The 72089-nt window shown below is 39.5% G+C and overlaps 1 protein-coding gene, 2 non-coding genes and 2 pseudogenes across 3 annotated transcripts; 1 reads left to right on the top strand and 4 right to left on the bottom strand.

Moving 5' to 3' along the window:
• Nucleotides 1-11157: 11157 nt before the first annotated feature.
• Nucleotides 11158-11320, bottom strand: LOC128573251 (U1 spliceosomal RNA). Its single transcript, XR_008376402.1, has one exon. It is a non-coding gene; the product is annotated as a U1 spliceosomal RNA (small nuclear RNA).
• Nucleotides 11321-14509: 3189 nt separating this feature from the next.
• Nucleotides 14510-40892, top strand: LOC128572714 (zinc finger protein 729-like). Its single transcript, XM_053572777.1, has 4 exons — nt 14510-14682; nt 21248-21374; nt 22430-22525; nt 38612-40892. Exons 1-4 carry the CDS (start codon nt 14680-14682, stop codon nt 40762-40764), a joined length of 2379 nt encoding a protein of 792 aa, XP_053428752.1. The 5' UTR covers nt 14510-14679; the 3' UTR covers nt 40765-40892.
• A 427-nt stretch (nt 40893-41319) lies between these two features.
• LOC128573196 (U6 spliceosomal RNA) lies at nt 41320-41428 on the bottom strand. The gene has a single exon (XR_008376359.1). It is a non-coding gene; the product is annotated as a U6 spliceosomal RNA (small nuclear RNA).
• A 957-nt stretch (nt 41429-42385) lies between these two features.
• Nucleotides 42386-49053, bottom strand: LOC128572550 (ubiquitin carboxyl-terminal hydrolase 40-like; annotated as a pseudogene).
• Nucleotides 49054-54398: 5345 nt separating this feature from the next.
• On the bottom strand, nt 54399-68892 carry LOC128572549 (cyclin-Y-like; annotated as a pseudogene).
• Between the last annotated feature and the right edge of the window lie 3197 nt (nt 68893-72089).

The following is a 72089-nucleotide window of genomic DNA, read 5'->3' as shown; positions in this document are numbered from 1 at the left end:
CAAGAGAACTGTCTAAGCCCAGGAGTTGGAGGTTGCTGTCAGCTGTGACCCCCCCACGGCACTCTACCAAAGGCAATGAAGTGAGACTCTGTCTTTCCAAAAAAAAAAAAAAAGGCTCTGCTAACTTCAAAAAAAAAGGTGCCCCATCTGCAAAAAAAAAAAAAAAGGACCTCCTAACTTCAGGAAAAAAAAAGGCCCCCCTTAACTGCAGAAAAAAGGCCCTACTAACTGCAAAATTAAAAAAAAAAATAAACCTTCTAACTTCAAAAATAAAATACAAACTTGTTCTTACTGCAGTCCTCAGGCAGCAACAGGCTCTGCACAGGCAAACTGGTGACTAGTTCAATCACACTTAAGACTGAGAGGAGACAGAGAGAAGGAGGGGAGTCGGAGAGTGCAGCGCACATTCCACACATGTGCACTGTGGTGCAGGATGAGTAGGCTGCTAAGCAGGACAGGCAGCTGTGGAAAAAACACCCGCGGGCCAGATAAATGTCCTCAGCGGGCCGCATGTGGCCTGCAGGCTGTATTTTGAGGAACCCTGCTCTAATTCAATAGGACCAATTCTTTTAAGAAGGGAAAGTTACATAGGCATGCGTGTGCAGATAAAGGTCATGGAAAAATGGCTGGGTGTGGTGGGTCACACCTATAATCCTAGTACTCTTAGAGGCTATGGTAAGAGGACTGCATGAGCTCTTCTGTTCAAGACATAAGCTTGAATGAGAGGGAAACCAAACTCTACTAAAGATAGAAACATAAGCTCAAGGTGAGGGTGCACATCTCTAGTCCCAGGAACATTAGAGCATGAGGCAGGACTATGGTTTGAGCCCAGGAGTTTGAACTTTCTGTGAGCTAGCCTGATGCCATGGCACTCTAGTCTTGGTAAGAGTGAGGCTCTGCTTCCAAAAACAAAAAAAAAAAAACAGAAGGGGGTGAATAAAAGAAAATTTGAGAGGTGATAAATTGTGGATTGTGGTGGTCTTTTTCCCAGGGGTCTACATATTACATAGTTTCTAACTTATCAAGTTATACATTTTGGTGATTTTTTTTTTTTTTTTTTTTTTTTTTAGAGAGAGAGTCTCACTTTATCGCCCTTGGTAGAGTGCCCTGGCTTTACAGCTCATAGCAACCTCCAACTACTGGGCTTAGGCGATTCTTTTACCTCAGCCTCCTGAGTATCTGGGACTACAGGGGCATTTTTGTGATTTGTTTTTAGACAAAGTCTCACTCTGTTGCCTGGGTGGAGTACCATGACATCATAGATCACAGCAGCCTCAAGCTCTTGGGCTTAAGCAATCCTTTTGTCTCAGCCTTCCAAGTAGCTGGGAATAGAGGCACCCATCACAATACCCAGCTAGTTTTTCTTTCTTTCTTTCTTTCTTTTTTTTTTTAGTAGAGACTGGGTCACTCTTGCTCAGACTGGTTTCCAGTTCCTGCGCTCAAGAAATCCACCCAGCTCAGCCTCTGATGATGTTAGGATTACAGGGATGAGCCAATATACCCAGCCCCAAATTATACAATTTTCAATGTATACAGTTGATTATATGCTAATTATCCCACAATAAAAATGTAGGTTCTATGTACAATGTCAATTATTTAAAAACTAAAATTAACGGCTCGGCATCTGTGGCTCAGGTGAGTAAGGTGCCAGCCATATACACCTGAGCTGTCAGGTTCCAATCCAGCCCGGGCTGCCAAATAACAATGAAGGCTGCAACCAAAGAATAGCCAGGCATTGTGGCAGGTGCCTGTAGTCCCAGCTACTTGGGGGGTGGAGGCAGGTCTATTAGTATGCAATAAGAAAGCCAGCAGCCCCCTTCTGATTCTAAGTCAGGTTACTCAGGTTTTATGTAGATAGATATACTTTTTGATCATAAATGGGCTTTAATTCAAAATATTCTTTATACCAAAATATTATTTATCCAATGGTTCTCAACCTTCCTAATGCCTGTGTTGTTACCAATTGAACAAAGGGGTCACGACCCACAGGTTGAGAACTGCTGCATACCGTATTCTGGGGTGAATTTCCTTAGCTCCTTCACTACCTCAGGGCCTCAGGTCATTAGTCAACCAAGTCAGGTCAGAGTAGAGGTTGTGTGCTTTCTAGCATACAGCGTCTCAATCCTGAGTACTCTTCTCAGAAGAGAAAGAGACCAGAAAGTCCTCACAGGGGACACGTACTGGAGCATGGGCTGAGTCCCCTGAGGTGTGAGGGCTCTGAGTGGCAGGCACAGATTTCACAGGAGGGAGAGACGTGGCAGCTGTTCTGAACCTGGGGCTTGACTACCCCTTCTTTTATCTCCTCAAGAAAATTCTGATTGGCTGTTGTGGAACTTGTCCGGATGGTAGAGGTGACTGGAGAGGGTGGGCTTTGATGGGATTCAGGTTAAGCTTGCCATGAGTGGAAGGAAAAAATGCTCAGCATCAGGTCCAGTGTCACTGTGGTGGCCTGTGCTGCCTGCACATGTCCAACTCCATTTTTACTAGAAAGCAGGCTGGGGAGTCTGAGTAGTTTCCAGATCTTATAACTGATTCTCCTCTAAAGTTGAGGTCTTGAAAGGGTTGAGTCACTGAGTCTTGCAAAAATTTATAAAAGTCTGATTGGAAACCTGAGAATATATTTTGCTGGTGCCTGAATGTTGGAGCCCTGACCACATACATGCTCAGCAGACAGAAAGATGGGATTGCATTCACATTGGCACAACTGAGGAAATGGCCTGGACACTGTCTTGATGGCATCGGGAGAACATTATAAGAGCAAACATCAGTCCTATTTACTGTCATCTTTGCAATGAGTGTACAATCCTATGTAAGCCTTTGCAAGCAGCCTGGAGGCCAATGGGAAAATACACCTCCCATACTTTATCTGTCCTTGAGATGAGAGGGAGCTCAGTTCTTATCATGATGCTATATCTATTCTGACCAAAATGAAATGCATCCAGAAATAAAAAGCAGAAAAATAACGGGAAATGGGGAAAAATGTGGAAAATAAACACACTCCTGAAAAAATTTTACGTCAAAGCTTAGATAATTTGATGTTAAGATATTTACACTACCCACAATGATGAACAAATTCAGTGCAACCACTATCAAAATTCCAAAAGTACATGTTCTGCAAGTTATTAAAAGTTCCTACATTTTTTTTAGAAACTATGACCAGTCAAATATTATTGAAAAAGAATAAAGAACTGGGGACAGGGTGGTCACACCCATAATCACAGCACTCTGGGAGAATTACTTGGTGTCAAAAATTCAAAACAAGCCTGAGCAAGAGCAAGATTCCATCTCTACAAAAATATACAAACAACTACAGACATGTGGTGCATACCTGTGGTCACAGCTACTCTGTAGGCTGAGACAGGAGAATTGCTTTATCCCATGAGTTTGACGTTGCAGTGGAATATAGTGACGCCACTGTACTCTAGTTGGTGTGACAGAGCAAGACTCCATCAAAGAAAAGAAAAAGACACAACTTACTTCCTGATGTCAAATGTCTCACGAAGCTACAAAAAAGAAACACCAATGTGGAACTGTCACAAAGACAGATAGGTAGGTGATGCAACAGAATAGGGAGACCACAAATAAATTCCTATGTGTATGATCACATAATCTTCCACCAGGGGACCATGAACACACACACAAAAGGGAGTATCTTCAATAAACAGTGTGGAAACTGCATATCTACTTGAAAAAATAAAGTTGGACAGATTTCTTGCACCAAATACAAGCAATATTTTAAAAGGATTAAATATGTACAACATAAGAAATAAAACTAATAAAACACTTCAAAGAACAAATAGGAGAATAGATCATGACGTTCATCTTGGCACTGTCTTCTTTGATATGACATCACATGCATAAGCAACAACAACAGCAAAAATACTTAGAGCACATCAAATTTCAGCATCCTCACCCATCCAAGAAAACATTAACTAGAGTAAAGATGCCACCTTAGAAATGGCTAGAAATATTTGTAAGTTAGATGTATGATAGGAGTTAATACTCAGAATATATATGTATATAAACAATACACATACACAGACAATTCCCAAAACACAGCAGCAAAACCCAAATACCTTTATTTAAAAATTGAGAAAAAAATGCACTGACATTTTTTAGTGAAGATATATAAATGGCCAATGGTCATTTGAAAGAATGCTTAAGGTACTAATTATTGAGAAATGCCAAGAAAAATCACAATAAACTATTACATCATACTCACAATGAACACTAAAAGTATCTGTTAAGGATATAGAGAAATTGGAACCTTTTTGAAATTTTGATGAGGACAAATGTTGCAGACTCTATTGAAATGTATGAAATTTTCTCAGAAAACTGAAATTAAAAGTTATTATTTAATCCAGCAATCTCATATCTGGATACATCCAAATACTCATTGCAGAATGTATAAGATACATATCCTCACTCACATTCATTGCAGCATTATTCACAAAAGCCAAGAGGTATAAGCAACACAGACATCAACGTCTGCTCCAATATAGAAACAATGGAGGATTATCCAGTTTTCTTTTTTGTTTGTTTTTTTAACAAGACAGAGTCTCACTATGTCACCCTGGGTAGAGTGCAGTTGAGTCACAGCTCACAGCAACCTCTAACTCTTTGGTTTAAGCGATTCTCTTGTCTCAGCCTCCCGAGGAGCTGGGACTACAGGCACCTGTCACAACTCCTGGCTATTTTTTTTGTTGCAGCTGTCATTGTTGTTTTCCAGGCCCGGGCAGAGTTTGATCCCACCACCCTTGATGTATTTGGCTGGCACTGTAACCACTGTGCTACGGGCACCAAGCCGATTATCCAGTATTAAAAGAGAACATCTCACCATATCCAATGATAAGGACAAACCTTATGGCTATTATGTTAACTTAGAAAGTACACTTAGAAAGACTGAAGGTGGTAAATTTTGTGTCTGTCAAAATTAAAAAATTTAATGAGATAACTAAAATAGTTACAAAGTTTCCCCCAAATTATCTGCAAATTGCAAAATGTATTTCCTCTCAAAAAGAGAATATAGATTCATCAATATGGCCAGGCTTGGTAGCTCACACCTGTAATCCCAGCACTTTGGGAAGCTGAAGTGGGTAGATTGCTTGAACTCATGAGTTTGAGACCAGCCTGAACCAGAGTGAGACCCTGTCTCTAAAAATAGCCAGGTGTTATGGCAGGTGCCTGTAGTCCCAGCTACTTGGGAGCCTGAGGCAAGAGGATCACTTGAGCCCAGGAATTGGAGGGTGCTGTGAGCTATGATGTCATAGCTCTCTACCCACGGTGACAAAGTGAAACTCTGTCTCCAAAAAAAAAAAAAAAAAGGAAAGGAAAAAACAGATTTATAAATAAACACATGGTAAGATTAAGACTATTATGGTTATTTACCTAGATGGAATATAATAACAATTGAGAACCACCAAGGAAAAAATATACAAGATAATACATAGGCCAGGCACAGTGGCTCATTCCTGTAATCTCAGCACTTTGGGAGGCCAAGGTGGGCCAATCACTTGACCAGCCTTAGCTAGACCGAGACACCATCTCTAGAAATAGCTGGATGTTGTGGCCGGCGCCTGTAGTCCCAGCTACTCAGAAGGCTGAGGCAAGTAAATTGCTTGAGCCCAAGAGTTAGAGGTTGCTGTGAGCTTTGACATCAGGGTACTCTACTGGGGGCAACAAAGTGATACTCTGTCTCAAAACAAACAAACAAACAAAAAACTAATAAACAGATTTAGTGTAATATTCATAGGAAAAAACAGCTATAATTAACAGTAGACATGTAGCAAATTAATATTTTAATTGAAGCACATATTGAAGTATATCGGTTGTGATTTCATCTAATATTGTAATACATAGGTGAAACCGAACCAAACACACAATAAATTGAGGTTGAAAATCCTACCCTGAATAAGATACTCACTAATTTGAAATTCCAAAAAAAGAATAAGAGAATTAGACATTCAATTCTGTATACAACATTGGTGTAGCATTTAAAAGCTTTTCTAGGTCACCTCAGTTGGCTCAACCTGTAATTCTAGCACTTCCGTAGGTCAAGGTGGGAGGACTGATTAAGCTCAGAAGTTCGAATCATTAGCCAGGCACAGTGGCTTATGCCTGTAATCCTAGCACACGGGGAGGCTGAGTCAGGTGGATTGCTTGAGCTCAGGAGTTCAAGAACAGCCGGACCAAAAGTGAGACCCCACCTCTACTACTTGGGATGCTGAGACAAGAGGATTGCTTGAGCCCAGGAATTTGAGGTTACTGTGAGCTATGATGCTATGGCATTCCACCAAGGGCAAGAATGTGAGACTCTGTCTTAATAAAAAAGAAGAAGTTTGAGATCATCCTAAGTAATAGCCAAATCTCCTTTAGTAAAAGAAGGAAAATATAGCCAGGAGTTGTGTTTGGCACCTGTAGTTCCAGTTATTTGAGAGGCTGAAGCAAGAGGATTGCTTAAACCATTTATTTTAAGTTATTTTCAGTTGTGTTGATGCTACATTCTTGCCTGAGTAACAGAGTGAGATTCCATCTAAAAACATTTCTTTTCTTAAATAACTACAGTATTACATGTGACTGTGAACCTATGCAAAGCAGGCATTTCTCTTAATAGTAGTTAACATTTTATTGAATGATAGCAGGTATTTTGAATATTTTACATAGTGTATGGCAATAGAATTTTATAGAAAATGTACAATTTATTAATGTAAGGTGCTTATCAGAATTTTTTTTTGAGACAGAATCTCATTATGTTGCCTGGATAGAGTTCCAGGGAGTCACAGCTCACAGCAACCTCTAACTCTTGCGTGTAAGCGATTCTCTTACCTCAGCCTCCCTCCAGGCACCGGCCACAATGCCCAGCTGTTTTTTTTTTATTAAATCATAGCTGTGTACATTAATGCAATCATGGGGTACAATGTGCTGGTTTTATATACACAATATTTTCATCAAACTGGTTAACATAGCCTTCATGGCATTTTCTTAGTTATTGTGTTAAGACATTTTATATTCTACATTTAGTAAGTTTCACAGGCACCCTTGTAAGATGCACTGTATGCTCAGCTACTTTATTTGTTATAGTTGTCATGGTTGTTTAGCAGCCCCAGGCTGGTTTCGAAACCGCCAGCCACTGGTATATGTGGCTGGTGCCCTAACCACTGTGCAATGGGCACCAAGCCAGAAAATTTTAATGAATAAATATTTGAAAACAGAAAAAATAATTTGTAGTATATTATTAATATATTGATATTTTTACAAGAAATGAAATAGCTGTATTTCACTCTTTAGAAGAAACCAAAAGCCTTACTTGTATATATAAAGAGGCCGAACTTTGTAAAATATGATAAATCACAATATGTAAATAAGCATCTGGGAAAAATTAAAATATAATTTGGATGTAAGTTGAGGAAAGTGATGACATTCCCACTGATTTCTTTTTTCCCATAGTAAATTAGAATTTCAAAGTGAGCCCTTTAGTAAATATGGAGTGCCTATGAAGTATCTAAATTACTTCTTACATAAGTTGGAATTCCAACACATAGCTGTGAATGTTTAAATCTAAAATTACAGAACATTTAATACATAACAAAATAGACAGTGAAAACTTATAGATAAAGTAAAGTCAGCAAGGTGGCAGAGTAGAAGTCCCATGTTCATGTATCCCTCACATGGCATCATAAATTCGAGAGCCATCTATGGGAAGAAATGCTTTAATGACAGTCCAGCACAGTGGAGCACAGCTGTAATCTCACCTACTTAGAGGCTTAGGTAAGGGTATCACTTCAGTCCAGCAATTTGACACCAGTCTAAGGAATATAGTGAGGCCCTGTCTCAAAAAATGTGATTTTTAGCTGGGCGTTGTGGTGGGCGCCTATAGTCCCAGCTACTAGGGAGGCTGAGGCAAGAGAATGGCTTAAGTCCAAGCGTTTGAGGTTGCTGTGAGCTGTGATGCCACAGCATTCTACTGAGGGTGGCATAGTGAATCTCTGACTCGAAAAAAAAATGTTTATGAGAGCTTTGGGACTGTGCAAATTGTGAAATCCTTCTAATGCCCTTAAGAAGGAACATTTAGGCTCAGCGCCTATAGCTCAAGGAGCTAGGTCATCAACCACATACACCGGAGCTGGCAGGTTTGAATCCAGCCTAGGCCTGCCAAGCAACAATGACAACTACAAACAAAAAATAGCCGGGCATTGTGGTGGGCAACTGTAGTTCCAGCTACTTGGGAGGCAGAGGCAAAAGAATCTCTTAAGCCCAAGCGTTTGAGGTTGCTGTGAACTGTGACGCCACAGCACTCTACCCAGGTACCCAGGGTGATAGCTTGAGACTCTGTCTCAAAAAAAAGAAGGTACATTTAGAGAAGGCAGACTGCAAACTAGAGGACCTCTAGTCTTGGTTACAGACTGGAGAATGGCCTGCTCAACTTTCTCCCAATGAGAAATCTAAAGTTATTATGTGGGCCTCTCCAACTCCTTTTAGCCATGATCTGGGAGTGTCCTAGCCAAACGCAGGCTTAGAGGGAGGTCGTCACTCATGATCATGGAGACCTTGGCACATTTGTGAGTGTGTGTTTGCTTATGTATCTATTCATGTGTTTATTTACATACATACAGTTGACCACATCCCCACACTGACCACCTTTTCAAGTTGGCTAATATTCGCAGACCACACTTACAGCACATTTTTGTGTAAGTACAGTAGGCCTAGTTGCTTATGCTAATCATCTCCATATATTGACAAATTTATTACAGTCCCTTGAGGGGTCAATTTAGAGAAGTTTTACTGTATATGTGTGTGTATGTGTGAGTGTGTGTTCACATATAATACATATATATATATGTGAATAACAATCTTGATAAACATATCCCAAGGCAGATATAATTATAAAACAACAGTTATTTTGTAATCTGAGAGATATTAATATATCCTCAAGAATACTCTAAACTCCTAAGATATTTAAGAAATGTAGCTGCCAGGTATGGTAGCTCATGCCTGTAATCCTAGCACTCTGGGAAGTTGAAGAGGCTGAGGCCAGGAGTTGAAGACCAGCCTGAGCAAGAGCAAGACTTTGTCTGTACTAAAAATTGAAAAACTTGGCAGCACCCGTAGTTCAGTGGGTAGGGTGCTGGCCACATACACTGAAGCTGACAGGCTTAAACCCTGCCTGGGGGTTTAAGCTAACAAAACAATAATGACAACTGCAACAACAAAAAATAGTCAGGTGTTTAGAGAAATGCAAATCAAAACCACCCTGAGATATCATCTAACCCCAGTGAGAATGGCCCACATCACAAAATCTCAAAACTGAAGATGCTGGTGTGGATGTGTAGAGAAGGGAACACTTTTACATTGCTGGTGAGACTGCAAACTAGTACAACCTTTCTGGAAGGAATTATGGAGAAACCTCAAAGCACTCAAGCTAGATCTCCCATTTGATCCTGCAATCCCGTTACTGGGCATCTACCCAAAGGAAAAACATCCTTTTATCATAAGGACACTTGTACTAGACTGTTTATTGCAGCTCAATTTACAATCGCCAAAATGTGGAAACACCCTAAATGCCTACCAACCCAGGAATGGATTAACAAGCTGTGGTATATGTATACCATGGAATACTATTCAGCTATTAAAAAAATGGAGACTTAAATGGAGACTTTACATTCTTTGAATTAACCTGGATGGAAGTGGAAGACATTATTCTTAGTAAAGCATCACAAAAATGGAGAAGCATGAATCCTATGTACTCAATCTTGATATGAGGACAATTAATGACAATTAAGGTTATGGGGGGGGAGCAGAAAGAGGGATGGAGGGAGGAGGGTGGGGCCTTAGTGTGTGTCACTCTTTATGGGGGGCAAGACATGATTGCAAGAGGGACTTTACCTAACAATTGCAATCAGTGTAACTGGCTTATTGTACCCTCAATGAATCCCCAACAATAAAAAAATATATATATATATAAAAAAAAAATGGAGACTTTACATCCTTCGTATTAACCTGAATGAATGTGGAAGACATTATTCTTAGTAAAGCATCACAAGAATGGAGAAGCATGAATCCTATGTATTCGATTTTGATATGAGGACAATTAATGACAATTAAGGTCATGGGGGGGAGGAAAAGCAGAGAGAGGGAAGGAGGGAGAAGGGTGGGGCCTTGGCATGTGCCACACTTTCTGGGGGCAAGACATGATTGCAAGAGGGACTTTACCTAACAAATGCAATCAGTGTAACCTGGCTTATTGTACCCTCAATGAATCCCCAACAATAAAAAAAAAAGGGGGGGGAAAAAGAAAGAAAAGAAAATAGTAAAATTAAAAAAAAAATAGTCAGGTGTTGAGGCAGGTGTCTGTAGTACCAACTACGTGGGAGGCTGAGGCAAGAGAATCACTTAAACTCAAGAGTTTAAGGTTGCTGTTAGCTGTGATGCCACAGCACTCTACCCAGGGTGGCAACTTGAGACTTTGTCTAAAAAAAAAAAAAAAATTGATAAACTTCCCAGGCATACTGGAGGATACCTGTAGTCCCAAATACTCAGGATGCTGAGGGAAGACCATCTCTTGAACCCATGAATTTGAGGTTGCTGTGAGTTATGACTCCATGGCACTCTACCTAGAGCAATAGAATGTGAGGGAAAAAAATTCATGGAATAGATACCTTTAACTATGTTGAAATGGGAAATTAGAGCATATAACAATTATCATGGTTCATATAAAAACAAAATTTTGAAGTTAAATAACAATAGATTTTCTTACATTTGTGGAGATTCTTAGCGTTCTGCTAAAATTACTGACTATACTTTCTGCAGAATCGTATTTGAAACTTTTATAGAATAAAAGCTATAAAGCACACAACAGACAACATCTATTTGTGTTGTTCTTGGAATTTCTGAACCAAGTGCTAATATCACTACCTCATTCACGTAACTTGGATATGATGCTAAAGGAAAAAAATTTTTTCAATGCAATCTCATTCTGTTGCCCAGGATAGAGTGCCATAGTGTTAGCCTAACTCACAGCTACCTCAAAAACCTGGTTTCAAGCAATCCTCCTGCATCAGCCTCCCAAGTAGCAGGGACTACAGGCAACCACCACAATGCCTAGATAATTTTTCTATTTTTAGTAGAGACAAGGTCTCATTTTTTTTCTTTTCTTTTTTTCAGGGGAAAACATGAATGCAGTCCACCCCCACCCTTCAAAAATTATGCAGTTGAGTTTCCCTCCCAATTATGCAGGGGTCAGCACATCCAGAGTACAATGGATAAGCCTCGCCGTGGGAAAACCACCTTCGTGATCATGGTATCTCCCCTGTCAGGTAAGTATACAAGGTCTCACTTTTGTTCAGGCTGGTCTCTACTCCTGAGCTTCAGCAAGCCTTCCCTCTTGGCCTCCCAGAGGGTTAGTATTACAGTCATGAGCCACCACTCCTGGCCTAACTATTTATATATTTAAAGCAAAGTTTCCTTGGTCCTAGAGAAAGACAGACCTGGATTAAAAAAAAAAGACAAAAGGCATATTTAACTGGTAAAATTATGTACACATATTTCAAAAAGTCAGAGACAAGATTTATACTTTTTTTTCTTTTAGAGACAGAGTCTCACTCTGTCATGCTGGGTAGAGTGCCATGACATCGTAGCTCACAAAAACCTCAAACTCTCAGGCACAAGAGTTTTTTTTTTTTTTTTTTTTTTTTGCAGTTTTTGGCCAAGGCCAGGTTTGAACCCACCACCTGTGGTATATGGGGCCAGTACCCCAGTCATTTGAGCCAAAGGTGCCACACGCACAAGAGTTCTTTTTTCCTCAGCCTCCCAAGTAGCTATAAACATAGGTGCCTGCCATAACACCCAGCTAGTTTTATAAATTGTTTTTAGTAGAGAAATGGTTTTGTTTGCTCAGGCCCGTATCAAACTGCTGAGCACCAGCAAATCACCCACTTTGGCCTCTTAGAGTGCTAGGATTATAGGTGAGCGGCAAGCCATTTGGCCTTACATACAAGATTTCCTAAATTAAAATCTTTAAGGTTCTTTATATTCAAATTGGAGTGTTCATCCTGGTATTTCTTTCTTTTTTTTTTTTTTCTTTTTGCAGTTTTTGCCTGGGGCCTGTTTTGAACCTGCCATCTCCCGTATATGGGGCACCCTACTTCTTTAAATCACAGGCGCTGCCCACCATTCTGGTATTTCTAATTTGTATTTTCTATTACTAAAAACAGGTCTAGGGCCACATCTTGAACTCTTAGCCATAATTTCAGAAGACCCAGATTTATGCTCATCGCCCATAGCACAGTGGTTACAGTGCCAGACACATATACCAAAGTTGGTGAGTTCGAACCTGGCTGGGCCAGCTAACCAACAATGACAACTGCAACCAAATGTTGGTATTCTCACCCATCCAAGAAAACATTAAATAGAGTAAAAACGCCACCTTAGAAATGGCTGGAAATATTTGTAAATTAGATTTGTGATAGGAGTTAATTCTCAGAATATATGTGTATAAATAATACACATATTTTGACAACTCCCAAAACACAACAGCAAAACCCAGTATCTTTTATTTAAAAACTGCCAAAAATGCACTGACATTTTTCAGAGAAGATATATACATGGCCAACAGTCATTTGAAGCAATGCTTACAGTACTAATTATGGAGAAATGCCAATAAAAATCACAATGAACTATTACATCCTACTCATAATGAACACTAAAAATGTTTGTAAAGAATATAGAGAAATTGGAACCTTTTTGGAATGTTCATGAGGAAAAACATTGCAGACACTATTAAAATGTATGAAAACTATCATAATGCCTTGGTCCTCTATCCAGACAGACATAGTGAGATTCTGTCTCAAAAACAAAACAAAGAAAAAAAAAAAAAACAAGCAAAGAAAAAGATAGGAAAGAGAGAACGTGTTTGTAATTCTGAGTTAACAAGGTATCCCAACAGTAGGAGACAAAGAGGGAGTGATCATAACTCTACATCTTGTGAGAGGGGAAAAAACAGAGTTATTAATATATAGTCATGTGTGGCTTGGCGCCTGTAGCTCAGCAGCTAGTGCATCAACCACGTACACTGGGGCTGGTGGGTTCGAACCCAGCCTGTGCCTGCCGAACAACAATGACAACTTCAACCAAAAAATAGCCGGGAGTTGTGGTAGGTACCTGTAGTCCTAGACACTTGGGAGGCTGAGGCAAGAGAATCGCTTAAGCCCAAGAGTTGGAGGTAACTGTGAGCTGTGACGCCACGGCACTACCAAGGGTGACATAGTGAGACTCAGTCTCAAAAAAGAAAACAACCAAAAAACGCAAAACATAGTCATGTGTAGACCAGCTTACCCAAAGTGACCAATGTACACAGTTTCATTCCCACAATTCCAGGAATTTGGTGTAGCAGGATTGGCCATCACCTGAAGGCTTGGTGCCTTGTCAAAATAGTTATGAAACATTGTTTGCACATTCTCCTGTGAGATCTGATTTAAATGAAATGTCACCTTGTCCCCAACCTTTTGTTTTCTTCTTGTCATCTATTAGATATTGTCTTCTCTTTTTCATCAAGCTAAGTGTTCTTTGTTAGGTGGTAAGAGTACATTGGCTATCAATTCCTCAAAACACATAACCAAAAAAGTAATTCAATAATATCTTATTATTCATCAAATACCAAAACAATAGTATTTTGGATAGAGTAATTAAATAATTATATTAATCAGCACTTGCAGCTCAGCGGTAGGGCGCCAGCCAAATACACCTGGACTGGCGGGTTCGAACCCAGGTGGGGCCTGCTAAACAACAATGACAACTACAACAAAAAATTAGCAGGCATTGTGGCAGGTGCCTATAGTCCCAGCTACTAGGAAGGCTGAGGCAAGAGAAAAGCTTAAGCCCAAGGGTCTGAGGTTGCTGTGAGCTGTGACGCCACGGCATTCTACCCAGGGCGACATAGTGAGACTCTGTCTCAAAAAAAAAAAAAAAATTACAATTAATTTTACCTACTTCTTTTCTTTTTTTGTGGCTACTTTAAATTTGAAATGACACAGGTGGTTCACACTTTATTTCTATTGGACATTGCTTTCTTAGAAGACTGCATCCCTTTTCAAAGCTCAAGCTGCCTTCTGAAAAGGCAAGATTACCAGAAAATTAAAAAAAAATGAACCTTTAAAATAATTGTTAATATGCTGTTTCCATTTGTGAAAAACATATTTGCAGTGTGTGTGCGAGCGTATGAGAGTACATATATGTATATATAAATCAAATGTATAGAAAGGATATAATTTATATTCCATGTTAAATACAAATGTTGCCCAGGGAGTACAGTCCCAGAGCAGGTATAAAGCCCTGTCCATGCAGAGCTCCAGCCTAGAAACTGTTTGCGTTCTGGCCTCATTCAGCCTCTTGTGTGGTCGTATTTCCTGTCAATCAGGACCAGAGGGGTGGGACCTTGAGGCCCTATGCAATCAGAGATGCTCCAGTAGAAACCGTCCAACCAAAATGCACAGCCAGAAAGAAGGCGGCAGCTTCCGGAACTGGCGTGGCTTTGGTCTCTTGTGCTGGGCCCTGAGCTGAGTTTCCTCTTCACTGTTGCATCTTCAGGGGGCTCTAGGTGTCTCTGCTGCAGCCTCTGCCCTCCTGTGACTTGCAGGTACTGGGACGTTTGTAGAGAGGACACCGGGATACCCCGGAAGCTGGGAAATGGTGAGTATATGGGATCCGGTGTAATGAGGGGGGAGGGCTGTGGCTGGAGAGGGAAGTGGCTGTGCGGGACCGTGCTATTTCGCTTTAGTTGGGGAGTCTAAAGACCAGACTTTGTCACTGGCACCCCTTGGTGCTCAGACTCCTCCGGGCAAAGGTTGGGTTTCGGTAGGCTCTTCTTTATTGTAAGGAAATAATTGCTTTGTAAAAACACCAAGTATAATATCTGCAAGCATCACAAACGAGGGCTTTCTTTCATAGGGAGGAGCAAACAATTTTTGAAAAAAGAGTGGGAGATGAGGACAGAATGGAGGGTGGAAAAATAATCTGCTATATAAGAAAATGTTTCACCCTGAAGTCAGCCTGTTCTTAGGAGGGGCATTAAGAGGGGTAACACCTTTAAGTCAGAATTGGCCAAAGTTCAGGATCCTGGGAGAAAGAAACTTTAGAAATATTTCATGAAGAAGCATTTTGTTGTGACTCCTGAAGAAAGAACTGTTCAGCTGATTGTTTATGAGCAATAAATGGGAATTTGCAGAGCCTGTGCCTGACCTTTTCATAGGAGAAACAGGGAATATCACCTAAATCCCAAATGGAAGGGTTGTTTCTTGCGGCCTGTTGCTCTTGAGAACACAGAGGGTGGGAAATTTCTTTATTCACATCTACTTACCAGGATGAGTTAGACACCCTTTCATCTTTCACCACTTTCCCTTGCCCTATACATGACTTTCATCTACTTTATATGAAATTGCTGAATGTAAGTAATGTGGTTTGCTGAGTCCTGTGAGTAGGTGTATTAAATGATTGTGGAGGGATTTATTTGAACTTCTGCTTTATAGGCAGTTGCTCAAAATCATCAAAGGGCCTGTGGGGCTTGCCCCTGGCATCTGCAGTGAGAGGAGTGTGGTGGGACTGAGCCTTGAACTTGTGAGATTTATGTTAACTCTGGGTGGTGTCAAAATTCAATTTTGCAGATGGAGTTTGTATTGGAATATTGATGGAATACTGTTCTGCAAACTGCATGTATTTTGCATGAGAAGTGTTGTCAGAGAAAAACATGGTAGAGGCCTGGGCTAGAGGGAGATTCTAACTGTCCCATAAAGGAAGGATGTGTTCTCCTGCACATATGCTGTCACAGCACAAACTGTGCAGTGATTCCACATCACCTCCTGGGTTGAGAAGGGACTGAGATTTTGGAAGGCAGAAGCTCTGAGATCAGATTTCTTCTTCACATTCTGCTGCCACCATGTGACGATACCCAACATTTTAAGCACATGCACACTAGGTAGTGATGTAGTCAAAGCCCATCCAGGCAATGCTCCACCATGTGGAATCCAGCTCACAGCTCCTTTACTTTTATAGTGTCCCACCAAAACCCCACACCAGTGCCCAGAAAACTCCTGATTTCTCCCCACCCCAACATCTTGTATGTGTAGCAATAACCTGGCCCTTCATTACCCAGGCTTTTGTTAATGATAATGTCATCTATCTCCATGGAACAGAAATAAGTATGAGCATATCCCAGCCTGGGCTGTTATGTCTAGCACTGGCACTCCAAAACAAGTGACTAAAGCAAAAGACACGTGGAAGTTTATTAAGACAAAGTTTGTAGACATTCCTGGAAAAAAAAAACCCCACAAATCACAAATGTATCTTTGATTGTTCAGAAGGGGCATTTGGGAACTTTGGTACTTAAATATGACAAGGCATACAGAAGGAAAAAGAACTAGAGCCATGGCGACTGAGGTAAAATGGTTACACTCTTTTGAAGCTTAGGAAATTTACATTTTGCATAGGATTATGTGAAAGTCTGAACAAAAAAAGAGAGTGAAGGAAGAATCAATTAAGTAGATGTTCCTGGATATCTAGAAGAATTGATCTTGTTTTTCTTCTATATCTGGGAAGATAAAGTTGTGGTAAACATTATTGGTATGTAATGAAGCAGATTTTAGTTTTAGGAGCTAGACTTAGCCTGCAGACAAGGAGATACATTTTTGTGTTTTTGCTTATGGGACCCCAGCAAGGAATGCCTTTATGAATGATCTTTGATGATAGCGCTTTTAGAATCCTGAGAACTTTTACCTTTCCATGAGGGTCTGGATGATATGTATTATTAGTAACAACTATTCATTTGGAAGTGGGTCTTGAATGACTCAGCCTCTGGGCTTCACCTTTGCTTTTGTCTATTTATTTATTTATTACTTTTTTTTTTTTTTGCAATTTTTGGCCAGGGCTGGGTTTGAACCCGTCACCTCTGGCATATGGAGCCGGTGCCCTACCCCTTTGAGCCACAGGCACCGCCCTCACCTTTGTTTTTGCATAAGAAGTTGTTCCTTAGATTCTTAGTTTCTTTTACAGCCTCATCCAATATTTCCATAAACTCTACAGGTTGCCCACCCCTGGGTCCATGTTAGCACTTGTTTTCTGATTATTTTCTTCCCCATAAACTCTCTTTTGGGTGCACAGTGTGGCTTAGGTTACTTCTCTGGTAACTTAACTCTTTGCCTCCGGGAATTATGCCATGAGTTTAAGAAAGTGTCCCTACAATCCTGTCTGTTGCAAGAATAAATACAAAATAGAAATACCAGACTGAGTACTCCAAGTTGAATATGAAGAGAAAGATTTTACTCTCTTCCTTTTGCTTAAAGATTTTAATTTAGAATATTTTGTGTGTAAATGTTTTCTCTGCCTCTTTGAAATATATATAAATAATTTTACCAGATAAATAGACTTTTGTCTTTTTTTAAATTCAGGACTGTGTTTCTCTAGGACCCAGGTGTTATGATTTTGAATTATAAGTAGTTGAAAAGATAGCAGCCTTTGCCAAAGTTTCTGATGTGGTGTAGGACCTGCATTTAGAAGGCACCTGGCTCCAAATCTTCCATCATGGAGACATAAACTTCCTTTCTTCTTCTGAATATTATCAACTAGCAAACACAAATGTGCTTTCCAATTACAAGGTGAATTTAAGGTGAACTACATATGAGAAATGGTGCTGTCAGGGCTTGGCACCCATAGCTCAGTGAGTAGGGCTACACTGAGGCTGGCGGGTTTGAGCCTGGCCCGGGCCTGCTAAACAACAATGACAACAGCAACAATAACAACAAAATAGCTGGGCGTTGTGGGGGGCACCTGTAGTCCCAGGTACTTGGGAGGCTGAGGCAAGAGAATCTATTGCTTAAGCCCAAGAGTTTGAGGTTGCTGTGAGCTGTGATGCTACGGCACTCTACTGAGGGCAACACAGTGAGACTCTGTCTCAAAAAAAAAAAAAAGTTGTAATGAATATTTTGTAAAGGTCCATTTACCTTCCTTTTCCCATATTGCCTATGTATGGTGACTTTAGGGAAGACTTTGAGGACAACTTGTGGATTTCTATACAAATATCTTTGTAGGGCCACAATCAGCCATTTTATCTCTGTCTTTTAGTTATCCTAATATCTTTAGACCTAAAACTGACCCAGAGACTGTGGGGCCCCAAAACTCAACTTGAATCACAGATGTACATTGAGTACACCTGAGAATTTCCACTTTCTCATTTTTCCTTTTCCCTAATTCCTATGAATGTACAGAGGGCACAGGCTGCATAACCATGTTTCCAAGAAGTTCCAAATTCTGAATCCAGGTCCTGCCTGAGACACTGCTGCCTTCTCTAGCCTCTAGAAACTCTGAGGGGCCAGCAGACAATGCCAGGTTTAAAGGTTGTGATTTTTGGTCTTCCTTGAATCAAAGGTATTTGTGTTGTTAAAAAAGTGTTGAGCAGAGGGACTCTGTGGTGTGTTTGCTTTCTCCAGCTGAGTGCTGCTCTAGTCTAGGAGGAGTAACCCCAACTTCAAGTAATACATGAAATTGTTAAGCCACTTCATAGACCCACTTAAAACCTGTGAAATCGGCAGTGCCCATAGCTCAGTGAGTCTGATGCTGGCCACATACACCAAGGCTGGCGGGTTTGAACCCGGCCTGGACTGGCTAAACAATGACAATTGCAACAACAACAACAACGGGTGTTGTGGCGGGTGCTTGTAGTCCCAGCTACTTGAGAAGCTGAGGCAGGAGAATTGCGTAAGCCCGAGAGTTTGAGGTTGCTATGAGGTGTGACGCTACAGCACTCTACCAAGGGTGACATAGTGTGTCAAAAAACAAAAAAAAAACAACAGCAACATGAGGAGATGGCAGACTAATGTTTGCAAGGACCACCTCGTGTTCCTTAGCTGAGCAAAAGGTGATGAAAGGTGAAAGGAGCTTGGGAGAACTATGTGTAGGGATTTTCTATGTGTAGGTCGCCCTGTCTTGTTGCAATGGTTTCTTGCCATCTGGCAGTCTGGCTGACATCAGCTAGACCACAACAGAAATGATGGCTAACTGCTCAGCATTTTCCTTAGTTCTGTAGTTAATGGCCCAAAAAGAAAAATGAGAAAGTAGAGATTCTCAGGTGTACTCAATGTACAGAAATTCATAAGCAAGGACATACATAGTGATTATAATAAAAAAAATGGTTACTGGCTTCAAAACAGAGTAACTTCTGGTCTTGCAGGATCACATACTTAGAGTGGCCAAGAATATCAGTCTTGTTTGTGTATTAAAGCCTGAGAGTCAATGTTTAGCTAACTGGTTCTCTGCTCAGGCTTCCTGTTAGGGTTCCATGGCCAGGTTGATGAAGTCCCATCAACAATGATTCTGCCTTCCCAAAGATTGTAATAGTCTCTGTTGTGTAATATATGTGGTTTTAATTGTCTCCATGTGATGCTTAGGTTAGGCTAGTGTCAAGCATGAGGGATTCCAGATACATTTATTTATTTATTCATTCCTTTCTTTATTTCTTTCTTTATTTTTTGAGACAGAGTCTTACTGTGTTGCCCTCAGTAGAGTGCAGTGGCGTCACAGCTCACAGCAATCTCCAACTCCTGGGCTCAAGCGATTCTCCTGCCTCCGCCTCCCAAGTAGCTGGGACTATAGGTGCCCATCACAACACCTGGCTGTTTTTTGGTTGCAGCCGTCATTGTTGTTTGGTGGGTCCGAGCTGAATTCGAACCAGCCAGCCCAGGTGTACATGCCTGGCGCCTTAGCTGCTTGAGCAACAGGTGCCGAGCCCAGGCTGATGTTTTTAAAGGCATACTGTACAGGTGCAGCTGTAATATATCCAGATAATCTCACCTGAGAAGGAAATGAAAAAGAGGAAAAGAGAAAGAAATGATTGCTTCTCAGGTAAATGTGTCCCAGGTCCAGGGCTGTGCCCACTTCTTCTTCTGCAGTGTCATGTATTTAGAACTTGCAAACCTTTGCTTCTCTACTTGTGATGTTCTTGCCTAATGAGTTTGTTTCAAATACTCTTTTGCCATATTCTTCCAATACTCAAGAGGCTCTGAAAACTTCTCCTTCCTTACCTATATAGCATAGTTTTATTTCCATTCTCTCCATCCAGGCTTCTCATGTTCCCTAATAAATTTTAACTGTAAAGTTATGTTCTACCCAAAAAAAAAAAATATATATATATACACACACACAGATATACATATGTATATTATGTATTATAATACTGAAAATGTTTTCCTTGTGCCTATTTAAAATAGGAAAATGTGGATACCTAAGATTGCCAATGTGGATAAGTCTGCATTAGATTTTAGCAAAGGGGAATACGTGCTGTTTAGGTTCCATCTGGAAGCTCCATCAGTTCTATGTAGAGTAAGATGAAGTACATGGGGCCAGGAGTAGTGGCTTATACCTGTAATCCCAGCATTCTGGGAGGCCAGGGCAGGTGGATTGCCTGAGATCAGGAGTTCGAGTCTAGTCTGTGCAACAGCAAAACCAGTCTATAAATAATCGTCGGGTGTTGTGGTGGGTGCCTATAGTCCCAGCTACTGGGGAGGCTGTGGCAAGAGAATCTCTTTATCCCAAGAATGTGAGGTTATGTCAGGTATGACAGCACAGCACTCTACATAGGATGACAAAATGAGACTGTCTCAAGAAAAAAGAAGCAAAGATGAAGTGCATGCACTTTTACAGAAGATGGCATTAACTACCTAAAGTAGTTGTTCAGTGGTTAGGGCACCGGCCACATGCACTGTGGCTGGTGGGTTGGAACCCAGCCTGAGCCTGCTAAACAAACAGCAACAAAACTGTTGGGCATTGTGAGGGGCACCTGTGGTTCCAGCTACAAGGGAGCCTGAGTCAAGAGAATGTCTTGAGTCCAAGAGTTTGAGGTTGCTGTGAGCTGTGATGCCACAGCATTCTACCGAGGGCAACATAGTGAGATTCTGTCTCAAAAAAAAAAAGAAAGAAAAGGGAGAAATATACACAGCTTATAGTGTATGATGTAAGTAAGGCACAGAAATGCACATGCCTATATTGGTGGCTTTATTTTTGCACTGTCACCTAAAAAAGCACAGTATCAACACTGGGGTTGTGGATGTTATCCCATCCTCTTTCCTTAGTGTTAGAGAGCACATGAGGGAATCTCTCTGCTGTACTTACTACATAATACCATTCAGTCATGTAAGTCAAGAAAGTTCTCACCCACTCATTTATGTAAAAGTGAAATTAAATCTTCTTCGTTTTTGTTTTTTTTCCCCAGGAACTGTTGACATTCAGAGATGTGTCTATAGAATTCTCTATGGATGAGTGGGACTGCCTGGACCCTGCTCAGCAGAATTTGTATCGGGATGTCATGTTAGAGACCTACAAACACCTGGTCTTCCTTGGTGAGGATAACTTACATACACAGTTCCTACTGTACACTAAGCATTTCATATTGCTTCTTTGTAGATGAGGTTTGTAGAATTTCTTCTTTGTGTTAATTTCAGACTGTTGTTTCTAAGGAAAACTAAAGTTCTTGGTATAGAAATGAAAAGACTTCAGATGTTTATCTTGGCAATAATCTTAGCCTTTCTTGAGCTGATACATGTCCTTCACTACATTGATGGTAACTTCAAAAATTTAGAGGCTTAGAATTGTTGCCATACCTTTAAGTCTAGTTTCTAGCACCAAGTTCTATTTCGGTAATTATGGGTAGTGGAGCATTGTAAATGATTTTTTTTTGTTGTTTTTTTTGAGACAAAGTCTCACCACATCACCCTCTGCAGAGTGTCGTGGCTTCACAGTTCGTAGCAATCTCAAACTCTGATTCTCGTGCCTCAGCCTCCCAAGTAGCTGGGACTACAGGTGCCCGCCACAACGCCTGGCTGTTTTTTTGTTGCAATTGTCATTGTTGTTTTATCTGGCTTGGGCCATGTTTCAACCTGCCAGCCTTGGTATATATGGCTGGCGCCCTACCCACAGAGCTACAGGTATTACCCCTTTCAGTGCTTTCTAAATATTCTAAAGTTTCTGTTAGAAACTCCTTTTTTTTATTTATTTATTTATTTATTTTTGAGACAGAGTCTCACTATGTCGCCCTGGGCATAGTGTTGTGGCGTCACGTCTCATAGCAACCTCAAAACTCTTGGGCTTAAGCGATTCTCCTGCCTTAGCCTCTCAAGTAGCTGGAACTACAGGTGGCCTCCCCCACCCCCCTATGCCTGGCTGTTTTTCTGTTGCAGTTACCATTATTGTTTAGCAGGGCCAGGCCCAGGTTCAAACCCACCTGCCTCGGTATATGTGGCCTGTCTCCTCCCCACTGAGTTACGCTGCCAAAACCTCTACTTTTAGATTATTCTTTTAGGATCTCTAAAATGTTGTGTTCTCTACTTTAGGAAGGTACTATATTGGTAACTGGAGAAGCCCAACAAGAGTCATATCATTTTTTCTAATAAAACAGGGCTTGTGGTCTCTAAGCCAGACCTCATCACCTATCTGGAGGAAAGCAATGAACCCTGGAAGGTGAAGACACACCAGACAGTAGTCAAGCACCCAGGTAGGTTGGAGTGAATGGAGCAGGTTACACTGCTCAAAAGTCCAAAGTTCAAGGAGAAAACCAAATAATACAATGTGATTAAGGAAGTTCAGCTTAATTGGAAATGATTTCTGAGAAGCCTTTGTTTATTTCTCTTGTTCTTACATAAGGGCACCTCTGTTATGCTTTTCATTTCTTATGTTTATTTTCTCACTGCGACAAAGTCTTACTGTGTTGCCTTCAGACTCAACATGCCATGCCTTCAGCCTAGCACAGAGCAATGTTAACCATCTTGGTTCAAGTGATTTTTCGGTCTCTGCCTCTCAGGGAGCTGAGACTACAGGTTTCTCCACGAGGCCTGACTAATGTTTTTACTGCTTTTTTAGTAGAATCAGAGTCTTTCTCTTGCTCAGGCTTGTTTCAAACTCCCAAAGTCAAGCACCTTGGCCTCTCACAGTGCTAGGTTTACATGTGTTATCCTCCATGCCTGGCCCTATTCTTCTTTTCAAATTTTTAATTTTTTTTTTTTTTTGACACAGAGTTTCACTTTCTCCTTCTGGGTAGAGTTACATTGTGTTTTAGGTCATAGCAACCTCAAACTATTGGGCTCTAGCAATTCTTTTGCCTCAGCCTCCAAAGTAGCTGGGACTAAAGGCACCCACCACAATGCTGGGCTATATATTTTTTGTTGTTTGTTGTAGTTGTCACTGTTGTTTGGCAGGCCTGGGCTGGGTTCAAACCCACCAGCCCCTGGTGTATGTGGCCATGGCCTAAAGCACTGAGCAGTGGGCACCAAGCCTCTTTTTAATTTATGGAAGCTTTAGTTTTTAGTCGTGATGTTTTCTCTAGTTTACAGTGAGAACAAAGAACTTTATGGCTTACACAGGACTGCAAAATCTGACTGGTATTTGATTGCTTTTGAGGACCTAAATATATTTGTGTATTTTTGAGGATCTCTGAAAAAAATTTTTTTTTAATTTTCTTGAATCTAGGTGTGGTGGCTCACTTCTACGGTCCTAGCACTCTTGGAGGATGAGGTGGGATGATCATTTGAGTGAAGGAATATAAGACAAGCCTGAACAAGAGTGGAATCCTTTCACTACTAAAAAAAATTAATAATGACTAAGCATTGTGGTGGTTTCCTGTAGTCACAGCTACTTGGGGTGTTGAGGGAAGAGGATTACTTGAACCTAAGAATTAAGTTTGGTGTGAGTTAGGCTGATGGTGATGGCACTTTAGCCTCGTCAATAGAATGAAACTATGCCTCAAAACAATTTTTTGTCTTCAATATTCTATTCAAAATGTGAGAGTGAGCATTTGATATTAATATTTATTTCAGGAATCTCAGGACATCTCAAGCAGATGGCATATGTCTTCTGCTTTATAGTTTTTTGATACAATGAGTGTTTCAAATAAGATACTGCAGTAAGTATAGTCAGTAAATTTTATCAGAATACTTAAGAATCTCCTCCCAACATAAGAAAATCTCATGTTATTTAACTTCAACATTTGTTTTTATATGAACTGTGATAAATAGTTTAATTTCTGTATGCTCTAATTTCTCATCTTTAATATAGTTAAAGATATCTACCCTGTACATTTATTATGTATACTATGTCTTTGGGGAGTTACAGTATTCCTGAGCATATATTAAACTCTCTCTTGTTAGGAAAGCACTCCGATAAACTTTCTTGAGACAGTGTCTCTCTCTATTACCCTGGAGTTGATTTGAGTGGCATTGTAGATCACAGCAACCTTAAACTCTTTGGTCAAGTGACCTGTCTTCTCAGCCTCCCCTGTAGGTGGGACTACAGGCACCTCCTACAGTGCCTGGCTAGTTTTTCTGTTTTTACTAGAGAAGGGGTCTTGTTCTTTCTCAGGCTAGTGTCAAATGCTTTGAGCTCAAGTGATCCACCTGCCTTGGCCTCCTAGAGTGCTAAGATTACCAGTGTGAGCCACCATGCCTATCATAAGTAACTCTTATTTTATAATTATCTCTTGCTTAGGATATGCTAATCAGGACTATATTATTCATACACACACACACACAGAAGAACTTTTTTATAAGTTGAACACTCAAGGGATGGTAAAAATCTTGTTAACATATGTAGGTGGTTAGCATAAGGACCTTGACCTAGTGTACTGATACATACATGTGTTGCATGCCCAGTCTGTGTACATTAGGTCAACGTGAGGAGGTGGTCAATGTAGGGAGGTGGTCAATATGGAGGTTCTAGTGTCTGTATATATGTATATATACACACAAATAGATATGTAAACATATACACACACACACAAAAGTGCCAAGATCCACAGGCCTATCTCCATGGTCATGAGTGTGCATCTCCCTCCAGGTCTCTGGATGGGTAGGACGCCTCCCAGATCATGGCTGGGAGAAGTTGGTGATGCCCTCATAATCACTTCAGAATTCTCAGTGGGACAAATTTATTTTTAGTGTACATTCTGAGTATGATGTAATATTTCATTGTGATTTTGCTTTGCATTTTTTTCAATAATTAAGTAATTTTGAGCACCCTTTCAAATGCTTTTTGGCCATTTATGTATGTTCTTTGAAAAATGTCAGTTCAATCCTTTGTCAAGGTTTTTTTTTTTTTTGAGACAGAGTCTCGTTTTGTCACCCTCAGTAGAGCTCCATGGCATCATAGCTAAAAGCAACGTCAAACTTCTGGGCTCAAGCAATTCTCTTGCCACAGCCTCCTAAGTAGCTGGGACTACAGGCACCCACCACAGTGTCCTGCCAGTCCAGCTATTTTTAGAGATGGGGTCTCGATCTTGCTCAGGCTGGCCTTCACCCTGTGAGCTCAGGCAATCCACCTGTCTTGGCCTCCCACAGTGCTGGGATTAGAGGCATTAGTCACTACTCCTGAACTTCCTTTGTCAGTTTTTATTTTTATTTATTTATTTATTGTTTTTGCAGTTTTTGGCCAGGGCTGGGTTTGAACCCACCACGTCCTGCATATGGGGCCAGTGCCCTACTCCTTTGAACCATAGGCACCACCCCAGTTTTTATTTATTTATTTTTATGAAATCAGAGCTGTGTACTTAATTCAATTATAAAGTACAATGTGCTGGTTTTATATACAATTTGAAATATTTTCATCAAATTGATTGGTATAGCCTTCACCGCATTTTCTTAGTTATTGTGTTAAGACATTTATATTCTACAGTTAGTAGATTTAACTTATACCCTTGTAAAATGCACCATAGTTGTGGTCCCACCAATTACCCTCCCTCCACTCAACCTACCTCCACCCCTCCTTCTCCTTTCTCCTCTTCATCTTAGGCTATATTTGAGTTGTAGCTTTCATATGGAAGTGTAGGTGCTTAGAAATTAGTTTCATGGTAGGACTGAGTACATTGGATACTTTTTCTTCCATTCTTGAGATACATTGCTAAGAAAAATATGTTCCAGCTCCATCCATGTAAACATGAAAGAGGTAATGTCTCCATCTTTTTTAGGACTGCATAATATTCCATGGTGTACCTATAGCACAATTTATTAATCCATTCATGGGTCGATGGGCACTTGGGCTTCTTCCATGACTTAGCAATTATAAATTGGGCTGCAGTAAACATTCCACTGAAAATATCTTTGTTATAAAGTGATTTTTGGTCTACTGGATATATACCTAGCAGAGGAATTGAAAGATTGAATGGTAGGTCTATTTTTAGACCCCTAAGTGATCTCCAAACATCTTTCTAAAAGGAACGTATTAGTTTGCATTCCCACCAGCAGTGCAGAAGTGTTCCCTTTTCTCCACATCCACGCCAACATCTCTGGTTTTGGGACTTTGTGATATGGGCTAATCTTACTGGAGTGAGATGATATCTCAAAGTAGTTTCAATTTGCATTTCTCTAATGATTAAGGATGATGAGCATTTTTCATGTGTCTGTATGCCATGTACCTGTCTTCTTCAGAGAAGTTTCTCTTCAAGTCCCTTGCCCTCTCTGAGATGGGATCACTTATTTGTTCTTTTTTTGCTCATATGTTTGAGTTCTCTGCGGATTCTGGTAATTAAACCTTTGTCAGAGATATAACCTGCAAATATCTTCTCCCATTCTGAGGGCTTTCTGCTTGCTTTACTTACTATGTTCTTCCTGTGCAGATTTTTAGTTTGATCAGATCCCAGTAATATATTTTTGGTGTTGCTTCAGTTGCCCAGCAGGTCCTCATAAAATATTCTCCCTGGCTGATTTCTTCAAGTGGTTTCCCTGCACTTTCTTCTAGTATTTTTGTATTTCTATGTCTTAAGTTTAAATCTTTAATGCAGTGAGAGTCAATCTTAGTTAATGATGAAAGGTGTGGGTCCAGTTTCAGTCTTCCTCAGGTCACCAGCCAGTTCACCCAAGCACCAAGTATTAAATAGGGAATCTTTTCCCCACTGAATGTTTTTAATTGGTTTATCGAGGATCAAATAATGGTAAGTAGCTGGGTTTATGCCTTGGTTCTCTATTCTGTTCCACACATCTAACTCTCTGTTTTTGTTCCAGCACCATGCTGTTTTGATCACTATCAATTTATAGTATAGTCTGAGGTCTGGTAGCACGATTCCTCTTGCTTTGTTTTTATTTCTGAATAATATCTTTGCTATTCAAGGTTTTTTCTGATCCCATATAAAATGAAGTATTATTTTTTTGAGATCTTTAAAGTATGACAATGGAGCTTTAATAAGGATTGCATTAAAATCGTATATTGCTTTGGGTAGTATGGACATTTTAAGAATGTTGCTTCTTCTCAGCCATGAGCATGGTATGTTTTTCCATTTGTTAACATCTTTAGCTATTTCTTTTCTTAGAGTTTCATAGTTCTCTTTATAGAGATCTTTCGTGTCCTTTCTTCATAAACTCCCAAATATTTGATGTTCTTTGGCACTACTCTGAAAGCAATAGAGTTTTTGGACTGTTTTTTCAGCTTGACTGTTGTTGGTATATGTAAAGGCTACAGATTTATGAGTGTTGATTTTTGTAACCTGAGACGGTGCTGTATTCCTTGATCACATCTAAGAGTTTTGTAGTAGAATCCCTGGGGTTTTCCGAATATACAATCACATATTCTGTGAAGAGTGAACATTTGATCTCCTCTGTCCCTATATGGATACCCTTGATCTCCTTTTCTTGCCTGATTGTGGTGGCTAAGACTTCTATTATATTGTTAAAAAGCAGTGGAGACAAGAGGCAACCTTGCCTGGTTCCTGATCTGAATGGAAATGACTTCAATTTAACTCCATGCAATACGATATTGGCTGTGGGTTTGCTGTAGATGGCCTCTATAGTTTAAGAAATGTCTCTTCTGTACCCATTTTCTTAAGTATTCTGATCATGAAAAGTTGCTGGATATTATCAAAAGCTGTTTCTGCATCAATTGAGAGAATCATATGGTCTTTGTTTTTTATTTTGTTTATATGATGAATTATATTTATAGATTTATGTACACTGAACCAGCCTTGAGACCCTGGGATAAAACCCACTTGGTCATGGTATATAATATGTTTGAAGTGTTGCTGGATTGTGTTTGCTAAGGTCTTGTTGAGTATTTTTGCGTCAATATTCATTAGTGATATTGGTCTGTAATTTTCTTTTCTTGTTGGGTCTTTTCCTGGTTTGGGGATCAAGGTGATTTTTGCTTCATAGAATGTGTTGGGAAGTATTCCTTCTTTTTCTATGTTTTGGACAAGGTTGAGTAATATAGGTACTAGTTCCTCTTTAAAGGTTTCGTAGAATTCTGATGTGAAGGCATCTGGTCCTGGGCTTTTCTTTTTAGGGAGGTTTTGTATAGTTGTTGCTATTTCAGAACTTGATACAGGCCTGTTCAACTTTTCCACTTCATTCTGTCTAAGTCTAGGAATGTGGCGTGCTTCCAAATAATTGGTCTTTTTCCTTCAGATTCTCATATTTCTGAGAATAGAGTTTCTTTTCATTAAGGATATTTTGAATTTCTGAGGAGTCTGTTATTTCACCATTTCTGATTGATGAAAGTAGAGATTTTACTCTTTTCTTCCTGGTTAGGTTAGCCAAAGGTTTCTCTATTTTATTGATCTTCTCAAAAAACCAACTTTTTGATTTATCTGTTGTATAATCCTTTTGTTTTCAATTTCATTTAATTCTGCTCTAATTTTAGTTATTTCTTTTCTTCTTCCGTGTTTTGGATTGGAATGTTCTTCCTTTCTAGTTGCTTGAGATGTCCCATTAAGATGTTAACTTCCTCTCTTTCCCTTCACATGAGGAAGCCTTGCAGTGCTATAAATTTCCCTGTTAGGACTGCCTTTGCAATATCCCAGAGGTTCTGGTAATTTGTGTCTTCATTATTGTTTTGTTCAAAAAAGTTGGTAATTTCCTAAATCTCATCTATGACCCAGCTATCATTCAGCATAAGGTTATTTAACTTCCATGTTTTTGTATGAGTATGCAGATTCCTATTGTTACTAAGTTCAACTTTCATTACATGATGGTCCGAGGAGATGCAAGGAATAATTTCTATTCCTTTAAATTTGCTGAGGTTATACTTGTGACCTAAGATGTGATCAATTTTGGAAGATGTTCTATGGACTGATGAGAAGATATGTATTCAGTTTTGTTAGGATGAATTATTCTGTGGATGTCTGTTAAATCTAATTGTTGAATGGTTAAGTTTAAGTCTAAAATTTTTTTGCTTAGTTTCTTATTGGAGGATCTATCCAACACTGCCAAAGGGGTGTTAAAATCTCCAACTATTACAGTGCTGGAGGAAATCAAGTTGCTTATGTCTGTTAGAGTCTGTCTTATACATTGAGGCACGTTGTGGTTGGGTGCATAAATGTTAATAATTGGAATCTCATCATGTTGACTGTTACCCTTAACAAATATGAGGTGACCATCCTTAACTTATTTTTGTTGGTTTAAAGCCTATGGTTTCTGAGAATAAAATTTGCAGCACCTGCTTTTTTCTGATTTCCATTTGCTTAAATTATACCTGAGCATCCTTTCACCCTGAGTCTATATTTATCTTTTAAGGTCAGATGAGATTCTTGTATGCAGGAGATATCTGTCTTGAGTTTTTTATCCAGTTGGCCATCCTGTGCCTCTTTAGGGATAATTTAAGCCATTCACTTTAATTGAGAATATTGATAAGCCTGGTAGTATTTTGGGTATCGAGTTTCTTGAAAGTGCAGTGGACAGTTTTAATGTTTTCACCACTGTGGAATTTGATCAAAATTTTCTGAGTGTGTTTACTTTGGTGGTAGAGGATTGTGCTCGTCATTATGGAGGATAGGTCTGAGAATATCCTGGAGAGCTGGTTTAGTTACGGCAAATTTCTTCAATATGTTAAGGTCATTAAAGTATTTGATTTCTCCATCACAAATAAAACCCAGTTTAGCTGGATACAGGATCCTAGGTTGAAAATTGTTTGTTTTAGGAGGTTAAAGGTCGATGACCATCCTCTTCTAGCTTGAAAGGTTTCGGCAGAGAAATCTGCAGTTATTGTAATATTCTTCCCCTTGTAGGTTATGGTTTTCTTACGTCTGACTGCTTTCATAATTTTCTCCTTCATATTAACTTTGGTGAAGTTAATTATAATGTGTCTGGGAGATGGTTTATTTGGTTTGAGTCGTGCTGGGGTTCTGAAACTGCTATCTGAATTTTGGCATCTTTTGCCGTGTTTGGGAAGTTCTCCTCCATTATCTCTTGGGTAGAGCATCTGGGCCTTTCAAAGCAACCTCGTGGCCTTCCAGAATTCCTATAAGGCAAATATTAGTTTCCTTCAAATTATCCTAGAGCTCTCTGAGAGAATGATCCATTTTTGCTCTCCACTTCTCTTTCTCTTTTAGCTTTTGGGAGCATTCAAAGCTTTATCTTCAATGTGTGAAATCCTTTCTTCTGCCTGTTCCATTCTGTTACTGAGGGATTCCTCTGTATTTCTCAGATCTTTTCTCAGGTTCTTGCCTCATTGTGTCAAAATCTTGGTGATTTTGTCTTTAAATTCATTGAATTTTTGAAACAACTTTTGAAATGCTCCTTGAATTTATAATTCAACCTTTACCTCCATTCTGCTAATCTTACTTGCAGTCCAAATTGTGAATTCAATTTCTGACATCTCAGCCATTTGTTTATGAATGGGATCTTCTGGTGTGTCCGCCTTTTCTTTCCTTGTGGGGGTTGATCTACTCTGATTATTCATGTTGCTGGAGTTTTTCCTCTGATTCCGTCCATGATTATTTTTCACCGTTTGGCTAGATGAGCAGATAAGGTGAAGTTGGGTAGTGGGAACCTGGTATAGTGATTAATCAGCCCTTTGCTCAAGAGCTGGGACTGGTGACTCCAGCTTTTCCCCTATAGCTTTGCAAAGGACCTGTACAATACTACAGCCTGAGACACTGGGGACTTGCTTGGTGTGGTGAGGCTAAGTGGCTTTGTCTTGTTTTCAGCTGGTCTCTGTCCAATCCTAGTGAATCAGTAGCTCTGAGTTGAAGTCTCAGCTGTAGAGAAATACCAGCAGTTAAGACACCCTGCCCCCCATGGGCAACAACTGGATAAGGAAAATCAAACCTTCCCACAACAACACAACCAGGGTACCACCTTGGATGGTCCTCAGGTGACTGGCCCAGGTCAAGTGTTCCAAATCATTTGTTCCAGTCAATGCCCAGTCTCCAGTGGGAGAGGTCAAAAGGTCTCTAGCAACTAGATAGCAGAGGTCTGCTGTCAGCTTGAGTATGACTCACTCCAGTGATCCGTGGAGTCAGAAGGGTCCACCCAGCAAATGAATTAGTCTGGGAAGGTTGATACCTCTTTCCCCACCTTGCACCTCTGTCACACCCAGTCATGGGTAACCCTACAGGGCTGTGACCCAGTTCCCTCCAATGAGCAGATGCTCAAGGGGTTTGTGCCTGCTTGAGTCACTGGGAGATCTATGTCTCCTTGGCCAGGCCGCTGCACTCTGTCACCATCTAGCACAGGGAGCTGAAGCCTAACAACCTTGGGTGCTTAATGGAAGCTGGGGAGTTTGACTCAGTTCCAGCCTCACCCCAGATTGATGTTGCTGCCACTTACATTCTTACAGAATTTGTGTTTCTGTCCTGGCTATATTCCCCTGTGTGCCAGGCACTATTGAGTTCACAGAAACTGCGACTCAGCCCCGCCCTGTGCTGCTTCTGTGCCAGTTGTCTCAGAGCTAGGGTCTCAGTCACCACTGCACTCTGTGTTGGGACGGACGTGGTTAGAGCTCACAAATGGCTCTCAGTTCTTGCCCCTCCCTGGGCTGGTTTTCTGCCACTCCTACTTTGGTCCCAGCTATGCTCCCCTGGGGGCGGTTGCATCTCAATAAAGTAGCGATTCTTATTCAGTTCCACCCTGGGAGCATGCCGTCTCAGCCCATGCTTATTGTAGTCTCCATCCCCACAGCACCCCACCCACGCAGGTACCTCCTCTGGCATACCCTTTGCTCTATCCCAGATAGATAGATGGAGCCTTTGTTTCTATCCCAGATCTGCTCTGCCAGTGGCTGCCACCAGAGTAGATGCCCTGCTCCCTCTGGTTGCAAAGAGAGGAGGGACTCGTCTCTCCAAAATATTCCCAGGGGCGTGAGCCCTATTATTTGCACTGCTGCTGCTGCTGCACTGTGCTCGGGGCACTGCTTCTCCCTCTCCCACATGGCTCCCTCGCTCCACAGTCCCAGCTCCACACCCATGCCACAGAACCAGCACAGACCTGCAACAGCCCAAGCCCTGTCCACACCTCTGAAAAATACCCAAGAACCTGGATTCCACGGGGGACAGGCTTCTAGATCTCGGGGTAATTGTGGAGGGTAGTGCTGGGAGTTCAGAATTGTGAGTGGAGTCTTATGTTCAGTTTTATGCCTGGTGGGAGAGTGCCCTGGCACACTAATGGGTCCTCTCTGGGGAAGGAGTTCCAATTTTTAGAGGGTCTCTCCTGTGGGATAAAATATGGGGAGATCTAAATTCTCCTTGCTTGTTTGTAGAAATTATACTGTGAGCCATTCTCATGGGGGAGGGGACTCCCATCTGCTTGGCAATGGATTTTGTACCTATTATTTGTTTCCTTGGGGTCACAGCTCACCGCAGCAGGGGTGATGTGTGCTCGTCAACCTCCTCTCTTGGCTCAGCTCCAAGAGAGCTAAACTTGCTAAACTTCTCCTTTAACTCTACTTCTGGACGGGCGCCTCTGTTGAAAGCTGGCTCCAGTTGGCCATCTTGCCCCCTTCCCCTGTCAATTTTTATATCAAGGTATTCATTATTTGCTGTTGTGTTTTAGTAGTTGTTTATATACGTATATATTCTGAGTATTATCTCCTATTATACATCTGATTTACAAATATTTTCACTTATTTCTAAGGTGAGCTTTTGACTCTATTGAACTTTTTCTTTGATATGTGGAAATGTGGGAATTTCATGAAATCTCACTTGTTTTTTTTTTTTTTTTTTTTTTTTGAAAGTCTCACTACATCACCCTCTGTAGCATGTTGTGGCGGCACAGATCAGAGCAACCTCAAACTCTTGGGCTTAAGTGATTCTCTAGCCTCAGCCTCCCAAGTAGCTGGGACTATGGGTGCCTGCCACAATGGACAGCTATTTTTTGTTGTAGTTGTTATTGTTGTTTAGCAGGCCTGCCAGATTTGAACCTGCCAGCCCTAACTGCTAAAGAACTGGCACCAAGCCTGTTCTGTTTTTTTATTGTCATATCAAAAACAATAGTGCCAAGAGCGCCACCCCTTCTAACAGTTTTATTAGTTATATTTCTTCTGTTATACGTATTTAATCTATTTAAAATTTTTGTAAGTGATGCAAGATATAAGTGGAAGTCTATTTTGTTATGTAAATATGCAGTTTTCCACATTGTTTTCTTTTCTGTTCTTTTCTTTTTTTAATTTTCTTTTCTTTTTTTTTTTTTGGTAGAGTCTCACTTTGTCACCCCCAGTCAAGTGCCCTGGCTCACAGCAACATCATACTCTTGGGTGAGTCAATTGCCTCAGCCTCCCAAGTAGCTGGCAATATAGGTACCCACCACTACCCCTGGCTATTTTTAGAGATGGGGGTCTCACTCTAGCTCAGGCTGGTCTGGAACCTGTGAGCTGAGGCAATCTTCCCACCTCAGCTTCCTAAAGTGTTGGGATTACAGGTGTGAGTCACCATACCTGTCCTTACATTGTTTCTTGAAGGAACTCTTCTCCATTGTGTGTTCATGACCACATTTTCAAATATTGTATGTCATATATATAAGAATTTATCTGTGGTCACCCTATAATTTTCCATCATGTAACTTACCTGTCTTTGTGCCAGTACCAAATTGGTTCTATTTTTGTAGCTTTGTAACATATTTTGAAATCTTTACATATGTTGTGTTTTGTTTTTTTCTTTTTAAATTTGTTTACTAATTATATGACTGTCTATTTATTTTTGCTTTTCTTGAGACAGAGTCTTACTTGGTTAACCTCCTTAGTGTTCTCTGGCTCACAGCAACCTCAGACTCTTGGGCTCAAGTGATTCTCTTGCCTCAGCCTCCCAAGTAGCTGGGACTACAGACAACCACCGCAAAGCCCACCTCTTTTTTAGAGAGGATATCTCACTCTTGCTGAGGCTCCTCTCAAACTCTCCTGAGCTCAAAAAATCCACTTGCTTCATCTTTCAAGAGTGGTAGGATTATAGCCTTAAGCCACCATGGTGAGCCATATTTTGCTACTTTTGACTAGAGAGTTCTGTCATGTTTGTTATTTCTGAGTAATACACGATGTTCAAGTTGTCTGTTTTTTTGTTATTCTTTTTGTAATTTTTCAATTGATTATTGAAAATGGTATCTTAGGTAAGGGTGTATGGCACACTTCCTGGGTGTGAGAGACAACTATAAGTGCAACTTTAGCTAACAAATGCAAACATGTAACCTAATTGTTTTTACCCTCTTATTAATCTGAAATTTATAAAAAGGGAAAAAAGTCGAGCAATAAATTAAACATGACCATGTTGCTGTTTATTCTTTTACTTCTGTCATGATTTATTTCATATATTTGGAAGCACTGATGTTATATATATGTTTTAGTTTATTGCATTAAATAGGTTTTCTATCTTCTGTTATCACTTTTCTCAAGATATATATTATAATATACCTAAATGAGATGAGGGTCTCACTTTTACAAGATGTATAATATAATATAACTAAATGAGGGTTGTGAATATATATAGATATTGAGGATTCTGAGTAAAGAGACCTCTTTTATTACCACATTTTTCTCCTGGTTGTTTAGGCCACAAGTGTATATTGTCTTATAGAATTATATCTATTCCATCAACTTTTAGTTACTATTTGCTTGGTGTATGGATTTTTTGTCTTTTTACTTTTAACCTATTTTAGTCTTTAAATCTAAAGGAGTCTTCTCTAGGCCTAATATTGTAGAAACTCATTTATTGTAAGTCTTTTCAGCCATATCATATTTTTAGATTAATGAGTTAATTACATTAAATATAAATGAGTTAAATTTACTGTTACTTTATTTCTTCTAGGTATGTTATCCTCATTTCTTTTCTTGCTACCTTCATTTCTGTTTCATTGATTTTTGTAATTAGTCTGATTTCCTTCTCATTTTACTTTACATGAATTGTATATTTTCTTTCTGAACACCTTGAAGAATGGAAATTATAAAGAGTTCTTAAAGACCTACAATATAATTCAGTCTCATATCAAGCTAAATTCAATTGAATGCAAAAATTATAATTATATTCCTTAGTTTGATATTCTATATATACACACACACACATATATATTTTTTTCTTTCTTTTTTTTTTGTCACAGAGTCTCACTCTATATCCTTGCCTAGAGTGCTCTGGCCTTATTATAGCTCTCAGCAACCTCACACTCTTACACTCAAGAGATTCTCTTGCTGGGGTGGCGCCTGTGGCTCAGTGAGTAGGGTGTCGGCCTCATATATCAAGGGTGGAGGGGTCGACCTGGCCCCAGCCAAACTGCAACAAAAAAAATCTGGGTGTTGTGGTGGGCACCTGTAGTTCCCACAGCTACTCAGGAGGCTATGGCAAGAGAATTGCATAAGCCCAAGAGCTGGAGGGTAACAAAGTGAGACATTGTCTGTAAAAAAAAAAAAAAAAAGAGATCCTCTTGCTTCAGCCTCTCTAATAGATGGAACTACAAGCATCCACCACAATGCCTGGCTAGGTCTTGTGTTTGTTTGTTTCGTTTTGTTTTGTTTCTTGAGTCATAGTTTCACTACTTTGCCCTAGATAGAGTGCTATGGCATCGCAGCTCACAGCAACCTCAAACTCTTGGGCTTAAGCGATTTTCTTGTCTCAGCTTCCCAAGTAGCTGTGAGTATAGGCGCCTACCACAACGCCTGGCTAATTTTTGGTTGCAGTTGTCATTTTTGTTTGGCAGGCCTGGGCTGGGTTCACACCCACCAGATCCGGTGTATGTGGCTACCGCTGTAAAAATACAGAATTTTATATAAGTGTACTTAATTATTTTGTTTAGATTTAGTTAATTTTTAGCTAATTTAGCATTGTTCTCTAGCATAATTTCATTTTCAATGAGAGGGTCTTTCTTTGGCATTTCTTGTTTGGCAGTTTTTAGCAATCATTTATCTTGATAAATGTTTATTTTTTTCTTCATTTTTAAGGAAAGTTATAGGAATATAGTATCGTATCATAAATTTCAATGAATATAATATAGTATGGTATACTATATGCTGGATATAGTATATTCATTTTGAAATTTTTGTTCTTTCAGCACTTTCACTATATCATCCAACTTTTTTTGATACAGAAGGTGTGTGTTGATCAATCCACTAGTAATCTCATAGGAGCATTCTTAGAAATGACGCATCTATTTCCTTTTGTGGCTTTCAAGATTCTCTTGTGTGTCTTTTTTTTTTTTTATTTTTTGTTTATTTTTTTTAATAGAGACAGGTTTCACTTTATGGCCCTCGGTAGAGTGCCATGGCGTCACAGCTCACAACAACCTCCAACTCCTGGGCTTAGGTGATTCTCTTGCCTAAGCCTCCCAAGTAGCTGGGACCACAGGCGCCCACCACAACACCCAGCTATTTTTTTGTTGCAGTTCAGCTGGGGCCAGGCTTGAACCTACCACCCTCAGTAGATGGGGCTGTTGCCCTACCTACTGAGCCACAGGCAACACCTCTCTTGTGTGTCTTTCAAATCTTTGATCTTCATGTGTCTTTTTTTCTGGCTCTCTTTGTGTTTCTCCTAACTGAAGTGTGGTGAGCTTCTTGATATTCTGTATCTTTTTTCTTAACTTCAAAAATTTCTCAATCTTTTCCACTGTGTTCTTCAACTTCAGAATATTTGTTTTTTTAAGACTTTTATTTCTTTTTGTGTGTTTTTGTTTTTAATTTTACTGTCAATTGTGTTAGTTTGAAGTTTTTATAATTTTCTTTTTTTTCTATTTATTTATTTATTTTTATTGAGACAGAGTCTCACTTTGTGTCCCTGGGTAGAGTGCTGTGGCATCATAGCTCATAGCAACCTCCAACTCTTGGGCTTAAGTGATTGTCATGCCTCAGTCTCCCAAGTAGCTGGGACTATAGTCGCCCATCACAATGCCCTGCATTTTTTGTGGAGATGGGAGGCTCAGTCTGGCTCAGGCTGGTCTTGAACCTCTGAACTCAGGGCAATCTACCCACCTTGGCCTCCCAGAATGCTGGAATTACAGGCAGTGAGCCACCACGCCTGGCCTAAATGTTTTATTTCTTGTTGATATGTTCATTTTTGTGATTTTACTTAGTTGTTTGTATCATTCCTATTTCACGTTTACCATCCTTAAGATAAAATTCTTAGGTAATTTAGACATGTCTATTTTTTATGCTTGATTCCATATTATTTATTTTGTTTCGGTTATGTTACCTTAATTTTTGTACATGATGTAATCTTTCACTGATGTTTGAGGATCATCAATGGTACCTCTCAGAAAACCTATGATATGGATTTATCTTACACTATTCTGACACAAATTGTACTGAAGACTTGAGGAACTTCATATACATTCTGAAAGTGTTTTGCCTTTGGAATTGTGTGGATATTTTCTAGCTGAAGCATTTTTCCTGCATTTCTTCCTAGGAGCTTTTAATTGCTTGCTAGACTTGAATCTGTCTTTTGTATTGGAGTCTCTCTGGTGCTGTAACTATATTTTACCTTTTGTTTCACCATCTTTATTCTGTTTCAAAAACTATAGTACCATTTCCTTCAGCACTCTCACTCATGGGAGACATAACATATCTTTAGAAAAGCCCTGAAAAAACAGTAGAAGTAATGAAGGTGTCACTATTTTTCTTTTGAGAAAAAAGTTTACTTTCATACGCACCATGCTGTTTTCAGATTGGGGAATGTCTGTGGTCCTTAAGTAGAACAAACTTTCCTTATTTTCTATTTATATAAATTAATTTATATATTATATATAAATGTAAATATAAATTATAATGTTATTTATATTTATATTTAATTTTATATTTAAAATTTATTTATAAAAAATTTAAATAAATTTATATTTAAATATTTTATATTTATATAAATTAATTTATATAAAATTGTATAAAGAATTTATAGTTATATATTTCTGAGACAGTTTCTGTCACCCTGGATAGAGTGCTGTGGTATCTACTTAGTTAACAGCAACTACTATTACCTGGGCTCAAGTGATAACTCTTGCCTCAGCTTCCTGAGTTGCTGGGACTGCAAGTGTCTGCCACATTCCCAACTAATTTTTTCTATCTTGGGTACAGACAGGATTTCACGCTGGCTCAGAATGCTGTCCAGTGCCTATGTTCAAGTGATCCACCCACTCAAACTCCCAGAGTGCTAGGTTTACAAAAACAAGGCACTGCACCTGGCCTGTATATGCCTCTTCACATTGTGCTCAGCTGGTGGGCTGGAAATTCTTAGTTGGATTTTATAATTCCCAAAATGCAGTATATATTTCTTACCTATATGTGTCTCAAAACTTACTCGGACATATGTACTGTACTAAGCCTTCTTGCTACTGTGCTTTGCATAATTTTACAGAAAAAATTAATAATATACATTTATTCAATTGTGATGAGAACTCAGTGGCATAATTTTGTATTTTTAAATTTCTTTCAGTTACATCTAATCATTCTACCCTGGACAATTCACAAGTGCTGGGCGCAAACATTTTATTACCAAAGATAATGCTGAGAAGATACGAAAATGATGGCCCTAAGAGTTTAAACTCAATAAAATCCTGGGATCGAATATATGAGTGTAAGCAGCAGAAAGTATGTTATGATGGTCTGGATGAATGTTTAACCACTATGCATGGTAAAATCTCCAAATGCAGTAAACGTTTCCAAGTTGTGAGAAAATTATCAAGTCTAAATAGACATAAGATGATACATACCGGGGAGAAAACTTTTGAGTGTAAAAAACATGGGAAAGCCTTAAACCTATGCTCAAACTTTGGAAAACATAAGATAAGTCATTTTGTAGAAAAGCAGTACAAATATAAAGAATGTTGCAAAGTCTTTAAATCTTGCTCAAGCTTGTCTAAGCACAGGGGACTTCATAGTGGACAGAAAATTTACCATTGTGAAAATGATGACAAGTATCTTAGCCTCAGCTCAAAATATTCTAACCATAAGACAATTTATAAGGGAGAGAAACATTACAAATGTGAAGAATGTGGCAAAGCCTTTAACCATTACTCAGTCCTTTCTGTACATAAAAGAATTCATTCTGGAGAGAAACCCTACAAATGTGAAGTATGTCACAAAGCCTTTAGGCATTACTCAACACTTTCTGTACATAAAAGAATTCATTCTGGGGAGAAACCATACAAATGTGATGGGTGTGGAAAAGCCTTTAAGCAGTCCTCAAACCTTTATGTACATAAAAGAATTCATTCTGGAGAGAAACCATACAAATGTCGAGAATGTGGCAAATCCTTTAAGGATTACTCAACATTTTCTGTACATAAAAGAATTCATTCTGGAGAGAAACCATACAAATGTCAACAATGTGGCAAAGCCTTTAACCACTACTCAACCCTTTCTGTACATGAAAGAATTCATTCTGGGGAGAAACCATACAAATGTCAAGAATGTAGAAAAGCCTTTAACCAGTACTCACACCTTACTAGACATAAAAGAATTCATTCTGGGGAGAAACCATACAAATGTCAAGAATGTGGAAAAGCCTTTAATGATAACTCAACTCTTTCTGTACATCAAAGAATTCATTCTGGAGAAAAGCCCTACAAATGTGACGAATGTGGCAAATTGTTTACCCAATCCTCAAACCTTTCTGGACATAAAAGAATTCATTCTGGAGAGAAACCCTTCCAATGTGAAGAATGTGGCAAAGCCTTTAACCGATACTCAGCCCTTTCTGTACATGGAAGAATTCATTCTGAGGAGAAGCTCTACAAATGTGAAGAATGTGGCAAAGCCTTTAGGGATTACTCAACCCTTACTGTACATGAAAGAATTCATTCTGGGGAGAAACCATACAAATGTCAAGAATGTGGAAAAGCCTTTAACCAGTCCTCACACCTTTCTCGACATAAAAAAATTCATTCTGGGGAGAAACCATACAAATGTCAAGAATGTGGCAAATCCTTTAATCGATACTCAACCCTTTCTGAACATCAAATAATTCATTCTGGAGAGAAACCCTACAAATGTGACATATGTAGCAAAGCCTATAGCCATTACTCAACCCTTTTTGTACATAAAAGAATTCATTCTGGGGAGAAACCATACAAATGTGACAAATGTGGAAAAGCCTTCATCCAGTCCTCGAGCCTTTCTGTACATAAAAGAATTCATTCTGGAGAGAAACCATATAAATGTCAAGAATGTGGAAAAGCCTTTAACCATTCCTCTTGCCTTTCTGTACATAAAAGAATTCATTCTGGGGAGAAACCATACAAATGTCAAGAATGTGGAAAAGCCTTTAACCAGTCATCTTGCCTTTCTGTACATAAAAGAATTCATTCTGGAGAGAAACCATACAAATGTCAAGAATGTGGCAAATCCTTTAAGGATTACTCAACCCTTTTTGTACATAAAAGAATTCATTCTGGGGAGAAACCCTACAAATGTGAAGAATGTGGCAAAGCTTTTAACCAGTACTCAAACCTTACTGTACATAAAAGAATTCATTCTGGAGAGAAACCCTACAAATGTGAAGAATGTGGCAAAGCTTTTATCCATTACTCAACCCTTTCTGTACATGAAAGAATTCATTCTCGGGAAAAACCATATAAATGTCAATAATGTGAAAAAGCCTTTAACCAGTACTCAGCCCTTTCTGTGCATAATAGAATTCATTCTAGAGAGAAATCTTATGAATGTCAACAATATGGCAAGTCCTTTAAGCAGTACTCAAATCTTTCTAAACAGAAATATTCATTCTGGAGGAAACTTATAAATATGAATAGTGTGCCAAACCCTTTAACTGAGGTTGAAACCGGCCTGTCCATAAAAAAGGAATCATACAACATAGACATCCTACAAATACGAAGAATGTGGCAGTACCTTTACTTGGTGTTCATAACTTACTAAGCAAAAAATAATTCACACTGGAGAGAAATTCTGCAAATGTGAACCGTGTGGCAATGCATTCAAACGAGAGGTCAGAATTTACTATATACATGAGAAAATTCATATTGGAGAGAAATCTTACAAATGTGAATAATATGGCAAAGTTTTTTTTTTTTTTTTGGGTGTGGGGGGAATTCATTGAGGATATAAGAAACCAAGTTACACTGATTACATTTGTTAGGTAAAGTCCCTCTTATAATTGTGTCTTTTCCCCAAAAGATACATGTCCAAAATTTGGAATGCTTTATGAATTTGCATGTCATCCTTGCTCAGGGGCCATGCTAATCAGAATTTAAAATCGTTACAATTTTAGTATATGTGCTGCCGAAGTTAGCACTATGGCAAAGGTTTTAACTCATCCTTCACCCTTAATAAACGTAAGAAAAATTATGCCAGAGAAAAATCACAATATGAAGGTGTGGCAAAGCTTTATGCCAGTAGTCACAGTTTTTGTACACAGGAGAATTCATGTTTAAGAGAAATCCTATAAAGTGAAGAATGTGAAAGTGTTTAACTTCTGTTCAAACCCATTCTGTATATGACAAATTTAGCACAGAGAAAACCCCTACACATGTGAAGACAGTGTCATTCTATAACCAGTATTCTCACATTTTAGTACATAACAATTCATGAGAAATTCTATATATGTGCAGAATATATGATGTCTTTAAATATTTCTCATGATTTTCTAATCATTCATATGGAAGAAATACAACACATGTCAATCATGTCTTAACGTTGTGTTTATTCTGTTAAGTAGGGTGAAGGAGAGACAGAGGCAGATGATTCTAGGTGATACCTTGTTCATAATAAGAGGAGCAAAATTACCAGAGTGGGCTGCCAGGAAAGAACAGCATTTCTAGAAGGCTTCCAATAACTGAACTGACGTTGCTGTACAAAAATGAGTCTCAGAAGTGGAGAAGCCTCAATGTAGAGATAGGGCCCAAGACACAAAAAGGGATCTTTGCAGCATGCCTCCAAGTGACAGTAGCCTCAAGTGACCCATTTTCAACACAGTAAAATTGTCACCACTTTTATCACAGTTTACAAATACTATGGCAACTTTTGGAAATTGCCTTACAGGGATAGAAATGGGAGGACTCTCCATTCAGGAAGTTTTCCCCCTTTCCAGGAAGAATGATAAATATTTTAACCCCCCCCCCCCTAATATAGATTTGGAAAATCAGCATAAATGGGAAGAGTGTCACTAAACTCGGTCTCCTCCACTTCAGAAAGCAGATGTCTCTGGAGTGTACTGTCTTTTAATAAACGTTGACCTTTTGCACACTTGTATCTACTTCTGCTCATTTGTTCCATTGTCTTGGTACCAGTAACCGTTCTTTAGGACCTGGAACCAAAAAGCAGGGAACACATACCAGACATCCTTTCCCCATATGTGTCATTTCACTGGCAAACTCGGGAGGAAAGTATACATTTTCAGCAAGATAAGCTAATGGAACAATAGACATTCTGAATTCATGCTGCTTGCTGCACATTACTTATTAAATCCACAGCTCTCTCGCTGCATTTCAGGTAATATAGCTCCTTACCTACCCCTGCTCCATTTTCTTTCTTTTTTTTTTTTTTTTTTTGTTTTGCACATGCACATCATCCCCCAGTTGGGCCATATTATATTCAAAAGCTTACAAAAGGGCCTCAGTCTCCACAAGCAGAACATAAAAGCAGGTTTTTAAGGTCTTGGTAAGAAGAATCGGGATGAAGAGACAGCAGGAGAAAGCCAGGCCAGCATCAGGCCCCAAGAGCAGAAGGAAGCTTTTGAAAAGGTTGCTACCACTAGGGAAGAAGGTCGTCGGGACAGAGTTACTCTAGAGGGTCAGGCAAGAAGACACCAGGCCGAAGCCCTTCCTTTGCTATGACTATGGGTTCCTGGACTAAGGAGTGACTCAGGAAGGGGACTCTGCTGGGATCATCTCCTCACTACTAGAGAGATGCCTTGCAAGTGACATTGCTCTCTCCTGGAGACAAGGGATCATACCTTCCAGACCCTGTGAAATCCCTGAACCAGACTAACTCTCTGGTAGTCTTTCAGTCTGATGGATACACTCCATCTTCAGAACAAGGTACAGTTTCAGATGCTGGGAAGGCTAATTGTTGGGTAGCTGTCTCTGTCACAGTAAAGAAGCTGATGTTTGTAACATTAGAGCCACTCCTCTGCTATCCCTGGAGAGCCTCTGTTTATCTCTCTTAAAAATGGAAAGGAAAATACAAGCAGTGTAATCTAAATTCCCTCTTCTCCCTGGTTTTTGATGCCTTGTTTATTCCTTTCAGTATTTTCCAGCTGGCCTACCCCATTGTTTGATGAAGTCTTTTTTTTTTTCCTGAGACCGAGACTTAAGCCGTTGCCCTGGATAAAGTGCCATGGCGTCACAGTTCACAGCAGCCTCCAACTCTTGGGCTTAAGCGATTCTCTTGCCTCAGACTCTTAAGCAGCTGGGACCACATTTCCCTGCCACAGCACCCGTCTATTTTTTGGGTGCAGTTGTCGTTGTTTGGCAGCCCCAGGCTGGATTTGAACCCACCAGCTCCAGTGTACCCGGCTGGTGCACTAGCCGCTTGAAGTACAGGCATAGAGATTATTTGATGAAGTCTTAACTTTAGAGACCTAAATTCTTTAAAACCACAGGCCTCCTTCCCAGGCCTTTAAATAGAAAAGACATAACTGGGATCGCATTTTTATTCAAAATAGATAAAAACTTAAAGCAAGAAGAAACCAGGATGTAGGACAGAGATGTGAAGAAACTCATGAATGTGAAGAAACATGGGTGGTAAGGAACACAAAAAGGAAAGAGCATGATTTTGTGTAGGGCAAAACTTAATATAACAGTGTTTGTCCTAAAATAAGTCATGGTTTCAGAAGGAAAATTTCAGACAAACATTGGACTTTCGTATGTCAAAAATGGTCTATGTAAGGAATAATATTTGCAAAGGCAAATTTATAAAAAGTTTTGTATGTGAACAGGTTGGCCTAACTGAAAAGGGAATCTCCAAGAAAGTGTTAGTTTTGTTTTGAGACTTTGTTTAAAACCTCTTCAGATTGCTTGTGTATATATTAAAAGTGACAAACATCGATTATTCAGCATCAATCTGCCATAATAGCATTAAAATAAATCTGTCTTTCTGTATTTTCTTCTGCTTGCCTGAAACTGTATTTGCTTAGTTATGGGTGTTGAGATCAAGATAATTAAACTGTTATCACTACTCAAGGTCATCAATTATTCCTTTGAAACTGAAGTAAAGAAAAACAGGAGCAACTTTATCCTTTAAAATACCAGCCTCACCACACCTACGGTGCATCTTACAAGAGTACATGTGAAACTTACTAACTGTAGAATATAAATGTCTTAACACAATAACTAAGAAAATGCCATGAAGGCTATGTTAACTAGTTTGATGATAACATTTCAAATTGTATAGAAAACCAGCACATTGTGCCCCAGGACTGTATTAATGTACACAGCTATGATTTCGTTAAAAAAAAACAAACAAACAAACAAAAAAAAAAAGCCTCTTTTTCTTACTGCCTGATGTTTTCACTCCTTCTTCTGTGTTTTCAATTCATTCCTCATACTTCTTGGGTTTGTATTGCTAAGATAAGATGGCAAAATGTGTATGCATAAATACTGCCACTCTTGAACAACAATATATTTTTCTTTCACAAGTGTGGACTCTGGCCACACTGGACCATTTCTGCTTGTGGGACAAACTGGGGACCCCTAACCCTTCTTGACACCCTTTTTGAGTTGTGACTTTCTCAGTCAAATAAGGTGTTTGAATTTGGTCTTTTACCTGCTGTATCACTGGTGACTCTTTCATAAACATATGGTCTTGTCCTGCTTTTGACTTTTAGAAAGGTCTAATTAGCCACCCCTCAACATGAAGCAAATGGCCTGTGTTAAACTACTTTACAGAGTCCCTAAAGAGATCCAGGAAGAGCCCCCAGACTCCTCTCAGGCTGAATCAGTGGGCAGCTCTTTCGCTGTGGTCACTAGTAAAATTCAAGTCAGACAGGGAGGTCATCTGAGCATGAGTACTTGGTGAGGCTGAGGCTAAACAGAGTTACCCAGGCACATGTAAGTATGAAACTCAGGAATTGAGGGTGAAAAGTGGGTGCATGCTTGGTAATGAATGCCATCTGCCACTGGAATCTGACCTTGTGATTCTGGGTGAGAAAATTCAGGCCCCAGCCAACTCTGGCAACCTGAGATGGGCACAACATTGTTCACAGGTAATACTTGGTTCGTGACTATGATGACTTTATATGGACAGCAGCAAATTGGTACAATGGCTGTAGGGATGCCCTGTCCAATGGATAGTGTGCCCTCTCTTCTTTACCTGTGGAAAGCTGTGGGCCAAGGCTTTCTAATAAATACTGGGGCTACATATGCATTGACTAATACTTCACTCTCCCCTCTGACTAAACAATCTGGTTCTGTATCAGGAGTGACTGGACAGCTGGAACACAAATTCTTAAACCTCTTAGATGCTAAATTGCAGAAAAAGAGTTGACTCATCAGTTCCCTGAGATAACCTGATTTTCTTGCTCTATTGGGGAGAGACTTATCATCAAAATTAAATACTCACATTGCTGTAAACAATAGCCTTCCAATTAATGTACTCCATGAACACGCCTCGTAGGTGTTAGTTTAGTGTCTGGAGGATGAGGACAAATGGCCAGAAGAAATCAACATCCAGGTAAACTTCTCCATCTGGGAAGAGGTTCCCCCTGGGAAATGTCAGGATCACCTCAGTGGAGGTTTCATTTATTACCAGAAGCTGGAGCACCACAAACATTTTCATACCCTCTGAAACACAAAGCATTGCTAGACACAGTCCCTTTGGGTAATATATGAGATGTGGGCCTGTAGGGCCCTTTCAGTCTTCATATAACACCCCTATTCTTTTCATTGAAAAGCCTGGGATAGATGAATACTTACTGTCCTACATCTAAGTGTTGTAAATAAACTAGTATTTTACATTCACCTGATGTTACCTAACACTTAAATTCTTTTGATTACTGTCCCTTTAATGTACAATTTGTGTTATACTCTGAGTCTCTCTGCCTGTATCCCCAGGGGTACACATTTGATTGAGTCCATTTTCTACTTGATAATATGTAACTTGCATAAATAGGAGTTTGGGGGAGCAGAGAAGTAATACCTGGTTTCCTCTGACTTGGTTTCCCCTTGGCAGGTACTAGGTTTATGAAGTGAGATGGAGCATTGTTGGGTTCTGATTAGTTTTCACCAAGAATGTTTCTTATCCTGTAAAGGTAATCATCTGACGTTTTGCAGCAGTGATTTCTTTCTGTTAATTTTTTTGGCTGGCTTTCACAAGATTGTGCCGTGAAATAAATGCTACAAGTATAGATGAAGATCAGTCTATTTTCCCAAATAATAAATGGCAACAGATTTTTTTGGACAGGGTCACTATGTCGCCCCCTGTGGGCGACTGTGGGCATCACAGCTCACAGCAACCTCTAACACTTGGGCTTAAGCAATTCTCTTAAATCAGCCTCCCAAGTAGCTAGGACTACAGGCTCCCGCCACAACGCCCAGCTAGGTAACAACTCTTTTCAATCTTTGTTGTTTTTTTAATTTAAAGATGTTCTTAATTTATAATGTGCCTTATATACATTGTTTGGAATTTATTTTGTGAACTATTATAGCTAACTCAATCACACACTACTTCAAAGACAGACACAACATCTTAATTACTATGCATTTTCAAACTAAGGTGACCAAAAAGCTTCTATTTGCACAGCATGTGGGGCCAAAAAGCATTTTTTTTTTTTTTTTGAGACAGAGCATCAAGCTGGTTAGAGTGCCCTGGCATCACAGCTCACAGCAACCTCCAACTCCTGGGCTTAAGTGATTCTCTTGCCTCAGCCTCCCAGGTAACTAGGACCACATCCACCCACCACAAGGCCTGGGTATTTTTTGGTTGTAGTTGTCATTGCTGTTTGGCAGGCCTGGGCTGGATTCTAACTCGCCTGCTGTGGTGTATGTGGCTGGCACCTTAGCTGCTTGAGCTACAGGTGACGAGCACCAAAAAGCATTTTTTTATCCCCAATTCTTTATGAAGACTATGTTAACTAGTTCAACGAAAATATTTCAAACTGTATATAAAACCAGCACATTGTACCTCATGATTGCATTATTGTACACAGCTATGATTTAATAAAAATAGACACAACTAAATCAAGAGATTTATATGAAATAATAAAAGTATGTTAAAGTGAAAAAAAATAAGCAAAAATATATAGTTTCAAGACAGCAATTTACACGTTCAGGAAATATCACGCCATTGCTCAGTGGGTAGGGCACCAGCCACCTACACTGAAGCTGGTGTGTTATAACCCATCCTGAGCCATCTAAACAACGACAACTGCACCAAAAAAATAGCCGGGCATTGTGGTGGGTGCCTGAGTTCCCAGCTACTAGGGAAGCTGAGGCAAGAGAACTACTTAAGCCCAAGAGTTTGTGATTGTGAGATGTGATGCCACAGTACTCTACCAAGGGTGACATAGTGAGACTTTGTCTCAAAAACAACAACAAAGGTGGTGCCTGTGGTTTAACCGAGTAGGGCGCTGGCCCCATATGCTAGAGGTGGCTCAAACCCAGCCCTGGCCAAAAACTGCATAAAAAAAAGAAAATATCACTTAATTTTCTACTCATACCATCAAACACAGATACTTTCTTCAAGTCTTGCAACAATAGAAGATTTTTATTAAAGGATTACTGTTCAGTGATGAAACCACTGGCTGTATATGATCTGTAGATAAAAGAGATTATTGTATTTACATGAGCAAATTTATAATATCTAATTCCAATTTCTAATTTCTAGTTAGATTAAATGGGTAGTCTGTGTCATTAAGAAGAACTGAAGATTATGCTAATTAAAATAGGTTTGTAATAACTGTATAATACATATGATTTAGATATAATTAATAAACCTAAAGGAAAGTAATAAACTAAATCTAATATTTAATTACAGGTGTGTTCCAATTTAAACATTCTTTGATATTCTTTATTTTTATTAGTTCTCTAATTAACCTTCTTGACAATATTCCAACCATGAAGACATTGGCTTCTCTCATGAGGCCACAGTCTTCTATTTGTAAGATCCTCCAAATTCATTTTCTAGGTATTAAAGTACTGAATAAATGATTCAGTTTCAAGATACTTGCTGCCTTCAGTTTAGAAGGAAAATTCTAGACTATACACAAATGACTTAGGTGAATAGTAAGAGAAAAAATGCAATAATTTCTTTTCTAGTAATGAACACTTTAATCTCATATGATATTATAGCACACAAGCTTAATTACGGGAATTATAATTTATAATATAACTTATGACAAAAATATTCTGGCATATTCACTTGCTTCTCACTGCCATTCTTGTGTCATTTACGAACAATCTGTTTAACGATGGTTCCATGCTACAGACAATTGATGAGGTCGTGGCCAGAGGTTCCAACCAAAGAAGTTTCCAGATCACCAAAGAGAATTCGATTCAGTTCTTGCATATCATGTTGCCTCATCTCATTGCTGATCTACCTGCAGCCATCAGTGAGGTCTGTGGATTCAGCTTCCTGGTCCAGGACCAGAAGCTGAGCAGATAAGCACTATCAATGCAAAAGTATGATTCAAATCATTGCATCAGGCTTATTCTTATCTTTGAATAAACCAAGCTCTTCTGGACCAAGAGAAAATAAAGTTCTGAATTCAGGTATGAAATGAAGTGCTTGAAGAAGGCAATTGAGATGACCAGTTCCACCCTGATTTCTGATTCTGCTTACATTGGTGAATTCTCTAGGAGCAGGTGGCTCCAAAATTTTAGTCTTTAATTTTTTCCATTGTCCATATTGATTATTTGGCACACTGGAATAATCCTCTTGAAATAGATCCCCAAACATTGTAGAACAAAACACTACCTGGCTAAAGCCCAGCCTTATCCCAGCCAGAACACACAATGGATGAAATGGCCCCAACTGGGCGCTGCCATATTGGTGAGGGTGGGTCTTCAAAATGTGATTTTCTTAATTTTCAATCTTTTTTCTAATTATAAAGAATTTTTTTTTTTTGAAATCTGAGTGTTACATTTGTTATACTGTGCGCTTATAGTACAACCCTGTACAAACAACTCAGCCAGGTTCTATAATCTTGCTGTATCAGTGTCTCATGGTTCTGTTCTCATTAACATGTGTTGGTGTCTTGCTGGGTGATGTTTATTTTTGTTCTTGTGTGTTTTTGTGGGAATGTCAGAGTTTGATTCAGAGAAATGAACAAACTTTTGAAAATTTCTCCTTAAACTTGGCAAGAGCAAAAGTGAAATCATGGGTCTATTAGCCCAAGATTCTAGTCATAAGGCCATGAAGAAAATGGCAGTTTGATAAACTAAAGGGTTTTTTAAAGTAAGATATATTAGGCTGCGCCTATGGCTCAGGGGTAGGACGCCAGCCCCATATACCGAGGTTGGCAATTTTAAACCTGGCCTGGCCAAACTGCAACAAAAAACTAGCTGAGCTTTCTGGCGGGCGCCTGTGGTCCCAGCTTGAGGCTCTGTCTCAGAAAAAAAAAAAGGCTATAGCAAAGCTTAAGGAAGTGAAGGAGTCAGTCAGTGAACTTAAAGATGCAGTAGAAAGTATCAATAACAGGTTAGACCACAGAGAAGAATCTCAGAGCTAAAGGATAGGCTCTCAAGATAACCCAGGATATTAAAGAGACAGAAAAGAAGAGAGAATATGCTGAGGGTTCACTTAGAAAATCATGTGCCTTTCTGAAGCATTCAAACATATGAATTGTAGATATTCAAGAAGAGAAAGAACAACTCAAAAGAATCAAAGCCCTATTGCAGGATATAATAAATGAAAAATTCCCAAGCACCACCAAAGGTTATATCAACACATGCATAGTAACCACAAGACAAAACACCAGGTTGTATCAACACATGCATAGTAACCACAAGACACATTATAATGAATGTTTCCAAACTCAAGGAAAAAGGGAAAATTCTTCAAGCAGCCAGGAGTAAGCACCAATTGACCTACAGGGGCAGATCCATAAGGGTGGCAGAAGACTTCTCAGCTGAAGCTTTTCATAACTTTAAAAGAGAATGGTCATCTATCTTAGTCTTCTTAAACAAAAACAAAACAATTTCCAGCCAAGAATTCTGTACTCTGTTAAACTAAGCATTAAATTAGATGGAGAAATCTATTTTACTGACATGAAAATACTGAGGAAATTTACCACAACAAGACTAGCTCTACAAGAAATACTCAGACCTGTTCTACACACTGACCATCATAATGGACCACCAGCACAGTAAACACTCAGAAACTAATGAACAAAATATAGTTTCCATAATGGTGCAAAGACTAAATTTGCACAAAGAACTTTCACAAAATAAGGTGAATAGAACTCCACCATACTTATCAATTCTTTCAATATTTTTAATGGCTTGGACTCTCTACTAAAGAGGGACAAGCTGGAAAATTGGATTAAAAAAAGCACAACCTATCCATATACTGTCTCCAGGAAATGCACCTAATGTAGAAGGATAAAACAGGACTTAGGGTAAAGGGGTGAGAAGCAGTATTTCAGGCAAGTAGAAATCTGAAGAAAGGAGGGGCGCAATCTTATTTTCAAATATAAGTGGATTTAAACCAACTAAAGTTAAAAAAGACAAAGATGGTCACTTCATACTGGTCAAGCAAACAATGCAAGAGGACATTTCAAATACTAAATATTTATATACCTAACTTACACATTCCCAGATTTATGAAACAGACCTTAATTAGTTTGAACAATATGATATCCTACAACATCATAATAACTAAGGACTTAAAAACCCCTTTGAAAGAAGTGGACTGATCCTCTAAATGGAAACTAAATGAAGAAACAAGGGACATAAATGAAACCCTAGAACAATTGCACTTAATAGACATATACAGAAGGTACATCCCAGAGCTAATGAACACACATTCTTCTTCTCAGCCCATAGACCATACTCAAAAATAGATCATATCCTAAGAGACAAATATCCTCAGACCCCAAGGTCTGAAGGAAGAACTCAACTTCAGCAAAATTTTTATTCCCACACGATGGGATAGAAACTAAACAACCTTATGCTGAAGGACAGTTGGCTCAGGAAGATATAAAGCAGGAAATTTGAAAATTCCTGGAACATAACAACAATGAAGTCGCATGCCTAAAACCTGTGGGATACTGCAAAAGCAATTGTAAGAAAAAAATATATCACATTAGATGCCTCTATCCAAGAAAAAGAAAGACAGCACAACAACCTAATGAAGCATCTCAAGAAAATGAAAAAGTAAAAGCAATATAATCTCAAAACTAGCAGAGGAAAATAAATCACCAAAATTAAAGCAGAAAAAATTGAAATTTAAATCAAGAGACTCATTCTGAAAATTAATGAAACATAAAAGTTCTTTAAAAAGGTAAACAAAAATCAATAAACCAATGGCCAGATTAACTAGAAACACAAAAGTAAAATCTTGAATAACCTCAATCAGAAATGAAAAAGAAGGAATAACAACTGATACAACATTGATACAAGAGATTATCTCTGACTACTGCAAAATACTCCATGCCCGTAAATTTGATAATGTGGAGGAAATGTACCAATACCTGAAAACTCACCAGATCCCTAGATTTAACCAGGAAGAATCTCTTGAACAGACCAATACCAAGCACTGAAATTGAAGAAACAATATCAAAACTTCCCACAAAAAAAGCTCTGAACCAGATGGCTTCATAAGAGAATTCTGTCAAACATTCAAAGAAGAGCTTGTACCTATACTGGAGAACCCATTTCAAAACATTGAGAAGGAAGGAACCTTTCCTAACACGTTCTATGAAGCAAACATCACCATAATACCAAAATCAAGAAAGGACCCAACTGAAAAAGAGGACTACAGACCAAGTTCACTAATGAGTATCAAAGCAAAAATACTCAGTAAAATCTTAGCTAATAGATTACAGTTACACAATAAAGAAATTGTGTATCACATTCAAGTAGGCTTCATCTTAGGGATGGTTTAACACATACAAATCCATAAATGTAATTCACCATATCAATAGAAGCAAATACAGAGATTATATCATCCTCCCAATATGTGCAGAAAAGGCATTTGATTAAATTCAGCATCCTTTCCTAATAAGAACACTTAAGAAAATAGGCATAGGTGGCACACTTCTTAAATGGATGAAAGATATCTATGACAACCTCACAACCAATATCTTACTGACTGGAGTAAAAATCAATGCTTTTCCACTTAGAACTAGAACCAGACACGGATCTCCACTATCACCATTACTATTCAACATAGTTTTGGAAAGGGCATCCATATCAGGGCAGAGGAGGTCAAAATCTCTCTCATTGCTGATGATATGATCTTATACTTACAACCATAAGACTCCTAAAAGCAATCAAGAAAAATAGCAATGTCTTGGGATATAAAATTGACATCCATAAAGCAGTAGCCTTCCTGTATGCAAATAACAGCCAGGTTGAGAAGCGAATCAAGTATAAAATTTCCTTCACAATAGCTTCAAAGGAAATGAAATATCTAGGAATATACCTAACAAAAGAGGCAAAGGAACTCTACAAAGAGAATTATGAAGCTCTGAGAAAAGAAATAGTTGAAGTCATTAATAAATGGAAGAACATGCCATGCTCTTGGTGGGAATGAATCAGCATTTTTAAAGTGTCTATACTACCAGGGCAATCTTACAGATTTCATGAAATCACCATTAAAATATGAACAGCATACTTTGAAGAACTTGAAAATAATTATTTAGCTGTATGAAACCAAGAAAAAGTGTATAGTGAAGGCAATCCTTAGTAAGACTTCAGGTATATTGCCCATCCACAGTGATCAAAACAGCATGATATTGGCACAAAACTAGAGACATAGACATATGGAACTAAATAGGAAACCAAGAGATGAAACCAGTCTCTTATAGCTATCTGATTTTTGATAAATCAAACAAATGAATCTCTATTCAACAAACAAATGGTGCTAGGAGAACTGGATTACCACACGTAAAAGACTGAAGCTCGTTTCACCACTTACGAAAATTGACTTCAAGAAGGATGAAAGATTTAAATCTAAGATACGAAATGATAAAGATCCTATAAGAAAATATGGAAAAAGCTTTTTTTTTGCAAGTTGAAATTTTTATTCAATTATTCTGTGAAAAATACCTCAATAAATCCTAAGGAATTTTGTTGTTGTTGTTGTTGTTTTGAGACAGTCTAACTCAATCACCCTTGGTAGAGGGCAAATGGCATCATAGATCACAACAACCTCAAATTCTGGGGCTCAGCTGATATTCTTGCCTCATCCTCCTGCCCAGCTATATTTTTCAGATGGGATCTCACACTTCCTTACACGGGTCTTGAACTCCTAAGTTCAAGTAATCCATGTTCCTTGGATTCCCAGAGTTCTAGGATTATAGGAGTGTGCCACTGCACCTGGCCTTAATTGTAACATTTTCCCCTTGAATGATCTTCCCACAAGAATACCCATCCACCCTTGTTTTTATAAGTTGAGATTTTAAAATAATTAATACAAATACACTAACTTTGATTTAAAGTAAACATACAAAACTTGAGAATAATGGTGCTACAACAATGGATGTTGTAAGTAGAGGAATGAAATAGTCAGGGAGTACAAAGAAATGGCTCTTAATCTATAACCAGAACTCTGGACAAATTCTCACCGAGAGGTTCACTTTTGCCATATATTGTTTCCTTCACCCCATCAAGTCTGACTGATTTTGTAAGTGTAAGTTCAAGTCAGACATACACGCACACACACACACACACACACAAACATAAGAAAATGTTGAGTGAGTTGGTGCCGCAGAGGAAGAAATCTACACGGAAATGTCTGAAAGGGGGGAGGCTATTGCTAGCTCTGGCATACAGCGACCTCAGTTTATTACTTACAAGCTTATATACTCTTAACAACACTAAGTTCTACACGTACACATTCTAATAATAAGACTAATTAGCAGCCAATGGTTTATATGATAAGAGTACAAAGAAGCTATGCAGAGCGACCACAAAAATTTATTCAGCCATTTATCTGAGAAAACAGGTGCATCATGTAACTGAAATGCTCACCAACTTACTTGTTTTCCACTTCCCTTTCAGGACATTCCACAGACAGCCAGACTCTGTTTGCAGAGTCTGCCTCCCATTTGACTGGTTTGCTAATCAACCCGGAGGGTCTTAAAGGAACATCTCTTCATATGGACTCTAAGAAAGCGTCTTTAAACATAAGTCAATGGCACTTGAAGTTACATTGAGGCTACAAGAAAATCAAAGGAAACAGCACCCATATTACGTAGAATTTTTCTCAGAATGAGGGAAAAAGTGATACTTTTGGTTCAGCACTACGGTAAATTCTGCCACTGTTGAAGAAAAACTGTATAAAATAAAGGAGTACAGAAATGTAACAAGCACATCCCATTGCTGAGGAAAAAGCTCAGAAGACAGCTCACAAAACAGCACAGAGAGAAGCAACCAGTACTATTTATTTGAAGGCCTGTGCTTTTGTGGATATAGACTATATTCTCAGCAAAGTATTATTCCAAACAGGATTAAAACAAACCAACAAAAATCTCCCAAATGCCAAAAAATGAGTAAGAAGGAATGCAAATGTCTCACGAAACATACAGACGCAGGGGGTGGTGAAGGCAGCACTGTTTGTAATGTACATCCAACTCTGTCACCTACTCTGTGTCTATCCTTTTCTACTGACCAAGTGAGGGACTTCAGAAATGACTGAGCTAGGTACCACTTTCCCTGCCCTCTCCATGTCTTCTCTTTCCCTTTATTTCCACCTCCAAGATTAGAGTCTGTTTCCTCCTTGAAGAGAAGGAGCTGTTACTAACAGAGGGAAAAGGCAAGAAATAGGGTTTCTGAAATACTGACTTTGTTTTCCTCACAACCTTGCTGAAGCAGTCATCAAGGCAGACTGGCAGAGGTAGGAGTTAAAAAAGAAAATGAAAGGAATAATGATTAAAACAACCCCACCCAAGTCTGTCTTTTCTCAAACTAAAGGAGAAACTTAGGGAGGGTGTGGGCTCCAGTTGGGACCTCCAGCTAGGAGATGACAGCCAGGGACCACCTCAGCAGAGTCAGGTTGTCAGCACTGACTGAGCACTTCCATGTGGATCCCCTCATGTCCTTATTGTTAGGTTATTGCCCCAGAAAAGCAGTTTCCTGCTTTCAACAGACCAAGACTAGTTGTCTCACTCTTAAAGTTACAGCTCCTTTCCAAGCACAGAGAGTTGTCTACTAGACATCTCCTTATCTCCAAGTCACAAAACATACCTCATCTCTGTGTCCCAATTACCCACTGAAAATTTCAAACTTATGCCCTGCCCCTAACAGCTCTTCCCACCAGAGCAGTAACTCCTTATTGGCTATTCTACCGTCCCATCACCATTCTGAGACTTCCCCTAACTGAACCTGTATAAAGGTACACTTTTCTTTCTCTCTCTCTCTGTCTTCTTTCTCCTCTCTCTCTTTTCTCTCCTCCTTGGTGCTGCTCTGCTGCATTCCTTGCCAATAAAGGCCTTTCTCACAAGCCTTGGTGGTCTGTGAGATCTGTGCTGGTTGAGTGCCATCCTTTCATCTGGTGTCAGAAGTGGGATCTAATTGTAGAATGCTCCCAAGGGTAGCTTCCACCCCTTCCATGAGGGTTTTAGCTCCTGGGGGCTTCCTGTCCTCTTCTTACACTCCCAGTGCTCACCAGCACATGGGCTTGTGTTCATCTGCCAAGGCACTCTAAACAGCACTCAACACTGGCCTCATCCAGACTTAGTGAGTACCCCTATGGGAGTGAGTTTTCCCTAATCATGGGCTGGGTTGCTTACATTCCTGGTGATTCACCCATTTCTCAAGGCTTGAGTTTCCTATTCCCATTGACCTTGAGTGGCCTAACCCAGGACTTCCATGCCTCGCACGAAAATTCCTGGCAACAGGTCTCAAACTCTCCTTGGCCTCAAGGGTCTGACACTGCTCTGGGTTATAGTGACGACTGTCCTAGACTGTGTTCTTGTCTTCATGGCCAGCAACAAAGCAGCAGAGATGTCCACCCTTTGTCCAGGCCCTAGTGTGATTCTGCTCACACTTTATTCCTGCAATGAATCGCCATGAGTGCAGGCCATTTGGTCCCACCTGACTTCCCCTTGGGGTGCTTATTGCACCATCTGGTAGAATTGGGATTAGACTTAAAGCCAAAAAAATTAATTAAACTCTCTACCCAGGTTTGGCCACTTTACAAACTAGACAACCAAAGTATCTGGCCAAGCTATGGTTTGTTTGATTTTTCTTTAATTCGAGACTTATATAACTATTGTGAGCACCTTGCCAAATGGAGCGAGGTCCCCTATGTTCAGGGCTTCTCATATCTTAGAACCAAGCCTAATTTATGTTCGAGTGATTCCAAAATTCTTTAACAATGGGTTCTTTTGCTCTATATCCTCCTGAACCAGACTTATTCAACCCAGCAGATGAACCTCTGCCATGCTGGCAAACAGCCACCAGTTCCAGAACCAGAGTAGTTCCTGTCCCACCCCACCATATTCATCTCCTCCCTCAATCACACAATTGCCTCCAACTTCTATCCCTCCTACTTCCCCATCAACCAATCTAAGTTTGTCTCCTACCTCCTCCCCTCCAACTAGCCCTCAGAGTTCTTGCCTGTAGTCTCTCAGTCCACCACTGGCTGCTCCAAAAAACAAACACTTCTTGACCTCTTTACCCCTTTCTTCCTTCATCTCCTCCATATGATGGTCCTACAGTGCCACCGTGTAACAATGTAGACAAATTGCAAGCTAATTCTACTGTGTCCAGTACCCATCCTTCACTTCCCTCTGGTTCCCTCACCTGATCAAATTCCCATCGGTCTTCAGAATTAGAGGGACCTTCAGCTCCCTCTCACTTCCTGCCCCCACTCCACAATGTAACTGGAGTCACTGGTGTAGTTTCTGTTTATGTTCCTTTCCCCATGACTAAACTCACACACCTTAAATTTAGACTAGGTTCCATTACTTCTAATCCTTCTCATTTTACTCAAGAGTTTCAATTTATTACTATGTCCTATCAGTTTACCTGTCATGATATTTTTGTTCTTTTAGCTAATACCCTGACCTCTGACAAGTGAAAACGAGTGTGGGAGAGGGCAAAAGAGGCAGCAGATCAATTTCATATGTCAAACAATGAGCATCCTACAGGTGACACCATGGTCCCTAACTCTTAGCCAAATTGAAATTATAATAATAATGCTGGCAGGAAAAGTAGAGACATTTTTATAACCTGTATTCTTTGCAGATTAAGAGCTTCTACCAAAAAGGCTATCAATTATAATAAATTCCAGGAAGTGATACAAGATAAGTATGAGAATCCTTCAGCTTTCCTCCAACGCCTTACCGAAGCTTTTGTTAAGTACACCAACCTAGATCCTAAAACAATAGATGGGAAAAACGTTCTCATGACTTATTTCTTTAAACAAAGTTATCCCGACATAAAACTTAAGCTAAAGCACTTGGAGCACGGATCCCTGACACTCCAGGTCATGATCTTAGACACAACCTTTAAGGTTTACACTGGGCGAGATGATATTTTCCAAAGAGAAAATAAAAAATCTCAAACCCAAGAGTATCAAATGCTAGCTAAGAACATTACAAAAAGTGTCACTAAGGCCATCATTCCTAACCTGCCTAAGTCATCATGGGCCAAAGAACACTTCATGATTCAACCACCTGAACCATGCAAAAAATGCGGTGAAGAAGGCCACTGGGTATGATGCTGCTAGGGCCATGCCCTCTCTGCAAAAGAAAGGGCCATTGGAAGGCTGACCACCCCTTGGCCCAGAGAGGACATGGAGCCAGCCAACCTGCAACACCTACAGCAGACTTGTTGGGGCTTGCCTCTTCTGAAGACTAACGAGACCCTGGCTTCTCTCATCCAACAAAGATAACCTCTACCAAGCTGAGGGTAACAGTGATGGTGGCAGGTAGAATGATGGCCTTCTTATTAGACACAGGAGCTAGCTGTTCAGTTCTTAAAGAGTTCAGCAGTCCTAGCTCCCAGACACCTTCCTCTATTGTCAGGGTAGAGGGTTTTTCCCACCATCAATGTCAAACTCCTTTTTTACACCATGATTGGCAATTTCTCATTTATACATTCCTTTTTGGTGTTGCCTTCTTGTTCAGTTCCCTTTCTGGGATGTGACATACTTTCCAAATTAGGTACCGTCCTCACTTTTGATGATAAATTAATAAATGCTGGCCCATCTCCTTCTGTCTCACTCTGCATTGTTTTTTCCCAAGCCATCAAAAACTCGTCCCTCTGGCCCATTACACCAGAGCAAGGAAATCCTGAGGTTTGGGATACTAAAACCACCTCAATAGCCTTCTGCTCTCCAGTTCTTATTAAACTAAAAGACCCCTCTATTTTTCCTTCACAATGTCAATATCCACTCCCCCAATCCTATTATACAGGATCTCCTAGAAAAAGGATTTTTGCGACCTGCCCACTCACCATATAATACTCCCATACTAGGGATTAAAAATACTAATGGCACCTATCGCTTAGTACAAGATCTAAGACTCATCAACTCTGCAGTCATTGCTATACACCCAGTAGTCCCTAATCCATACACCCTCCTATCAACCATCCCACCTCGAACCATTTATTTCTCTGTACTAGATCTCAAAGATGCCTTCTTCTCCATTCCCTTACACCCTAATTGCCAAGACCTATTTGTCTTCACATGGACTAATCCTACTTTTCAGACTTCTTCCCAACTTACTTGGACTATACTCCCCCAGCAATTCATAACAGCCCCCACATATTTAGCAATTATCATGAGACCTCCAGTCCTATGATCCCTCTCCTTCAACCTTGGTTCAGTATGTTGATGACCTCCTGCTCTGTAGTCCCACTTTACATGACTCTAAGCAAAACACCTGTTCCCTCCTTAATTTCTTTGCATATAGGGGATATCAGGTCTCTCCCTCAAAGGTTCAATTATTCCAAGAGGAAGTCACTTACCTTAGTTTCCTTTTGTCCCCAGGCTTCAAAACTATTACCATAGACAGAAAAGGCCTTCTTCACGACTTTCCTATACCCACCACAAAATAAGAACTCCTCTCCTTTTTAGGATTAGCTGGATACATCAGAGCATGGATTCCCAACTTTTCTCTCTTAGATGCTCCTTTATATAATGCTATTTGAAGTGACCCTCATGAGCTGCTCCTAACTTCCATTTCCACTTCCTTTAAATCTCTACAGTGTGCTTTATTAGAAGCTCCAGCCATCCACCTTCCTGATCTTTCTTGCCACTTCCTCCTATATGTCATAGAAAACCGTGGGTTTGCTCTTGGCATGCTTGGACATCAACTAGGCCCACCTTTTCTCCAGTTACTTATCTCTCAAAACAGATCACACTGTTCAAGGTTAGGCCCCTTGTCTCAAGGCATTGGCAGCCACAGTTACTTTAATACAAGAATCGAAGAAACTCACTTTTGGTTCCCCTACTACTCTCTTATCCCCTCATTCTCTATCCAATCTTTTGACATACAAAAATCTTCAAACCCTACCACCATGCTGCATTCTTAACCTTCAAATCTCTCTCTTATCTGACCCATAATTATATTTTAACACATGTCCCACACTAAATCCTGCATCCCTCTTGCCTACTCCCTCTAACTCATCACCAACTCACAATTGCCTTCAATCAGTAGACACTCTTCTCTCTTGCTTCTCCAACATATAAGAAGGACCTCTTCCTAATATTGATCTCCTCTGGTTTTCAGATGGCAGTTCTTTTATGTAGGAGGGAACTCGTAGAGTAGGCGATGCAATTGTGTCCTCCAATGAGATCATCAAGGCACACTCTCTTCCATCTTCCACCACTAACCAATGAGCAGAACTAATATCACTAACCAGAGCCTTCACCCTAGCATGAGATAAATTTCTCACTGTCTATACTGATTCTTTTTTTTTTTTTTTTTATTGTTGGGGATTCATTGAGGGTAAATTAAGCCAGTTACACTGATTGCAATTGTTAGGTAAAATCCCTCTTGCAATCATGTCTTGCCCGCATAAAGAGTGACACACACAAGGCCCCACCCCCCTCCCTCCATCCCTTTTTCTTCTTCCCCCCCCATAACCATAATTGTCATTAATTGTCCTCATATCAAGATTGAGTACATAGGATTCATGCTACTCCATTCTTGTGATGCTTTACTAAGAATAATGTCTTCCACTTCCATCCAGGTTAATACGAAGGATGTAAAGTCTCCATTTTTTTTAATGGCTGAATAGTATTCCATGGTATACATATACCACAGTTTGTTAATCCATTCCTGGGTTGGTGGGCATTTACACTGTTTCCACATTTTGGCGATTGTAAATTGAGCTGCAATAAACAGTCTAGTACAAGTGTCCTTATGATAAAAGGATTTTTTTCCTTCTGGGTAGATGCCCAGTAATGGGATTGCAGGATTGAATGGGAGGTCTAGGTTGAGTGCTTTGAGGTTTCTCCATACTTCCTTCCAGAAAGGTTGTACTAGTTTGCAGTCCCACCAGCAGTGTAAAAGTGTTCCCTTCTCTCCACATCAACGCCAGCATCTGCAGTTTTGAGATTTTGTGATGTGGGCCATTCTCACTGGGGTTAGATGATATCTCAGGGTTGTTTTGATTTGTATTTCTCTAATATATAGAGATGATGAACATTTTTTCATGTGTTTGTTAGCCATTCGTCTGTCGTCTTTAGAGAAAGTTCTATTCATGTCTCTTGCCCATTGATATAAGGGATTGTTGGCTTTTTTCATGTGGATTAATTTGAGTTATCTATAGATCCTGGTTATCAAGCTTTTGTCTGATTGAAAATATGCAAATATCCTTTCCCATTGTGTGGGTTGTCTCTTTGCTTTGGTTATTGTCTCCTTAGCTGTACAGAAGCTTTTCAGTTTAATGAAGTCCCATTTGTTTATTTTTGTTGTTGTTGCAATTGCCATGGCAGTCTTCTTCATGAAGTCTTCCCCCAGGCCAATATCTTCCAGTGTTTTTCCTATGCTTTCTTTGAGGATTTTTATTGTTTCATGCCTTAAATTTAAGTCAATTATCCATCTTGAATCACTTTTTGCGAGTGGGGAAAGGTGTGGGTCCAGTTTCAGTCTTTTACATGTAGACATCCAATTCTCCCAACACCATTTATTGAATAGGGAGTCTTTCCCCCAAGGTAAGTTCTTGTTTGGTTTATCGAAGATTAGGTGGTTGTAAGATGTTAGTTTCATTTCTTGGTTTTCAATTCGATTCCAAGTGTCTATGTCTCTGTTTTTGTGCCAGTACCATGCTGTCTTGACCACTATGGCTTTGTAGTACAGACTAAAATCTGGTATGCTGATGCCCCCAGCTTTATTTTTGTTACTAAGAACTGCCTTAGCTATGCGGGTTTTTTCCAGTTCCATACAAAACGCAGAATCATTTTTTCCAAATCTTGAAAGTACGATGTAGGTACTTTGATAGGAATGGCATTGAATAGGTAGATTGCTTTGGGAAGCATAGACATTTTAACAATGTTGATTCTTCCCATCCATGAGCATGGTATGTTCTTCCATTTGTTAATATCCTCTGCTATTTCCTTTCTGAGGAGTTCATAGTTTCCTTTATAGAGGTCCTTCACCTCCTTCGTTAGGTATATTCCTAGGTATTTCATTTTCTTTGAAACTATGGCGAAGGGAGTTGTGTCCTTAATTAGCTTCTCATCTTGACTGTTATTGGTGTATACAAAGGCTACTGACTTGTGCACATTGATTTTATATCCTGAAACATTACTGTATTTTTTGAAGACTTCTAGGAGTCTTGTGGTTGAGTCTTTGGGGTTCTCTAAGTATAAGATCCTATCGTCAGCAAAGAGGGACAGTTTGACCTCCTCTGCTCCCATTTGGATTCCCTTTATTTCCCTGTCTTGCCTAATTGTATTGGCTAGAACTTCCAGCACTATGTTGAATAGTAAAGGTGACAGAGGACAACCTTGTCTGGTTCCAGTTCTAAGAGGAAAAGCTTTCAGTTTTACTCCATTCAGTAAAATATTGGCTGTGGGTTTGTCATAGATAGCTTCAATCAGTTTTAGAAATGTGCCACCTATGCCTATACTCTTCAGTGTTCTAATTAGAAAAGGATGCTGGATTTTATCAAATGCTTTTTCTGCATCTATTGAGAGGATCATGTGATCTTTATTTTTGCCTCTGTTAATATGGTGGATAACGTTTATGGACTTGCGTATGTTAAACCAGCCTTGCATCCCTGGGATGAAGCCTACTTGATCATGATGAATGACTTTTTTGATGATAAGCTGTAATCTATTGGCTAGGATTTTGTTGAGAAGTTTTGCATCTATATTCATGAGTGAGATTGGTCTGACATTCTCCTTTTTGTTTGGGTCTTTTCCTGGTTTTGGTATCAGGGTGATGTTTGCTTCATAGAATGTGTTGGGGAAGATTCCTTCTTCCTCAGTTTTTTGGAATAATTTCTGCAGTACAGGAATAAGCTCTTCCTTGAAGGTTTGATAGAATTCTGGAGTAAAGCCATCTGGACCAGGGCATTTTTTAGTTGGAAGATTTTTTATTGTTTCTTTGATCTCAGTGCTTGAAATTGGTCTGTTCAGGAGGACTATATCTTCCTGGCTGAGTCTAGGGAGAGGGTGTGATTCCAAATATTGATCCATTTCCTTCACATTGTCAAATTTCTGGGCATAGAGTTTCTGGTAGTATTCAGAGATGATCTCTTGTATCTCTGTGGGATCAGTTGTTATTTCCCCTTTATTGTTTCTGATTGAGGTTACTAGAGATTTTACTTTTCTATTTCTAGTTAGTCTGGCCAATGGTTTATCTATTTTATTTATTTTTTCAAAAAACCAACTCCTTGTTTCGTTAATTTTCTGAATGATTCTTTTGTTTTCAATTTCATTGATCTCTGATTTGATTTTGGATATTTCTTTTCTTCTACTGAGTTTAGGCTTAGATTGTTCTTCTTTTTCCAATTCCATAAGATCTCTTGTGAGATTGTTGATGTGCTCTCTTTCTGTTTTTCGAATGTAGGCATCTAAAGCGATGAATTTTCCTCTCAAAACTGCTTTTGCAGCATCCCACAGGTTTTGGTAGCTTGTGTCTTCATTGTTGTTATGCTCAAGGAAGTTAATGATTTCCTGTTTTATTTCTTCCTGCACCCATCTGTTATTCAACAGAAGATTGTTTAATTTCCATGCCTTTGGGTGGGGTTGAGCATTTTTGTTAGAGTTGAGTTCCACCTTTAGTGCCTTATGGTCTGAAAAGATACAAGGTAAAATTTCAATTCTTTTGATTCTGTTGATATTTGTTTTGTGTCCCAGGATATGATCAATTTTGGAGAATGTTCCATGGGGTGATGAGAAGAATGTATATTCTTTATCTTTGGGGTGGAGTGTTCTATATGCGTCTATCAAGCATAGTTGTTCTAGCGTCTCATTTAAATCTCTTACGTCTTTGTTTAATTTCTGTTTAGAGGATCTGTCCAGCTCTGTAAGAGGTGTGTTAAAGTCCCCTGTTATGATGGTATTATCAGATATCATATTGCTCAGACTGAGTAAGGTCTGCTTCAAGAATCTGGGAGCATTTAAATTGGGTGCATAAATATTTAGAATTGAAATGTCTTCTTGTTGTAGTTTTCCCTTGACCAATATAAAGTGACAATCTTTGTCTTTTTTGACTTTAGTTGCTTTAAATCCACATGTATCTGAAAATAAGATTGCAACTCCTCTTTTCTTCTGAATTCCATTTGCCTGAAAAATTGTCTTCCAACCCTTGACTCGGAGCTTTAATTTGTCTTTTGAAGCCAGGTGTGTTTCTTGCAGACAGCAAATGGATGGCTTGTGTTTTTTAATCCAGTCAGCCAATCTATGTCTCTTCAGTGGGGAATTCAAGCCATTAACATTTATGGAGATAATTGATAAGTGTGGTAGTATTCTATTCGTCTTATTTGGTGAGAGTCCATTGCTTATTTTTATCTTTTGCATCAGTGTGGAGGTTAGGTTCTGTCCTTTGATTTCTGAGTTCTTACTTTGCTGCTGATCCATTGTGGTGGTCAGTGTGCAGAACAGGTTGAAGTATTTCCTGTAGAGCTGGTCTTGTTGTGGCAAATTTCCTCAATGTTTGTATATCCGTAAATGATTTGATTTCTCCATCAATTTTGAAGCTTAGCTTAGCAGGGTACAGAATTCTGGGCTGAAAATTGTTCTGTTTAAGTAGATGAAAGGTAGATGACCATTGTCTTCTTGCTTGGAAAGTTTCATTAGAGAAGTCTGCGGTCACTCTGATGGATTTGCCCCTGTAGGTCAACTGGCGCTTACTCCTGGCAGCTTGCAGAATCTTTTCTTTTGTCTTGACTTTGGACAGGTTCATCACAATGTGTCTTGGAGAAGCTCGGTTAGAGTTGAGGCGACCTGGGGTCCGATATCCCTCTGAAAGCAGTGTGTCAGAATCTTTGGTGATGTTTGGGAAATTTTCTTTTATAATATTCTCTAGTATGGCTTCCATTCCTCTGGAGCATTCTTCTTCCCCTTCTGGAATTCCTATAACTCGTATGTTGGAACGCTTCATAAAGTCCCATAATTCTGACAGTGAACGTTCTGCTTTCTCTCTCTTCTTTTCTGCCTCTTTTACTATCTGAGTTATCTCAAAAACTTTGTCTTCTACCTCTGAAATTCTTTCTTCTGCATGGTCTAACCTGTTGCTGATACTTTCCATTGCATCTTTAAGTTCCCTGATTGACTGTTTCATTTCCTTCAGCTCTGCTATATCCTTTTTATATTCTTCATATCGTTCATCTCTGATTTGATTCTGTTTTTTCATTTGCTTTTGGTTATTTTCCACTTTATTAGCAGTTTCCTTCATTGTTTACATCATTTCTTTCATTGTTTTCAACATGTGTATTATAAATTCCCTTTCTGTCATTCCTAACATTTCTGTATAGGTGGAATCCTCTGCAGTAGCTACCTCATGGTCCCTTGCCGGGGTTGTTCTGGACTGGCTCTTCATGTTGCCTGGAGTTTTCTGCTGATTCTTCATCATGAGTGATTTCTTTTATGTGTTTCCTTGCCCTAATTTTCCTTTCACTTCCTCTTGCTCTTTAAGTTCTTGTGCCTGTGGAAGTTGTGGGCGGGTTTAGACGGATTGAACACACACGACCACTTCCCAGTTTTCCACTGTTTTAGTCCTCCTCTTGGGGTTCAGAAGTCTCTCACTGACTCCCTGTATCCTCTTAGGAGTGATGATAGGCAGTTCCCACCAGCCAGAGATGCCTGGAGTCCTATCTCCCCAGACTCACGGTGCCCAGATTCAAGGAAGCTGTTACTCGGCTGCCATCTTGCTCCGCCTCCACTGTCTATACTGATTCTAAGTATGCATTCCACATATTATTATCCCATGCACCTATATGGAAAGAGTGAGGCTTATGTAACACCAAAGGTAACCCTATTCTTAACTCTCACTTTACTGTCAAACTACTAGAAGCTTCTAAATTGCCTAAGGCTATAGACATTGTCCATTGCCGTTCACATCAATCTAACCACTCGCCCATATCAAAGGGTAACAACCAAGCCAACCCTGCAGCACATGCAGCTGCTTTCCAACACTCATCTCCTGACAACTCCTCTCACCTCCTACTTATTTCTGCTCCTATTGCTGCTACAGTAAAGGAAACAAATCAACCTCCCACTCGTGACCTCCTCATCTATCTCCACAAGTTGTCTCACCCTAACTCTCAGACTTTACTACAATTTCTCAAAGCTATCTTTCCTCTCTCACAGATAGATTCAGAATTTCTAAATCAACTTACATCATCATATGAGATCTGCCAGTGCTCCAACCCACAAACAAAGTCTTGCCTCCCACACTGTCCAACTCACCAGGCTAGGGGACTTCTTCCTAGAACAGACTGGCAACTTGATTTCACACAAATGCCTAAGATCAAACGTTATAAATATCTCTTAGTATTAGTAGATACCTTCTCAGATTTGATTGAAGCCTTTCCTACTACAAACACGAGGGCTACCACTGTTGCCTCTATTATACTCAAAGACATTATTCCCCACTTTGGGATCCCCTGTTCTTTACAGTCTGACAATGGACCTGAACTCACCTCCACCATTTCTCAAACCTTAACCAAAGCCTTAGGCATCCCATGGCACTTCCATATTCCTTTCCATCCTCAGTCTTCAGGGAAAGTTGAAAGGTCTAACAGATCCCTAAAATCTACCTTAACCAAACTTTCGCTCGAACTTCACTTAGACTGGGTCACTCTTCTACCTCTAGAACTTCTACACCTACATTCCCTGCCAAAGAAACTTTCCAATCTCTCTCCTTTTGAGTTAATATTTGATAGACCTTTTCTTCCTCCAAAATTTACACCATCAGATACCCCTTATCTCTCTCAATCTTGTCCTCTCTTCTTCAGTAAGTCTGATCACTCCAGGAAAGCCTTGAACTCCAAAGAAACAATGTGAATCAGAATCATCAGACTTCTCCTCTTGGTTCACTCCAAACCCACTCTGAGTTGCACTTCTACCTTTCCTCATACCTATAGTTGTCATCCTTGGGCTGGTGGCTGTGACTCCATGCATAACTCATTTTATTCAAACTCAACTCTTAACGTTGTCTCAACAGGTAACTACTCAGTTGATGTTCCAAAACTACACCCCAGATACAACTCCCAACATACAACAAAAAGAAACTATTCTTCATGAATGGACTACACTCTATTCCAGGCCACAAAACTTTCCTGAACACGACTTCTAAACAGCCACCACTAAAAGGGCAGTCTAAAAGCAAAAACTTACATCCTCCAGTGAAAAAGATCATAATCACCCTCTAGTTGGCCAATTGAAACAAGCACCTCTCAGCAGGAAGAAGCTACAGAAGAAAGACCTCCATGTCCCCTATCCCAAAGCCAACCTCCTATTTTTAGCATATCGAGAAAGGAAGAATGTTAGGTAATTGCCCCAGAAAATCCCCTTCCTGCTTTCAACAGACCAAGACTGTCTCACTCTTAAAGTTACAGCTCCTTTCCAAGCACAGGGAGTTACCTACTAGACATCTCCTTATCTCCCAGTCACAAAACTTACCTCATCTCCCTGTCCCAATTACCTGCTGAAAATTTCAAACCAGGGCCTGCCCCAATGGCTCTTTTCACCAGAGCAGTAACTCCTTATTGGCTATTCTACTGTCCCATCACCATTCTGAGACTTTCCCTAATGAACCTATGTAAAGGTACACTTTTCTTTTGCGCTCTCTCTCTCTCTCTCTGTCTCTCCCTCTCTCTCCTATCTCTCCTCTCTCTCCTCCCTCTCTCTCCTCTCCTCCTTGGTGCTGCTCTGCAGCATTCCTTGCCAATGAAGACCTTTCATACAAGCCTTGGTGGTCTGTGAGATCTCTGCTGGTCAAGTACTGCCCTTTCACTTGTACTTGTCCCCATAAGAGGTGAGAGACATCCTTGAGCTTGTGTGCCCTCTCCCTGCTCAGGGGCTACAGAAGGAAACTCAGGTTGTTTTCTTCTACTAGAGAAGAAAGATCAAGGTAATACTTGACATAGATATTGGAAGGAACATTGATTTTGAACTGGAGGAGTTCTAGGAACTGTCACTCTAGTTCATTCATGTCCTCCAAGGTGATGTCTTTTAGGATCTGGCAGTAATCCAAATTGCACATTTCTTGGTTATCTCACACCTTGGAGGCCAGCAGGGTTGCCTCTAAAATGATGCGTTTCCAGTTGGCTGGACATATGTCTATCACTCAGGAAGTTAACAGACTTTCAGGGTATACCAGGGTGACAATGGCACATTCAGCTGTCAGCTGAGCATCCCTGAATAATGTCTGAACACACTGATAAATCAGCTTCTCCTCTGGGTTGCGTTTGTCATAATCTGGTGGCATTCTGGATGTTGAAAGAGGGTGAGGGTTTTCATCAAAAATATCTAAGAGCATCCTTCCATCTGGTCCCTGCTTTTGATGTGATAATATATTGCAAAGTGCTACTCATTTAACTGTATACTTGAGATTTGACTAATATGATACTGACTGACTCTGCTATCATCTAGGAACATACTGGAGCAGGAGTTGTAACTCCTTGCTATTTGTCCTGGAGTACAATGATCAATGCAGTCACTTGTGTTTTTCTCCCATGTCCTTACAGATTTACTGAGGAATATTGTGCTAGTCCAAGGATGATCTGAAGGATTGAATTTCATATTCAAATTGCCCATGTTGCAGGTGCTTCAGGTTGCTGGTGCTATGGTCACAGCTCAGGTCCATGTCAGGCCAGAAGGACTTCAGCCAGGAGTGGGCATTCCTCCGGAGCTTGGGACTGGACAACAGGCAGCAGAAGGTAGTGTTCCCCACTTTAGGCGCCCCCCCCACTCCTCTTGCTGGCCAGCGTGAGGGGTACAGATTCTTGCTTGCCTGCCACCGCTGGAGGGGGTGGAAGCTGCTGCCACTAACTGGTCAACAGCTTTGACAGAGGCAGGACCTCACTATGGTTGCTGATAGCGAAGAGCCGGCCCCAACCCTGACTCCTCAGCCTACCCACGGGCTGCCCCACCTGCGGCAGACAAGTGCTGGATCTGTGAGACTGAAGCTGCCATGCCTACCTCACTGGGCATGGCTGTGGCTGGTGGAGCAGCACAGCCCCGGCCCCCCATCCTGGCAGGCCCTAGGTTTTCCGCCAACACTGCAGCTTCGCCAAGAGGTTGCAGTTTAAGTGGGGAACTGTATGGGGATGGGTGGAGGTTTAGAGGAGGAGCCGTTCCTTAAAAACTCTTGAGGATGTCCTGGGGAAAGATTTTTTGAAGACTTGAGTGGTAATCACAGAAAGAAGAAAAACAAATAAATGGGACTCAATTAAGCTGAAAAGTTTCTGTGCACTTAAGGACACAACAATTAAAGCAAATAGACAACCTTCAGAATGGGAAAAGATATTTGCATGTTATGAATCTGACAAAGGCTTGATACTTCTAATCTATAGAAAGCTCAAATTAACAAAAAAAGACCAAACAATCCCATCTATCACTGAGCAAGAGACATGAACAGAACCTTCTCTGATGAAGATAGATAAATGGCTAACAAACATTTGAAAAAATGCTCATCGTCCCTTATTGTCAGACAAAATGCAAATCAAGCCCCCACCCCGAGTTATCACCTAAGACCAGAAAGATTAGCCCACATCATAAAGTCTCAAAGCTGCAGATGCTGCCATGGATGTGGAGAGAAGTAAACACTTTTCCTCTATTGGTGGGACTACAAACTAATAGAGCCTCTTTGAAAGAAAGTATGGAGAACCCTCAAAAAACTCAAAATAGACCTTCCATTTCATCCTGAAATCCCATTACTAGGCATCTACCCAGAAGAAACAGAAATAATTTTATCATAAGTATGCTTGAACTAGATTATTTATTGCAGCTCAATTGACAATTACTGAGATGTTGCAACAGCCTAAATGCCCATCAACTCAAGAATGGATTAATAAACGGTAGTGTTTGTACACCATGGAATACTATTCAGCTATAAAAAGATGGAGACTTTATATCTTTTGTATTTATGTGGGTGGAGTTCAAACAATTTCTTCTTAGTAAAGTATCACAAGAATGGAAAAGCAAGTATCCAATGTACTCAATATTAAAAGGAAGCTAGTAGACACACCCACAGAAGAGAAAAACTCAATTCAATGCAAAATGGGGTCGGGGGAATGAGGAAGGAGAGAGGGGACAAGGGAGGTAGATGGGTGTGCTCCCACTTAATGGGCATAGTATGAGGGTATATGGCAGGACACAACTAAAACAGGGACTCTTCCTTACAAATACAAACATTGTAATGTAATTGTACCCACATGGTAATCTGCAATAACAATGAATAAAATAGAATACAAGCACCCAATTTGTTAAGTACCGGTATGGTGAAGTGCACCTTAAAGGTTATTCTTTAATACCTTTCCTTTCAAGGTAGTTTCATTTACAGACATGAATTTTTTACTCTTCCTTCCTCTGCCCAACTATTATTCTTTCCCATTTTTTATCAAATGAACTCTATGATTCTGTAAAATTTTTCTTACGTGCCCCATGGACCAGGCTCCATTTTTACGGGAAGATTTTAGGAGTCACTAAAATTTAAATATAAACATAGTTCAAAGTGCATAGCACTAAATCCATATATTAGAAAAAGAAGAAAGAGAGAAATCAGTAACTTATACTGCTTCTGTAGGAAATTGGAAAAGAGCAAATTGGTTTTACCATGTAAGCAGAAAAAAGGAAAAAATGGAGCAGAAATTAATCAAATAGAAAATTTTAAAAATTAATAAAACCAAAAGCAGGTTCTTTGAAAAGATCAATGAAATTGGTAAAGCTCTAGTCAGTCTGACCAAGAAATAAAACAGAGAAGACAAAATGTAGTGACATTTTGTCACTACATTTCATTTTGTCATAAATGAAAGAGTGGCTATCATTACTGATATAACATTAAAATATAATAAACATACAAAGAACTTTATGTTCATAAATTCTTCAGTGCAGATGAAATGGAAAAGATCAATTAAATGATACAAGCTACCAAAATTGAAGAAGAAATAGAGAATCTATATGGGTATAGGTACCTGTGCATGTGCACACACACACATAAATAAGGTACTGAATTTACAGTTTATTTAAAAACTTCTAAAGAGGAAAAGGTCAGGTAAAGATGGCTTCATTGGCAAATTGCAATGCACATCTAGGGAAGAAATAATAGCAATTTCATATCATCTCTGCTGAAAGATACAATAGAAGGGAATATTTTGTAATGTATTTTACTAAACAAGTATTACCCTAATACTAAAAGCAGACAAAGATATTACAAGAAAACAAAGCTGTAGACAATGTTCCTCACAGTTTCAGTCAAAATATCCAAAGTACTTTATAAAGTATTAGCTAATCAAGTCCAACAATACATAAAAAGCTAATATAGCACAATTAAGTGAGATTCAAGAAATGCAAGGCTCATTCAATATATGAAAATCAATCAATGTAATTCACTATATTATTACACTGTATAAGGACAACCATTATTACAACAATTGATTCAAAATAACCATTTGACAAAGTGCAACATCCATTCATAATTATGAATTCATAATGAGAATAATTTATTCTCAGCAAACTATGAATAGAAGTAAATTTTATTCCCCGAATAAAGGGCATTTATAAAAACCTATAGCAAACATCAGACTTTTTTTTTCCTTTCTTTTTCATTGTTAAATCATAGCTGTGTACATCAGTGCAATCAAGGGTTACAATGTGCTGGTTACATATACAATCTGAAATATTCTCATCAAACTGTTCAACATAGCCTTCATGGCATTTTCTTAGTTATTATATGTAGACATTTGTATTCTGCCTTTAGTAAGTTTCTCCTGTACCCATTCTAAGATGCAACGTAGGTGTGGCCCCACACATTACCCTCCCTCCACCCAAACCTCCCCCCTCCCTTCCCCTTCCTTGGCCCTTTCCTCATAGTCTTGTGCTATAGTTGGGTTATAGCCTTCATGCGAAAGCTATAATTTAGCTTCATAGTAGGGCTGAGTACATTGAATACTTTTTCTTCCATTCCTGAGATACTTTGCTAAGAAGAATAAGTTCCAGCTCCATCCATGTAAACATGAAAGAGGTAAAGTCTCAATCTTTCTTTAAGGCTGCATAATATTCCATGGTATACATGTACCACAATTTGCTAGTCCATTTGTGGGTCGATGGGCACTTGGGTTTCTTCCATGACTTAGCTATTATGAATTGGGCTGCAATAAACTTTCTGGTACAGATGCCTTTCTTATATTGTGATTTTGGGTATTCTGGGTATAAACCTAGTAAAGGAA

Source organism: Nycticebus coucang, chromosome 20 (assembly GCF_027406575.1).
Source record: "Nycticebus coucang isolate mNycCou1 chromosome 20, mNycCou1.pri, whole genome shotgun sequence".
Taxonomy (NCBI): Eukaryota; Metazoa; Chordata; class Mammalia; order Primates; family Lorisidae; genus Nycticebus; species Nycticebus coucang.
The sequence above is the reverse complement of the archived record's forward strand: the minus strand, read 5'-3'. Positions and strand labels throughout refer to the sequence as shown.

Bases quoted from the DNA above. Each gene is read 5' to 3' on its own strand.
- LOC128572714 (XM_053572777.1), top strand. The intron at 21,375-22,429 runs GTGAGGATAACT...CTAATAAAACAG, and splicing joins CAAACACCTGGTCTTCCTTG to GGCTTGTGGTCTCTAAGCCA. The intron at 22,526-38,611 runs GTAGGTTGGAGT...AATTTCTTTCAG, and splicing joins GACAGTAGTCAAGCACCCAG to TTACATCTAATCATTCTACC.